At 43.9% G+C, this 56,609-nt stretch overlaps 1 protein-coding gene across 1 annotated transcript; it reads right to left on the bottom strand.

The window, feature by feature from the left end:
* Positions 1-6,263: 6,263 nt before the first annotated feature.
* Positions 6,264-29,981, bottom strand: FAM47E (family with sequence similarity 47 member E). The gene is given in 9 exon segments (XM_047798767.1): positions 6,264-6,438; positions 8,115-8,192; positions 10,148-10,225; positions 10,227-10,304; positions 15,922-16,122; positions 18,921-19,071; positions 22,292-22,431; positions 25,203-25,572; positions 29,700-29,981. Coding segments are annotated over 9 exon segments (1,236 nt in total). The 5' UTR covers positions 29,774-29,981; the 3' UTR covers positions 6,264-6,372.
* Between the last annotated feature and the right edge of the window lie 26,628 nt (positions 29,982-56,609).

Here is a 56,609-nt window from a genome sequence, read left to right as displayed (position 1 = left end):
GCAAAAAGACAAAACAAACAAAAAAGAAATCTTGAGGCATGCTTTAAAATTTTTAGTAGAATTTTCATCTGCCTGAATGTACTCTGAAGCATCATCTTTGATCTTTCTGAGGTCTTAACAAGGGATTTAACAGTTACATTCTTGAATTCATCTTTAGACCATGTTTTCCTGGCAGTGTCCTTTTATGTGTCCTTTTAGATGAGATCTTTGCTCCAAATTAATTCTTCATTTACACATCATTTGTCATCTGAGAGGCCCTGAATTTTCAAAACCATCTAGTCCTGGTTGTTTTTGGTTCCACTGTCTTTTTGGTTTACCTATTTCCGCTTGCATTTTACTACAAGCAGCAAGAAACCAGGCAGTACCTTCAACATTCTGTATAAAATCTCCTTAGTTACATCACCAGTTCATTAGGTATCTTTTCTGTCACTTCAGGTAGCAGTATGGCTAAACTTCCTGCTATGACCTAACAAGGAGAACCTAACAAGGAGAACATTGCTCTCAATTTCCAACTGCATTTACCTCATTTCCTGCAACCCTTCACCCACAGCCACCTTAAAGTTCATGAGGCTTCTGCAAACAGTTTCTTCAAAGCATTTCCAATGTCCTCTCCCTCTCCCCTCAAAGGTCTTCCAGCTCCAACCCACCTCCCAATTCTGCTCTCCTCCACATTTCATGTTGTCATAACATCCCACTTCCAGGCACAAAAACCTATTAGTTATCTACTGCTGCATAACGAATGACCCCTACACTTAATGGTTGACAGCAACAAACATGAGAGCCATTTTTACAGGTCAGGAATTTAGAAGCAAATGAACTGGGAGGTTCTGGCTCAGGACTCTCATGTGGTTGCCGTCTCACCTGAAGGCTTAATGGCGGCTGAGGATCCACTTCCAAGATGGTTTATTCACACAGCTCTTTGCAGAAGACTTCCGTTCCCTGCCCTGTGCACCTTTCCATAGACAGCCTGAGTGTCCTCACTACACAGCAGCTAGTTCCTCCCAGAGTAAATGATTCCAGTGAGAACAACGAGGAAGCCACAATGTCCTTTATGATTTAGTCTCAGAAATCACACCTCGTCACTTCTCCCACATTCTGTTCCTTGAAATCAAGTCTAGGTACAGCCCATAATCAAGGCGAAAAGGATTAGACAACTGCATTTGAAGAGAGTTGTATCAGATAATTTGCAGATCTTTTTTTAAACACACACACACACCAAATCAGTCCTTGGGAGTCCTTGGGTTTTTCTAAAGGATTCTCATGTCATGCAGCTGTTGGACTCAAACAAAGAAACGACCCTTTAATTTGCTGAATTAAAAAGTCATTTGAATTCACAGCTGCAAGATCTCTGATGCGAAGAGAGAGTATTGATTGGAAAAGGGTGCGACTTTGAATGCTGAACTGTGAACGTGTGGGAATGTTAGATGGCTTCAAGTTCCCTAAACTTCCAACCCTGTGAAAATACGTGGCTCAGATCTCCTGCTGCAGGGAATACAATTGACTGACAGACCCAGCTGCTACCCCTTTGGGCCTTGCACACTCTCACTCAGGCTGTGTGCCCTTGGGCTGCTCCCAGCCAATGGCTGAGCATGCAGAAGTACCAAGGTGGGCCCGCGTCAGCCCAAATGTGAAGCTCGTCTTCTTGGGCAACGTTGGCTTGGAGTCTCTCCAGGGCTCTGGGCAAACCTTTATTTTTTATTTATTTTTTATTTTTTTTTATTTTTTATTTTTTTGCTATTTCTTTGGGCCGCTTCCGCGGCATATGGAGATTCCCAGGCTAGGGGTCGAATTGGAGCTGTAGCCACTGGCCTACACCAGAGCCACAGCAACGCGTGATCCAAGCCGCATCTGCAACCTACACCACAGCTCACGGCAACGCCAGATCGTCAACCCACCGAGCAAGGGCAGGGACCAAACCCGCAACCTCATGGTTCCTAGTCGGATTGTTAACCACTGCGCCACAACGGGAACTCCTGGCCAAACCTTTATTTGAATGGTGCTGCAGTTCAAGATTCTTCCTACCCAAATCTTCTTTCCTTCCCTCTCTCTTTCCTCAGGGATCAAATATGCATCCTAAGCTATCCGGCATCCCTATGTCCTCCTGCACCCACTCCCAGCACATCACTGAAACATCAAATTCCATTTTGCCGTCTTCTCCTTGGCAGACCCAAAGTGAAAAGTCTTCCTTGGAGTTCCGTCGTGGCTCAGTGTTTAAGGAATCTGACTACGAACCATGAGGTTGCAGGTTCGATCCCTGGCCTTGCTCAGCGGGTTAAGGATCTGGCATTGCCGTGAGCTGTGGTGTAGGTGTAGGTCGCAGACTCAGCTTGGATCCCGAGTTGCTGTGGCTGTGGAGTAGGCCGGCGTCTGCAGCTCCAATTAGACCCCTAGCCTGGGAACCTCCATATGCGGCAGGAGCAGCTCAAGAAATAGCAAAAAGACAAAAAAAAAAAAGAAAAGAAAAGAAAAAAGAAAAAAGAAAGAAAGAAAAGAAACGTCTTCCTTGTCAGAGAAATTCTCCCTACTCCTCTGTGTGATGAGGATTTTCCCACCTTGCATGAAGCCTCTGTGATGACCTTTGTGGAACTAACCTGGCAGGAGGCTGGGGTAGCCAACTCTTGCCATTCTTGGCCCTAACATCCCCCACTGCCTTGAATCCTATCGCCAGTGATGACCAGAGACCTCTTATCCCAGTTCACAAAAGCCAATTGTTAGATTTTCAGGAATTTACTGAGTTGGTTGGTAAACACGGTCATTATGGAAACTTACATATATTTACAGTTAAATCATATTCAAACCAAAGATAATAAAACCCAAAATTTCATCTCTCCCTGGTTACTAACACCTTTTTGTTAGGATCTAGGCCCCTGAGGTTAGTTACCTCTATTCTATCTGGATGTTAGAAATAACATATAATAATGTGTAACTTGCACTTCTCTTTGGATTTTGGAGGCCAGATTTAGATGTGCTGTTTCAGCTCATGTCTTTAGCACTCTGAGACGTTGCCAGCTTGGAGGGCAGCTGAAGCAAGAGAAGGCTTTCAGCTGGTCCAGAAATCTCTGCCCTCTGATCCAGTGAATCCAGCATGCTCCAAGCACCTGTGGCACAGAGAGCAGCTGAATGGAGCTTTGGCACGTCCAGAAAGACGAATCAGAGCACAGGCCCCCAGGGCTTTGCAGCCGAGCCATGCACTCCGTGGCGTGTAACTGTTCTCCTTTAGAGAAACCAATCTTGGCTTATTGCTTGGCACTAGTTCATACAGGCAGCCTGATCATGCGACATTGGGTAACCAAGGAACGGGTGCCCATTTTCAACCAGGGGTCATCTGATCCACTCAGCCATAAAGTCAGCTAACATTTACTGTGTGGGCAGCATGTGCCAGGCTCTGTTCTAAGCGTGTTACTGGTAACATCCCTTTAATCCCCTCCACACTTCTGAGCAATAGTACTATTATTATTGCTATGATCCCTACTTCAGATGAGGAAAGAAGCAGAGAGCGGATAAGCAATTTTCCCCGGAGTCACATAGCTAATAAGGAGCAAGCTTGGTTTGAACCCAGGCCCTCCAGGTCCAAAGTCCATGCCTTTAATTAGCAAATTATGGTGCTTCTCAGAATCAAGTGGAAGTTTTCTATTTAGGACTGAGTTTGACCAGAAATGAAAGACAGAACAAATTGCATATGCTGTGCCTGCTCCTGCCACACTGCCATCCTCCTCGGCCTACTCGTCTGACGTGGGGACGTTGTCAAAGTCCAGGAGATGGAACAGACAACCTCCACAATATGACGGCAGCAGCCCCCAGTGGCTGCCATAGCACCTGGGCCCAGCTCAGCTGAAGAACAGCTGAGGGAGTTCCCCTCCTGGCACAGTGGTTAACGAATCCGACTAGGAACCATGAGGATTCGAATTCGATCCCTGGCCTTTTCCAGTGGGTTAAGGATCCGGTGCTGCTGTGAGCTGTGGTGTGGGTTGCAGACACAGCTTGGATCCGGCGTTGCTGTGGCTCTGGCATAGGCCGACGGCTACAGCTCTGATTCAACCCCTAGCCTGGGAACCTCCATATGTTTCGGGAAGTGGCCTTAGAAAAGGCAAAAAGACAAAAAAAAAAAAAAGAGCTGAGAAGGGGAGGTTTCCAATAGACACAGATGCAAGCATTTCATCTTGTCAACCACTTTGTCTGAAAGGAGAAATGGCCTGGGGCACGTATGTCACCAAGCAGTGGTCAGCTCCTAATGGCTTAGCTTAGCAGCTAGAGACCTGGAAGGATGAAGAATGAGAGCTCATGACAAGGAAATCTGGGAGAAGAGGCATACAGGGCTTCACTCCTAATGGATCCAGGGTCTTTGGTTCTTTGTGAAAACCCACCAAAAGACCCCCACTGCAGAGGAAGCACTCAATAACCAGGTGAAAAGTTTGACCTATCCTCCGCATGCCAGCTCACTTCTTTCTCCAGGGGCTCCAATGGTAGCTAGTGATGCCATGGGCGTGGAGGCAGATGTGCAGGCTCTACGAGGGCTCAGCACCCTGGATCTCCCCTCACCAAGGCTCATTTGGTCACAGCTTCTGTGGAATAGGTGTCCATCAATTAAAAACCAAACCCAAGTCCATGATATGAATTAGGCTTGAATGTAACAAAGCCAGGAACAATGTGGCCAGGGAACGAAAGGAATTCTCTCCAAACCACCGCCAACACCATCTTCTGTTCAGCCCTTGAATGTCAGAATGCTAGGACTGAATGCCAAAACCCTGCCCCTGCTTGCCTGGTAGTGCTGGCGGTCTCCTCCTCTGGGCTCTGGGCATTTCTCCCTCCGTGGTTTCTGTGGGCTACCATGTGGGCATGTAAGGCAAGCTGAGACCTCAAGGGCATATGAGAAAAGTGCCCTTACTAGAAGAGCAACGTGTTTTGGATTTGAATTTGCTTTCCTGCTTAACTAACTTCCCGCCCACACCAACATTCACGGGCTTCCAGAATGCTTATTCACCACTATGATATCCCACTCAACACTGAAAATAACTTCACATTAATGGGCTGACACTGTGGTTCGCTGCTTCTGTCATGTACTCCATCACCCAAACGTGTCCAGACCCAGAACGTTAAGACTCATCTACAGCCTACAGGTTATTGAAATGGCATCATGATAGACCCAGAGGGTGAAAGGTCATCCATCACCCAGAGTTTTGTTTTTGAAGACAGATATAGCAACTGATAAAACTTTGGGAGCCTGGAGTTCCCATCATGGCTCAGTGGTTAACGAATCTGACTAGGAACCATGAGGTTGAGGGTTTGATCCCTGGCCTTGCTCAGTGGGTTAAGGATCCGGCATAGCCGTGAGCTGTGGTATAGGTTGCAGACACAGCTCGGATCCCGTGTTGCTGTGGCTCTGGTGTAGGGCGGCGGCTACAGCTTCGATTGGACCCCTAGCCTGGGAACCTCCATATGCCTCAGGAGCGGCCCTAGAAAAGGCAAAAAGACAAAAAATAAACAAACAAACAAACAAAAATCTGCTTTGGGAGCCAATATCCTTTTAATACATTCCTTTTGATTAGATTATCCAGAGTGTAGTTCAAAGAAAGATCTAGAAGGATGCATTCCAAAGAGTGAAGAGCAGTTATTATTGACTCTGTGTAACTGACTCTGTATCTTCTACATTTTTTTGTTAGTCTATGTTTTCTAATTTTCCTAACTTGGGCATTAACATTTTTAATAAAATAATTTTTTAAATTTAATTTTAAAAATATGTCACTTCGAGTTTCCATTAAATTTTATGACCCATGACTACATTATAGGTACATATTTATTATCAAGACTAACATACTAAAAGGGGGGGAACCTCTAAGCTTAATTCAAAATAAGAGAAAATTATATTCTAAAGAAAGAGTAAAGGAGGTAATTCACTTAAAACTAGAGAAAATGCAATAGAGTAATTCTGCTTTTTTAATGGTTGTATTTATTTATATAAATAGTTGAAATATCGGCGATGCTATGAAAATGTTAGAATACCAAATATGAATCTTGATCTCATAGTTGATGAGACATGTAAAATATTAACTGGAGCAGAAGACCATTCTGAAATGCATGTAAGTATTAGTTATAAATTTTTTGGATGTTGCCAAGTCAAAGTCGGATATTTATGGTGAAACATTCATCGTAAATTTTGTTTAAATTTTTTTTTTCTTTTTTGCTATTTCTTTGGGCCGCTCCCGCGGCATATGGAGGTTCCCAGGCTAGGGGTCGAATCAGAGCTGCAGCCCCCGGCCTACGCCAGAGCCACAGCAATGCGGGAATTTTGTTTAATTTTTAATGATAGAAATAGCCAAGTATGTAATAAATGGAATCTGTCTAATCATCTTCCCGAATTCTTCTAAGCTGGAGTTATTTTACGGGAGTCTTGTTACATTCACATTTATATTCCTTCCTCATATATATCTTCTCCAGGAACTGAAAAAAAAAAGATGAAACTCTTTTAAATTGGCAAACAAGGCAGCTGCACCATCCTGAATGTGCCCAATCCAATCTGATCTTGGAAGCTAAATTGGCAACCAGAAATTGTACACACAATGACCATACCCAAATTCACACTCTCACACTCTGACTTATATCCTTACAATACTACAAATCCGATATTGATGATTAGACTGTGCTAGACGTGGGGGGTGGGGGGGGGGGAACACAGGACTTTGGAAGGTAGCTGCACACCATCAGAAATACCTAGATGTAATGCACCCTGGTTCTGGGGCCAAGTCCAGCCCAGCTCAGCATCAGGCATGCTTCCTTTTGACCAAAACTGGCCTAAATGTTTGTCAACAGAGTGGATTAAACCAACAGAGGACAAATAAGAATGAAAAAAAAAAAAAAAACTCTTTTACCACTGAAAATATTAAGAAAAAAAAATATTAAGATTATAATCTCAAGAGTAAATAGGATATATATGTGTGTGTGTGTGTGTGTGTGTGTGTGTGTGTATGTATCTCCTTGGCAAGAATTATGCTTGAGTATTATTATATATTATAAATATATAATACACAATTATGTAAGCATATAAAATATCTATGCATATTTATATATTATATATAAATATATAAAAATATATAATGTAGCACTTACATGCAGATGAGGCAGTTTTTATAAGTACGTAAATGTGTATATCAACTCTATCTAATTGGCCTATTGTTGATGCGCAAAGCTAAAGAGAGATTTCATCCCAGTTCTGCCATGGAGTCTTTCAGCCCCCATCTGCTTCACTCTCCGGACCTGCCCCCTCATATTCCCTGGTTTAACTGTGAAAACAGTCTGTGTCTGAGCTTGGTCCCTGTATCTATTTGCCAGTAAGTCTAAGCTACGGTCCGGCTACCACTTCTGGAAAAAAAGACATCCAGGGTCCTAGTTCCAGGAACCTCCATCATCTCGGCTGCATGACCTCCCGAGGACTCCGTGGGACGTGCACGCTGAGGACGCTGGACAGAAGCAGAACTTCTCAGCCATGACCTGGGCCCCACGCCTAGTCAGCTTCCGGCAGTGGTGACGGGGCTGGTCTGGGGCAGAACCCAGGCTGCCAGCCTCCCCCGCCCGGTTGGTCTCTGTGGTTTTCTGAAAAAAACCCGCCCCGCCCCCCCCCCCCGGGGGGGGACGGGGGGAGGCAGCGGGGCCCAGCTCCACCAGCTAAGGGAGGGGAAAAGACGAAATGGGGGGGGGGCACCTGAGAAGAGGACCTCTGCCCTTGTCTGTGTCCACAGACACTCATAGAGCGCAGCGACAGGACTGGGACTCCCAGCTCCACTTCCTCTGACCCCCCCCCCCCCACACACGCACCCCCTCGTCTTGACATGAGGACGTGAAGGAGACCATGCTCCCTGAGCATTCGGCGTTTCATGAGCAAGTTCACGGCCTGCACAAAGATCCCTTTCACTTTGGTCCCATTAAGGCCAAACCCAAGGGAGTTGAGTCCGCAGGGAGACGCCCCAGGAACCAGAGGCGGAATAAAAAGAGGAAACAGACCCCCTGCGCTGAGTCCTGCGCTGTAAGGGAAGGATTTTGACTTTGCCAGGGTGCTCACCCCTTCCCGTCTCCAACCGTGAGCCTCCCAGCAGGTCTTTCTAAAATGACCCTTCACTCACCCTCGGCATCCTGTAGCCTCTGCTCATAATGAAATCCTTAAAGGCAACCGTTCCACGAAGGTCTGCAAGTAACTCCTCCTAAAAGAGGGTCCACACTTTAGAAACCGGTCGGCTGTCAGAAGCTTGATTTCATACTTGACCTAATTTAAATCACTTAGCCGGCTATCAAGTACCCTCATTTTAAACCACTTCCTTCTCATTTGGGAATGTGTGTAAATAACGTTGAGAAGTGGATGAATGTAAAGGCTTTCAAAAGATACCCAACTTTCTCTCCTTTTCTTATTTTGCTTCTTACCTTTGTATCAAGGATAAGCAACACATTTTATCAATTAGACAATTAATGATCTAGAATGTCTGGAATCCAATCTACATGAGATTAACAATTGTGATAGGGTTTACAACAAGAAATACATATTTGGTCTTCTTCCCATTCCTGGCCCAGAAATCCTAAAATCCTTGGAATTTCCTAATTAATAAGAGCCACAAAGGTGAGTCTTTTCTAATTCATAACAATTAGAACCAGTTTATGAGGTGACTTTTGGAAAGCTCCTAGATAGCCACAAGATGGGGGCTGGTTGCTGGAGGAACCAACCTTGTGATTAGAGGGTGGGACTTTCAGCACCCCCCAAACCTCCAGAGAGGGGAGAGGAACTGGAGGTTGAGTCAGTCACCAATGGCCAATGACATAATCAACCATGCTTATGTCATGAGGCCTTCATACTAACCCCAAGCAGGGGGCTTGGAGAGCTTCCAGGCTGGTGAACATGTCATGGTACCTGGAGAGGACAAGGAAGCTCGGAGAAGCTCCCCACCGCTTGTCCCATGCATCTCTTCCATCTGGCTGTTCCTGAGCGTATTTCTATATAATAAACTGGTAATCTTACTAGGTTGTAATGAAACTATTTTCCTGAGTTCTGTGAGCTCTTCTAGCAGATCATCAAATCCAAAGAGGGGGTCGTGGGAGCCTGTGATTTATAGCCAGTCAACCAGAAGCACAGGGGACACCCTGGTCTTGGGACTGGCATCTGTGTCAGGGGCAGTCTTGCAGGAATGACCCCTTAACCTGTGGGATCTGATACTGTTTCCAGTGTCTGAATTGAGTTAAATTATAGGACATCCAGCTGGTGTCTGGGGAATCTGAGAATTGCTTGGTGTGGGGAAAACCCTCTAACGTTGTTGCAGACCAGAGTGGAGAGTAGGAGAAGAAGAACAGAAGTGTTTTCTACTCACGAATGTACAACTTTTAGGTCTTAACTCCCAAGAGTATGGTTAAAAAGAGACTTGATCCTTGGAATTCCCGTCGTGGCTCACTGGTTAAGGAATCTGACTAGGAACCATAAGGTTGCAGGTTCGATCCCTGGCCTTGCTCAGTGGGTTAGGGATCCGGCATTGCCATGAGCTGTGGTGTAGGTCGCAGACGGGGCTCGGATCCCGCATTGCTGTGGCTCTGGTGTAGGCTGGCAGCTACAGCTCTGACTGGACCCCTAGCCTGGGAACCTCCATATGCCAAGGGAGCGGCTCAAGAAATGGCAAAGAGACAAAAAAAAAAAAAGAGAGAGAGAGAGACTTGATCCAGGGAGTTCCCATTGTGGCACAGTGGGTTAAGAACTCAACTAGTATCCATGAGGATATGGGTTCTATTCCTGGCCTTGCTCAGTGGGTTAAGGATCTGGCGTTGCCATGAGCTGTGGTGTAGGCTGACAGCTGCAGCTCTGATTCGACCCCTGGCCTGGGAACTTCCATATGCCACACTGCAGCCCTAAAAAGTAAAAAGAAAAAAAAAAAGAAGGGTACAATGTTGGTTGCTCCATCTTTAGAGACCCGGTGTCTGCTGTGAACCCAGGAGATTTCAAGGCTTGCTTTTACACATGCTTCATAAAATGACTTGGCTTCCTCATTGCTGAATTTACTAAGCAAGCTATAAGACTTTCCAGAGTCTCTGTGTTACTCCAGAGACTGACTTCAATAGGAGGAGGCAGTTGTACTGTAAGAATTTTTAGCTCAGATGATTGAGTCTCAGTGTAGACACATACCTGTTCCCGTAGCTCCTTTGCCAGATTCTCATCCTGAGCTCTACCTAAGACTTTGGGGTCCAACAAAGGTTCATCGGCCCCTTTGCTTTTTCCACAACTTGGTGTTCAGATACCATGCTCCGTATCTCATCTTCACCCACTTTGGTTTATGAGAATTCTGTAGAAATAACATAATTCCCAATTTTATTGGGATTTTTTTTTTTTTTTTGGTTTGTCATTTCAGTAAACCTAAGATGTAACTTATGAAAGCAATCTCATTTACTTGCCAAAGTATTTATGAAGTTTCAGGATGCTTTGATTTATAAAGGTAACATGAAAAGTTCACATTTAAGAAAATAAAGTTGTAGGAGTTCCTGTTGGATTAAGATGCATCCTCAGAGTTCCCATCGTGCCTCAGTGGTTAACGAATCCAACTAGGAACCATGAGGTTTCGGGTTCAATCCCTGGCCTTGCCCAGTGGTTTTAAGGATCCAGCATTGCCAGGAGCTGTGATGTAGGTCACAGACTCGGCTCGGATCCTGTGTTGCCATGGCTCAGGTGTAGGTCAGTGGATACAGCTCTGATTGTACCCCAAGCCTGGGAACCTCCATATGCCTCAGGAAGCAGCCCTAGAAAAGACAAAAAGACAAAAAAAAAAAAGAACGAAAGAAAGAAAAAGAAATCAACGTGGTAGTTGAGCATGGCCTTTGGATTTAGACAAACCTGGGCTCAAATCCGTCCTCTCCCACTTAGAAACTATAAGTGCATGGACAGGTTACTTCAATTCTTCATTTGTAAAATGGAGATAATAATATCTACCCCACAGAGTTCTTGGCAAGACTAAAGGAGGGAATTATGTAAAGAAGCTAGAAATCATGTAGGAATCACATATTTCAGTGAAGGGTAATGACCTTAAACAATATTCAGTCAACCAAAGTAATGAGTTATTAGCCTCACTGCAAACCCCACTCTCTGCTCAGCCTTGTAAATGGTACTACTTTTATCCAAATGCTAACACCGATCCCTTATCTCTTTAATTGGAAGGGGTGAGGAGAAGAAGAGATGTCATTCCTTTCTACCTCCTGTTTGTCGGAAGTACATCTGTTGGTTCAGAGCTTGATGCTGCACATGCAAAACCCACTCATTGTCTCATCATGAAAGGAGGTCTAATGCTGGGGCAGGACAAAGAAACATGAAACACAAAGATCCTGTTCCTCTCTCTTCTCACTCACATCTCAACTAGGAGGTGGAGTGTGTGGGCTATTCCAGAGTCAAGCCAGATACAGCTTCCTGAAGCAGAGAGGATGGGGCAAGCAGAGGGGAGGGAAATCTCTTCTCAGACCTGGATGCAGCATTATGACCCCTCTGTCCCAAGCATACTGACCTCCTTGCTATTTCTATAGCACCTGTCACACAGCTACCACAGTGCCTTTGCACTCACCGTTCCCTCTCCATAATGCTCTTCCCGAGGCACCCACATGGCTGACAACCTTACCAACTTCGGGTCATCTTTTCAATAGTGTCTTCCCTGATCCCCCAATTCAAAAACTGTAACTCCCTCACAATACTGTTTGTCTTCTTTCCCTGCCTCATTTTTCTTCACAGCACTTATCATCTACTTGATAAGCTATATATTTTTTTCTGATTGTTTGTTGTCTCACCTCTCACCTTCTAAAATGTAAGCTTCTGAGATTGTTCCCTGCTACATACCCCTGGCATCTGGAACAATACTTGGGACACAACAGGTGCTCAATAAATACTTGCTGGATTAAAATCAGGTTTATTAACTTCGGCATTATTGACATTTTGAGGTGGCTAATACTTTGCTGGGTGTGGGGGAGGATGCTCTCTTATGCACTGTAGGGTGTTTAGCAGCATTCCTGGTCTCTACTCACTTGATACTAGTAGCACCCTCCAAATTGTGACAACCAAAAACGTCATCTCCAGCATTGCCAAATATCCCTGGTAGGGGTATATGGTTGGGAAAGGGGATGAAATTGCCTTCAGTGAGAACCACTGAATTAAAGGAAGGAGGGAAGGAAAGGAAAGAGAGGAATAGAATCACATACTGCTGGAGTTCCCGTCATGGCTCAGTGGTTAACGAATCCGACTAGGAACCATGAGGTTGCAGGTTCCGTCCCTGGCCTTGCTCAGTGGGTTAAGGATCCAGTGTTGCTGTGAGCTGTGGTGTAGGTCGTAGACACGGCTCGAGTCTGGCGTTGCTGTGGCTCTGGCGTAGGCCAGCGGCAACAGCTCTGAATGGACCCCTAGCCTGGGAACTTCTATATGCCACAGGAGCAGCCCTAGAAAAGGCAAAAAGCCAAAAAGCCAAAAAAAAAAAAAAAAAGGCAAGTCCACCCCTAGAGTAGGGACCAGATTTACCCTTCCACCTGCAACAGCCCCAAAACAGAAATATATAGGACAATGATTTATAAGACACTGGAATCATGCAATCTCTGAGAGACAATAAACAATGAGATAAGCTCTCCAACTGTCCCAGTCCCCTGCCTTGTGAGAGTTCCCAGGCCACAGAGCAGAGAGGAGGAGACTTGTAGATTTTCTGAGTTGAGAAGGCCAAACTGAGAGTCTAAGAAGACCAAAGCAGCTAAAGTTTGCAGCGCAGAGGAACATAAAGAAGAGAGCTGCACAGAGGGAACTACAGCTGTTTGCAGAGGGTCTCCCTCTCTGTATGTCTTGGAGGAAACTATCTGAGGTCTGGGAAAGAGTCAAATGAAAGGATTAGAGGGAACGGGGTCCTACCTGCACACGGGCCAGGGCCAGGGCTCGGTAGTAGGGAATAAGCACTAAACTGAACGTGTTTTCACCCTTTTCCGACAGATCTTAAAAGCAAGACCCCAAAGGCTCAAACTTTTCCTAGTAACTTTAACTGCATTCCAGAACAAAACTTAAGTTTATAGGAATATAAAAATACCCAGCACTGGATATGGTACAATTCACAATGTCTGGAATTGACTCAAAAATCACTAGACAGGCAGAGAGGCAAGAAAACATGACCCACAATAAAGAGATAAATCAGTTATTGGGAACTGGCCCAGAGCTGATACAGATGTTAGAATTAGCAGGCAAGGACACCAAAGCAACTATTATAACTATAATCCATATATTCAGAGACAGGGAGGATATTTAAAAAAGACTTAAGCCAAACTTCTTGAGATGAAAATTATGATGTATGAGACGAAAACTACACTACATGGAATCAATAGCTGCTTAAACACTATTTAAGGAAAAAAAAATAGAGAATTTAAGACATAGCAATAGACACACAGAAAGAAAAGAGAATCAAAAAACTGAATAGAGCAGCAATGAGCTGTGAAAAACAACTTCAGACAGCCTAAGGACATGTGATTAGAGCCCTGGGAGGGAATTAAGAGATAAAAAATTTGAAGCGGTAATGTCAGAAATTTTCCCAGGTTGCCAAAAACTCGGACCTCATAGATCAAAGAGGTTAAGCAAACCCTAAGCACAAAAAACATGAAGAAATATACACCGATGTGTATAATAATCACACTACTCAACACCAGTGACAAAGAGAAAGTCTTGAAAGCAGCCAAGGAAAAAAGCCCAGAAAAACAAAGATAAGGATGACATGAGACTTCTCATCAGAAACAACATAACCAAGAGAATAATGGAGCAACATCATTAAAGCACTGAAAACAAACCAACAAATAAAAAACTCTGAACCTACAATTCCCTACCCACAAAAACATCTTTAAAAATGAAGGCAGAATAAGAATATCCTTCAGACACGGAGAAGCTAGGAGAATTCATCACCAATAGATCAATACTTAGAAGGGTTAAAGGGGAGTTCCCTTCATGGCTCAGCTGAAATGAATCTGAATAGTATCCATGAGGATGCAGTTCGATCCCTGGCCTTACTCAGTGAGTTAAGGATCTGGCGTTGCCATGAGCTGTGGTGTAGGTTGCAGATGCGGCTCGGATCTGACATTGCTGTGGCTGTGGCATAGGTCAGCAGCTACAGCTCTGATTAGACCCCTAGCCTGGGAACCTCCATATGCTGCGGGTGTGGCCCTAAAAAGACAAAAAAAAAAAAAAAGTTGGATTTTGGCAATAACCTCCAAGCTTTATAAAGCAGCATTTGTGCAATTATTTGTAAGTACATGGAATTGAGCAATTTCATTCAGCCCAGACTCAGGACAAGCAGCGGTGCAGGCCCCACATGCCTGAACCACATGGACATAATTTGCCCGTCCAGCATCCTTTTGCATTTTACCCTTTAGAAAGACGAGAGGAAAATGGAAAAGTTAAAGTGCTGATACTAGTGATGGAATGCATAGTTTCCATAAACTTTATGCAACAGAGATAGAAAACATCATGAATTTAGTAAAGAGGTCAGCTGATTGTGTTCAATTATAAAGGACAAAGTTCATATGTCAACAATGCTGGAAATATAATATCAAAGATTATGTGTAAAAGACAGAGGGTAATTATTGTCTTCATTTTCAGAGAAACGAACGGTATAACCTCCTTGCCCCCCAAATCCCATGGAAGCACTTAAGTCTTTTGTTGGACTGGCACGATTTGACTTGTGGTATATATATATTTGTAGTAACACATTGTACAGAAAAGTACTTAGGGGCCCAGAGTACTGCCCTTTGGAACATAGCATGTTTTTTCTCCTCTTTATTTCCTTGTTCTGTCTTCACAGGAAATTGGTACTAGGAGACGAGCAATTTGTTAATTATCAGGCAAGCATGTGATCAAAAATGATGGTTTGTCCAAGTTCCGGTTGTAACTCAGCACTAAGGAACCTGACTAGGAACCATGAGGAGGTGGGTTCGATCCCTGGCCTCACTCAGTGGGTTAAGGATCCGGCATTGCCATGAGCTGTGGTGTAGGTTGCAGACATGGCTCGGATCCTGTGTTGCCATGGCTGTGGCATAGCCTGGCAGCTGCAGCTCTGATTTGACCCCTGGCCTGAGAACTTCCATTTGCCACAGGTGCAGTCCTAATTTAAAAAAAAAAAAAAAAAAAAAAAAAAGAATGATGGTTTGTGGTCAAAAAGACCACCATAAAAATTCCAGATTTTTTTAGGACATAAAATAAATGGTGTTCACAAGCATTAACTGTAGCATTTTACTCTTATAATAATAAACATTTATGTATATTTCTACTGATCATTAGAATTTCAACATATTAAACACCAAGAGTAGTTCTTGTCGTAGCTCAGCGGTTAAGGAATCTGACTAGCATCCATAAGGATGAAGTTTCAATCCCTGGCCTCGCTCAGTGGGTTAAGGATCTGGCGTTGCCGTGAGCTATGATGTAGGTTGCAAAACTGGCTCGGATCTGGCGTTGCTGTGGCTCTGGCATAGGCCAGCAGCTGTAGCTCCGATTAGACCCCTAGACTGGGAACCTCCATGTGCCACATGTGCTGCCCTAAAAAGCAAAAAACAAACAAACAAAAAAACACCAAGAGATATGTTTCAACATGTAAAATATATGGTCTCAATTCTATCCATTAAACACATAAAAAGAGAAATAATGACAATTCAGATATTAACAATAAGGCTGAATGCATGCCTTGTTTGTATAATTGACTGTCAGATTAAATGAATGAATTAAATAGTCATTCATTTAACAAATGTTTATTTATTTATTGTATTTTTTACAAATATTTATTAAACATCAAAAAACTTCAAGAATCTTACTGAAAAAGGTCAGTGCCTTCTGTAATGCCAGAATTCAAGAACATTTATAATTTTCATATAATTTAATTTTCTTTGATTCTCTAATTTCTCTCCTTTGGCAATTACCTGTGGTTTCTGAAGTCTCTGCTCATAGTCAAGTTTCTGGAAGAACTGTGGCCCCTGCAGTTTATTTAGCCCGATCCTTTTCTTTAGCTCCAGAGGTACCTGGTTGGGTCTCACTGCGTGGAGCACATTATAGCTTGGTTTGCTCTGAGAGTCAATTTCAAACTGTTTCAGGATGAACTCCTCATCAATGCTCGGGCTGCCCTGGAAGAATATCACACGGCATGTGTCAAGGACAATTGGTAAAATGCTTTTCTTCCTTCCTTCCTTCCTTCCTGGAGCTGCACCTGCAGCATAGGGAAGTTCCCAGGCTAGGGGTTGAATTGGAGCTGTGGCTGCCAGCCTATGTCACAGCCACAGCAACGCCAGATCTGAGCTGCGTCTGCGACCTACCCCACAGCTCACGGCAACGCCGGATCCTTAACCCACTGAGCAAGGCCACATCCTCATGGATACTAGTCAGGTTTCTAACCTGCTGAGCCACAACGGGAACTCCATCACTTCCTTCTTTAATCGAAGGGAGGTATTTGGCCCTGGTTGGAGAAGGAACTCAGAAGGTAGAAGGAAGATTATTTTTTCCTCCTCTAGACTCAACACAATCCTGCCTTGGAATATATAACTTAGGGAACTCAGAGAATGAGGCCACTAGCAACTGTAGCTGATGTTGGAGTGAAATTCATAGAGGGGGGTCATGAAATAGTGAGGGGTATCAACTAGGGTCAAATAATAATGAAGCAGAAACAGGGCAAGCAGAACCAACGAGGTTAAAAATAAATAAATAAATAGAATGGAATGAACGTATAAACTAGTGTTATGGAAAAAATACCACTAGGTGATGCAATAGGGCCAAGGTAGATTGATAGATAAAGATGGTCACCAGGCAGCTAAATTATCATCCCAGGGCTCCTTAAATGTCTTCCCTAGAAAGAGGAATAGTCTCCAGCAGTAGAAATGGGAGTACAGAGCTGGGAATCAGACAATTCAAGCCAGCCAGGTTGTGGACCAGCAGTGACAGAGCAGGCATCATTTATCTTGTCCAGCACACCCCCTCCAGCCACCCTCTCAGAAGCCTCCCTCCTCCACTCTCAGTCAACCTGTGGCAGGTAGACTAGACACGCCCACCTTTGGCCTCAGGGTTAAACATGTGATTTGATCTGGCCAATGAGCATATTCCATCTCCTTACTCACTGTGGATAATTCGGGCACAGGTGTGACCCAAGTTAGTCCAGTGAGAGTAAGCCCTGGAATTTGGTTGCCTTTTCCCACCTTAGGTTGTCATCTGGTGAGATGTAAGCTTGGGAAATTTAGTAGCTACTTTTGGCATCTCTTACGGAAAGGCTACAGAAAGTGTAGTCAAATAGAAGAAAGCAGCGAAGTGATGGGAAGAAACTAAAAACATTTTAGCACCCAGATCCAGCTGTGCCTGAAGCTCCTCACATTTCTGGATGGTTCCCTTTCCTCCCTTAATAGTCTGAATTATATTTCAGCCACTTGCCAATGAAATAGTCCTAAATAATACATTGACTAAAACTGATTAACACACTCAAATAAGTGGAGGAGGGAATTGAAAACTCTAGGTCTTAAATCTAGGAAAAAAGCATCAAGAATCTAGACATCTCTGGAGACTCAGAGACAGGAATAGGTAACTAAAATGGTCCTTGGAAGAAGGTCAAGCAAAGAACTTGATAACTCAGTCAAAAATCTCCTCATGTCAAATACTTTTTGTAAAGGCTAGTCAACCATAGTTGCTTGAGTGCTTATAGATAAACATAACTGAGAAAAATGAGTTGAAGGAGGAATGAAAGACAGAGAGAAAAGAAGGTCCTGACATTGAAATTGACATGGATGGACCTAGAAACTATCATGCTAAATGAAGTCAGCCATACAATGAGACACCAATATCAAATGCTTTCACTGACATGTGGAATCTGAAAAAAGGACAGAATGAACTTCTTTGCAGAACAGATACTGACTCGCAGACTTTGAAAAACTTATGGTCTCCAAAGGAGACAATTCGGGGGGTGGGAGGATGAGCTGGGGGTGTGGGATGGAAATCCTGTAAAAGTGGATTGTGATGATCATTGTACAACTATAAATGTAATAAATTCATTGAGTAATAAAAAAATAAAATTAAAAAAAAGAAAGAAAATAAACATATGGAACAACAGGGCAGGGGAAATAGGGAGGGGCTGGCCAAAGGGTACAAACTTCCATTATAAGATGACTAAGTTCTGGGGACCTAATGACATCATAATGACTATAGTTAACAATATTGTATTATAAACTTGAAAGGTGCCAAGAGGATAAATCTTAAATGTTCTCACCATACATACCCACAAGTAATTACACAAAGTGATGGATTTGTTAACTAACCTTTTTGTGGGAATCATTTTGTAATATATACATGTATCAAATCATCACATTGTATACCTTGCATTTACACAATGTTACATGTCAATTATATCTCAATAAAGCTGGGGAGAAAAAAGAGAGCCACTTAAAAATATAGGAAACAATAGCCATATAACATATAAACAGTAAACATTCAAACACTGGATGCAAACTTTCCAGAAATTTCGTCTACAAGAAACATTTATAGTTTAAATGGCGGGAGAGTCAAAGGATTCCTTTATGACTTTGACTATTTGACTTACATTATATTCAAACACTGTTTTTGAACAAAAGCTACTTTGAGCTTGAGTTTAAAAGTAGATTGTGGAGTTCCCATCGTGGTACAGTGGAAATGAACCCAACTAGGAACCATGAGGTTGCAGGTTCGGTACCTGACCTCGCTCAGTGGGTTAAAGATCTGGCATTGCTGTGGCTGTGGCGTAGGCCGGAAGCTGTAGCTCTGATTAGACCCCTAGCCTGGGAACCTCCATGTGCCATAGGTACGGCCCCCCAAAAAAGACAAAAAGACAAAAAAAAAAGTAGGTTTTAAGTTTCAAAAAAGACCAAAAAAGAAAAAAAAAAAGTAGGTTTACGTTTCACTACTAACTTACAAAATCAGCAGCCCAGTTGCAGAAGTCACTAACTCCTCTGCGTACATTTTCATGAAGAAGTGGACCCATTTTGTGGAGCGAATCTATTTCACTGGGCTTCTTTTCTTCATAAAGCCATTGGCATGGATGTGACACAGGAGTCTTCTGGAGACTAAAGATAATGAAATCATCAAAGAATTACAATATAAGATGCCATGAATCCAAGTGGATTCAAATGGTATCTTGGGAGAGGAGCTTATAATGCATGTAGTTGTAACAGTCTCTTGCAAACTCCTACAAATTATATGTTAATTTCTCGAAGATCATATTCTCACCATCCATATCATAAAGACAAGTATATCATGATTATTTAAAACAAAACATAGAATTTGATCATCGTAAGTTGATTTTTTTCAAAATTATGAGGGTCATTTATTAAGACATGTGTCGGGTAAAAATCCAAATTACAATACTTAGAATCTGCTGAAGCCTTAGATAACCTTGACAAGCAGGAGCCATGCTTGACTTCTCTCTCCCTCAGCCCTAGAATCCATCCCATGAATAAATCTGGTAGATTTTAACTCTGTCTCCTTCTCTGGACTACCGCAAAAGGTTTCTTTCTGGTGTCTCTGCATCTTCTCTTCAGGCCCCAACTGCTAGTCCATTCTCCACACTGTGGCCAAAACTGTCATTTCAAAATGTAAATCTGTTCTCATTAAATGCAGTTACCCTTCATCCTGGATTAAGCCTCTTTTTAAAAAATGAGATATAATTTAAAAAATGAGATCTAATTCACGCACTGTAACATTTGCCATTTCAAAGTATACACTTCGATATACTTTGTTTTCATATATTTACAAAGTTCTGCAACCATCACCACTACCTAATTCTGGAACATTTTCATCCCCCAAACAGAAGCCCCATAACCATGAATAGTCACAATTCACGTCCCCTCCCCCACCATTCTCTCTGCTCCTGAAAAACCACTCGTCTACTTTCTGTCCCTATGGATTTACCTGTCCTGGACATTTTATCTGAATGGAATCATTTAATATGTGGTCTTTCATGTCTGGCTTCTTTCACTTACCTTCTCCCCTTTTAAGTAGATAATTCATTCATTTGAAATTTCTTGCATGGAGATTTTTTTAGGGTTGACCTAGAAAACTGCCAAAGTGAAAGGCAGATCCTATATTGTGTGGAGGCCCAAGGTCATGGAAATAATTATGCAGGTGTTGTGGGTAGGATGGGAAGAGAGGGGTGGGTACACAGACTGTGACAAAAACAGCAAGGATTGAGAGAAGAGTCCCAGAGACCAGAAAGAGGTCAAATATCAGTCTTGCAATTATTGCGGACCGATCCCACTTTCTTATAAAACAAATAAAGACCACGATTGCATGTTTACTGTTCAGTGGGAGGAGGCTCGGGAGTCGATATAAATAGAAATAAAAGGAAATTAGTATTGCATAAGCATACGTCTTTGTGAAGGAAGACTCACGCCCTTGACATTTAATGCTCTCTTCCACGCCAGTCTGCAATCCTCAGGAGGATAGGGGTCCTAACCTGTTTACCGCTGTGTCCTCAGGATCTAGCACTGTCCAGGACCCATGGTAGGAGTCCTGCTGACATTTTTACGTAAACAGAACTAGCTAATAGTTCCCCAAGGGTCAAGAACTCAAAGATCTGGGGAGTTCCTGTTGCAGCCCAGCAGGTTAAGAACCCGACTAGTATCCATGAGGATGCAGGTTCCATCCCTGGCCTCGCTCAGCACTGCCGCAAGCTGCACCATAGGTTACAGATGCAGCTTGGACCCGGTGTTGCAGTGGCTGTAGTGTAGACCGGCAGCTGCAGTTCTGATTTGACCCCTAGCCTGGGAAATTTCATATGCCACATGTGTGGCCCTAAAACAACCAAACAAACAAAAAATTATGTAAATGGAGGAAACAAAAGTGTGATACAAAAGAGTGTGGGTTTTATGCAAATTAAGCTTAGTGCTTTGGAAAAGGTTCAGTGAAGGTGGAGTAGTTTATGCAAAAAAGATGACCGGGAACTCCAAGCAGCAGACTCATACTCCAAAAAAGGCTTTCTATTAAAGGACTTAGCAAGTGAATATACAGTTATGTTTTAGGGCAAAATAAAATGTGTCAATATTAAAATATCATCTTCTACAATGCCCTGGATTAACCTTTTTTTTATTTGGTTGGTTATTCAACCAACTACTGGTCTCAATCATGTTGAGTGAAAGGGCTTTTGCCACAGATAATCCAAAAAGCCACTGTGGGGAGTTCCCTTTGTGACTCAGCAGAAACAAATCCAACCAGAATCCTTGAGGACGAGGGTTCAATCCTGGCCTCGCTCAGTGGGTCAGGGATCCGGCATTGCCGAGAGCTGCAGTGCAGGTCACAGACACGGCTCAGATCCTGCGTTGCTGTGGCTGTGGTGTAGGCTGGCAGCTGTAGCTCCAATTAGACCCCTAGCCTGGGAACCTCCATATGCTGGGGGTGTGGCCCTAAAAAAGAAAGAAAGAAAGAAAAAAAGCCACTGTGGGCTAATCAAAATCAATCATGCTTTCTGCAGTTTTCTTCCTGTCTAACAGCTCTCTCAGAGTCAGGGAGACACACAAGTGTTTGCTCCACTGCTGGGTAATTCACATCCATTTACGAAATAAACACTATTTGCAGCAGGACCCATGGCTCCTTTCCTGCCTCCACAGGAACTTAGTTTCTTTTGTTTCTCTTAATTATTCTAAAGATTCTTAATTGTTCCTAAAATATGCTAAAGATGAGAAGGTAACTACAGATAGTCACTGACTTACAATGTTCCAACTTAATGACTTTTCTACTTCACGATGGTGCAACTCAATATCCATTCAGTAGAGACTGTACTTCAAATTTTGAACGTGGATCTTGTCCCAGGCTAGTGATATGCAGGAGAGATATACTCTCGTGATGCTGGAGAGCACCAGTGAGCCTCGGCTCCCCATCAGCCACCCGGTCACGAGGGGAAACAGCCGATACGCTCACAGCAACTCTGTACCCAACAACCATCCTTTTTTCCACCTTCAGTACAGTATCAGTAAATAACATGAGATGTTCGACACTTTATTAATACAACAGGCTTTGTGGTAGATGATTTTGCCCCCCTGTAGGCTAATGTATGTGTTCTGAATGCGTTTACTGCAGGCTGGGCTGAGCTACGATGTTTGGTAGGTTGGGTGTTGTCGATGCATTTCCAACTTCAGATATTTTCCATTTACCATGGGCTTATCAAGACATAACTTCCCGACCCCCCATCCCCTACCCCTGTTAGTGGAGGAAGATCGGTGCTAGAACTTTCCTCAAGGGATAGGAATGAACAAAAGAATGAATAAAAGGACCGTAAGGAAGGATACTTACGGTTCCAGGTAGACTTGGCTAGAACGTTTTTTTAAATGTTTTGTGTTTTCCTTCGGTCTTTTCTTGATGCCCTGACAAGAAGCCCACGTGTCCTCCAGCTTCCTATGAGGATCCAGCACGTCCAGCACCTTTAATAAGAGCTACAAACAGGAAAGAGCCTTGGAGGAAAGAAAGATGTGCTGAAGAGGGGGCCCCTTGATTCTAAATCAGAACAGACCTACCCGCCCCTTCGCTTTTCCCTTCTAGGTGTCAGTGCTATTCATCAATTTCAGTGCAAGCTGCAGATAAACATCCATCACCTAGACGGTAGCTGTGCTGTCTTTTTTTTTTTTCCCCCTTTTGGGCCACACCATGGCATGTGGAAGTTCTCCGGGCAGGGAACTAACCCACACCACAGCGGCAACCCAGGCTATAGCAGTGACAATGCTGAATCCTTAACTTGCTGAACCGCAAGGGAACTCCAACTGGGCGGTCTTCTCTTTTTTTTTTTTTTTTTTTTTTCTGTTTTAAATGGCCACACCTTCAGGAGGTTGGCTAGGGGTCGAATTGGAGCTGGCCTACACCACAGCCACAGCAATGCCAGATCCAAGCCTCATCGGCATGCAAACTATGCCACAGCTTATAGCAGTGGTGGATCCTTTAACCCACTGAGTGAGGCCAGGGATCGAACCTGCATCCTCATAGATACTATATCAGGTTCTTAAATCACTGAGCCACAACAGGAACTCCTGTGCAGTCTCTTTACTGAAGTTCCATCTCCTCCAGATGGAACAGTGCCTCTGGCTCCACTGGGACCCCACAGCCCAGCTAAGAAAAGTGCCTCTAAAATAAAAATCATTAAAACAACAACAATAACAACAAAACACTGTAAATCAGCTATAATGGAAAAAATAAAAATTCTTAAAAAAAGAAAAAAGAAAAGTGCCTCTAGAGGATTTCTGTGGTTTTCGATTGCCCACCATTCATTTGTCTTCCTATGAGTAACAGTATCTAGAGTCTTCTTTGGAGAATCACCTCTTCCTCCACTCTCAGTCATTGTGGCCTGACCACCCCCCACCACACAGGCTGGCCACGCCAATCAGGCCCCCGGGATGAGCTTAGGAAGAGGTATAAGACCTAAGTAGGACCCAGAAAAATTGGGTTACAGAATTTTGCCGGAACTGTGCAATAAGAGGTGTTGTTTTTCTGGGTAAAATTTACATGTAGAGCTGCTGGTGGCCATAACAGCACCACAAGAAGAGATCCTGCTTCAGAAGGAAGCCAGCACCTCTACTGGGGAGTGTCAGACATGGGAATAAGAGCCACAGTCCCATGTGGCCTCTACGGATGTGTGCAAACAATCTTTTTGTCATCGACTCAGAGGTGGTGGCTGGCAGGAGGCAGTGAAAGAAAGCCCAGTAGGCAAATCATTAATTAGAAATTCCAGGAATTTCCATTGTGGCGCAGCTGAAACAAATCTGACTAGTAACCATGAGGTTGTGGGTTTGATCCCTAGCCTCGCTCAGTGGGTTAAGGATCTGGCGTTGCCGTGAGCTGAGGTGTAGGTTGCAGATGAGGCTCAGATCCTGCATTGCTGTGGCTGTGGTGTAGGCCAGCAACTGTAGCTCCGATTTGACCCCTAACCTGGGAACCTCCATATGCCGAGGATGCAGCTCTAAAAAGCAAAAAAAAAATTCCAGTTGTTCTTTCTATAGACTTCCATGACAGATTTCTTTATTCCTTCATTCATTATCCATAAATATTTATTCAGTGTCTACCTTAGGTCAGGTACTGGTGGTGCAGAGTGAAAGACACATAAAATCTCTGCCCTTGGAGTTTCCCTCATGGCTCAGCAATAACAAACTTGATTAGTATCCATGAGGGCACAGGTACACTCCCTGGCCTTGCTCAGTGGGTTTGGGATCTGGCATTTTCATGAGTTGTGGTGTAGACCGTAGACGCAGCTTGGGTCCCGTGTTGCTGTGGCTGTGGTATAGGCCAGCAGCTGTAGCCCTGATTCGACCCTAGCCTGGGAACCTCCATATGCCGCAGGTGTGGCCCTAAAAAGAAAAAAAAAAAAAATCTCTGCTTTTGAAAAGCCCTATCCTTGTAGAGGTTTTATTCTGGTAAGGTGCCCAGTGCTGATAACTGCTATAATGGAAACAGGTCATAGGAAGGGAAGGGATGGGGAAGAGGTGCTGTTTTTTTTGTGGGCCTCTCCAGTGAGGAGACATTTGAGGAAAGAGCTGGAGAAAGAGAAGGAGTGAGCCAGGCTGACTTCTGCCAGCAAGTGTTCCAAACCCAGGAACAGAGACCTGAACTGGACAAGCTTGTCACATTGGCAGAGCAGCCAGGAGGCCAGAGTGAAGGCAGCAGCGGAGTGAGCGAAGGCAGAGGAGTGGCGGGTGAGGTTGGAGATGGAGCAGAGCTGCGGTGGGTTGAGCACAGAACACCCAGGACCTTCCAGACCGTGACAAGGATTTCACTCTGGGCTAGTAGCTTTGAGCAGAGTTTCCCTTCTGAACAACTGCCATGCTTGCTGGCACAGGGAACAGACGGTGGGGGTGGGGGGATGGGGGTGGGGTAGCAGGTACTGTTAGTTCCCAAACAATTCCTCCACTGCTTTCTTTGCCCAAAGAGTCACAAGCAGGGTACACCAGGAGAGCTTCAGCAGCAAAGACATCAAACGCTGCGGGTTTAAATGGCCTCATAGGGACCAGCGGGTGTGTCCCTACCATTTGCGCTTCCTGGGGGCAGAGAGAGGAAGGAGGCACCAAACCCCGCGGGGGCGGGGGATGGGGGGAAGGACATGCTGGGGGACAAGGACCATCCTCTCCTCTTTATAAATACATCACCCCCTGGAGGGAACTCCCCAGGCATCCAAGGAGCAATGTTCCCCAGGTCCCGCCAAATATCTGGGCCAGGAGGTCACCTCTGCAGGCAGGTCTTCTTCCAGGTCCGGGTAGAGGGCCAAGGGGTGCGGGGACAGCTGCGCCTCAACGTCCGCCAGGAACGCCTTCCGCGCCTGCCGGGCTGGTGAGAGCCTGGAACCCAGGGCTGCTTCCCTGCGCAGCGAGTTCTGCCTCCTTTTCCCGGCGGGGCGGGGAGCTCTGTGATAAATCGGGAGGAAGAAGCCCTTGTCCAGGCCCTGGGTGATCAGACCTCGGCAGGGCGAGCAGCCTTCCCGGAAGTCATCCAGCTCGGTTGTCACAAATCTCCAGCGCCGGCTGCTCAGGGAGGTGGGACCCGGCGGCCCGCCCTTATGCTTTGGGAAGCACTTGGAAGCCAGATTCTCGGTGTACCTGTAAGACAACGTGCCCAGGGGTATAGACCACAGGGGTGGAGGGTAGCAGAAGGAGGGTGTGAGCAGGCTGGCCTCTACCTGTTTTAGGAGGAGAGGTGGGGGAAGAAAGGGTCGCGCTGAAAGCTGAGCTTATCACCGTCCTGGTCCATGGCACATTATTGCTGCTCTTCCCTCTATTCTATGTTATCCCCATATCCCACCCTCACTGCCCTCCCCTGCACAGGAAAAGCCACTCCAACAAATTTGGAATGTACCTTCCTGTTTGCAGACATCCTTATGAGGTCTACAGTGTTTCTGTGAGTATGAATTCTTTTCTTTCTTTTCTTTTTTTTTTTTTGTGATCCAAACTGCTGCAATGACAACACCAGATCCTCAACCTACTGCTCCACAAGAGAACTCCCAAATGATTCCCATGATTCCCAAATGGATTCTGAACGAACAGTCTTCCATCTCCTCCCCCACCCCCACCCCTGCACCCTGCACCTGCAGCATGCAGAAGTTCCCAGGCCAGGGATTGAACCCACACCACAGCAGTGACAATGCAAGATCCTTAACTTCTAGGCCACCAGGGAACTCCTGTGTGTATGTATTCTTAATTTACATAAATCTTATTGTTCTGTTACTTGTTTACCAAGTATGATATCATAGAGGCCCATCTGTCACTCTGTGTACATCTAATCCATTATTACCAACAACTGTCATCACCATCTATCTATCTATTCTTTTTATAAGGGATAGTCACAAGTTGTGAGCCCTCCTGGAACTCTTTCTCATCCTTCAAAGGGACACAGTGTAGTGGGAAGAACTGGGATCCCGGGGACAATGTGCCCCTAATTAGCTGCATAACCCTCAGATTTCATTTAACCTCTGTGGGCCTGGATTTCTCCTCTAAACTCAGGAGGTCAAGGGTTGCAAACTAGCTATTTATGGGCTGTATCAGGCCCAAAAATCTGTCATTTGGTCCCCTTTGTGTTTTAATAAGAATGATAATAACTGACATGTATTGAGAACTAATAAGCGCTATTCTAAGTGCTTTACATGTATTAACTTATTTTAATCTCATAAGAAGCTGATGAAGTAGGTAGGTCCTAGTATTAGTCCCATTTGCAGATAAGGAAATTGAGGCACAAAGAAGTTTAAACACAAAACAAACATTCGTCAAAGTTCCCACAGCTAGTAAACAGAAGAGCTGGGATTTTAATCCTGGTCGGTCGTGTGACTTTAGGGAAAGATGTTTAACCACAATGCTAGAGCTTCTGACATATAAAAAAAGTTCACACAAATAATCTGGAACAAAAATCAGGAGCTCTGGGAACACTGGGTCCACCTCCTTATGAGGCTGGTATTGGTATAACGGCTGCCCTCTTTAGACAAATCCTGTGCTCTCTTAGTCACAGTCTCCACCACTCCCTACTGCCTCATACACAGCCTGCTTCACATTGTTTCTTTACCCACCAGGCCCCTATTTGCACTGAGAAGTTAGGGCATGAAGATGAGATGGAATAGACAGATGGACCAATAGGAGTTCTTGGATAATCTAATACATCTAGCTATTGCCAAAGGCAAGACTTGGAATCTGAGCAGCTTCATGGTAGGTCTGTCATTATCCTAATACATCAGACTGCCCTAGTCAGATATTTCTATATTACTGATGTCTTTCTTGGAAGACTCTTCCACCTCCAGACCCATTATACCAAATCTACTCCTTGTTGCACTCAGCCTTATAGGCACAAAACATTACTGAGAGATTCCAGCTTGATCTCTATCCTTTTCTAGTGAGTCTCAGAAACTTTTGCTTGCTGTGCATGTATGTGTGTTTTATGGGCTTGCTCCACCTCCACTGTGAAGATGTAGATGAAAGGATGCAAAAACATGAGCTTACACAAAGTTGCTCTTTGCAGTTAATAAATCACTCAAATAGCTAAGTGGTGGGGATGCTGACATTCCAGCTAACCCAGAGATTGAATGACCCACTCAGCCTGACCTATTAGCAAGTTACCCTCCATAGTATTAAATACCTTAACAATGTTTATTTTCCACGCATTTACAAGTAATTCAAACACCCAAGGACTTCTGAAAATCAAATCTGATAAATAATATTTTTACTTAAGCACAGTCATACAACCCAAAATGGGAAAAGTGTGGCAGCTAATTCAAGCCTCATAGAATAGTAGAGCCAGCAGAAACTGAAATAAATCTAGGCCACCGTCTTCACTTTGCAATGAGAAAACTGAGTTCCAAAGAGGTGAATAAAGCAACCAGTCTAGCTGGAGGGCTTCCCACAACCCCTCTTTGCCCCTCATAGCTAATGAACTTCGCTCTCCGCATTCTGTAATGTTCATGAAAAATTTTGCTTGAGCCAGAAAATAAAACTAAAACATGTTTTCCTAAACATGAACTCTTCACAGTCACTAGATGAGACATAGATACTTCCATCTTTATGATTCGCAAAAGAGCATCAGACGTTTGTCCTAAAGAAACGAAAACTTATGTTTACACAAAAACTTGTACATAAATGTTCATAGCAGCTTTATTCATGGTAGCTAAACACCAGAAACAACCTGAATGTCTTGCCACAGGAGAATGGATAAATTAACTGTGGTACAGCCATACCATGTAATAGTACTCAGCAGTAAAAATGAACTAACTACTGGTGCATAAAACATTTTGGATGGACCTCAAGGGTTTTATGCTGAATGAAAAAGAGCCAGTGTCAAAAGGTTTTATTATTCTATTTACCTAACAGCCTCAAAAGAACAAAAGTATAGAAACGGAGATCAAATTAGTGGCTGCCAAGGGCTGTGAGTGGGAAAATGAGCAGTAATAAAGGGGTAGCATGAAGTAGTTCTCATATGGCGAAGAAAAGTTTTGTATTTTGATGTATATATGAGACAACATTTTTTTTTTTCTTTTTAGGGCTGCACCCGTGGCATATGGAGGTTCCCAGGCTAGGGGTCGAATCAGAGCAGTAGCCACCAGCTTACGCCACAGCCACAGCAACACCAGATCCTTAACCCACGGAGTGAGGCCAGGGATTGAACCCACAACCTCATGGTTCCTAGTCAGATTCATTTCTGCTGCGCCACAACGAGAACTCCCATGACAACATTTTACAGAACTATACACACATGAAAACTGGTGAAATTCAAGTAAAGTCTACAGTCTAGCTCACATATGGCACCAGTGCTGATTTCCCGGTTCCATAACAGTACTATCTTTATGCAAGATAGTACCACTGGAAGCAGGTGGAGGAAGGGTACATGGGACCTCTGCACTATATCTGCAACTTCTTTTGAGTCTATAATTATTTAAAAACAGAAAGTTTGAAAATGGGGGTGGGAGAAGATTCTCAAAGAGTTGGTTAATTGCAAACATGTACACAGCTTGTATATGTGACCCTAACTGCTTAACGTGTGCCATGTAGGTTAATCTTCACTACAATACTGTAAGATTTAATTCCTTTTATTGTCCCCATTTATTGTTAAGAAAACCCAGCCGGGAAGGAGCAGCTAACTTGCCCAAGGTCACCCGTCAAATAAGAGGAGAATGTCCCTTCACTGCTAGCCTTTCTGACTCTAGACTTTGGAATCTTAACCGCCACATGGTACTGCCACCAGGACAGCTTAATTCCGTTCTCAAATACAGATCAAGAAATCAGCAAAGACAAAGAGCCTCGGCTTCCTGCCTTGTGGCAGTGACACCAACCACTGAAAATGGCAGCAGACACACGCCAGTACCCGAGGCACTCCCCAAACACGGGCTCAGCTTGGCCGCAGTCACCAGCTGGGTGGCCAAGCTGCAAGATCCAGCTGCTAACCCGGAGAAGGGTGGGTCGCAGACTAAACCAGTCTCCGCGGAAGACTCTGTGACTATTAGTTTCCCATCAGGAAGGCGTATATTAATCTCCATCTCCTGAGGGGTTGGGAGGATAACAGAAAGATATCCTTTGTAGTGAAGGGCGTCGCGCGCGCGGTTATATTCCATTCCGGTCATTTAGGAGCTGGACACCTTGAGAGTGAAAGGCAGCTGGGCCCTCCCTCCGCGGCCCGGGGCCCTCCCCCGTCCCCAGCCCCAACAAGCACGGGGTGCAGGCGCCCCCAAGCGGCACCGGCCCAATGCGCTTACCGGGGCCCGAAGCTGATGCTCACCGGCACCCGGGCCCGCGCTGCGGGCGGGAACCGTACTCTGCGGTCAGCCATGGTGCCCGGCTGCCCGCTCGGCTTTGGGTAGGGCGCGTTTCCAGCCGGTCGGGTCGCTAGGAGACCGCGGAGTGGTGCGCGGCCCAGACTCGCCCCCGGCGCGCCCTTGCGCAGCTCAGCTGCTCCCCGGAAACCCGTGGCCCTGGGGTCCCTGCGCCCCCCAACTCCCGCCGCGCCCGAGCCTTCGCCAGCGCCGCGGTGCGTGGACCGTGGCAGCCGAAGTACGAAGGATCAGGTTCTTGGTTTCACCGTGTTTTAATCTGTTGGGAAAGCGCGTTCAGGCTTTTTTTTGGGGGGGGGGGGAGTCAACATCGTTTCAAAAAATTTGTTGAAGCAAAGGAACATCGCGGCTGGAGAGGCAGCAAGAGAAAGAGTGAAAAGACTAGACCCATTTCTAATCGTGAGAAGGCCTTTTGGCACGGAATGGTTTTCTGGAGGTCTGTGAACTCCGTGAGCCTCACCGCCTCTGTAAATCCAGGGCTGCGTACTGCTATCTAGCTAGTCACCAGCTGGTTTCGAGTCCCTTCCAGATTTGTGTTACTTGACTCTTGCCTCAACGCACTTCAGCAGTGAAATTGCTATGCAGTTGGCCCTGGTAGGCACACGCCCAGGTGAATATGGATTGAGGGAAGTTGTGTTTTGGGTTTGCCAAGTTCTCTTTCTACTTCTGAGTGTTCCTGATTTAAATAGTAAGCATCGCTTCTAGAGGAAATAGGAGCAAAACATTCTCTTCTCGCAAAATTATTGCAGTAGTTATATTGTGTCTGTTATCGTGCGATACTTTTGTGTGTGGGGAATACTTTTTGTCGTCATTTAAAGATATGTCTTCAAACTTCCTGGGAGTAAATTAGCTTCCCCCTTGGGCACCTGTTAAATATCTACTCGTGGTAATAAAGATGCTGGTTCTAGCATCTTCACTTGCTGCGTGTGTTCTGCTGCCTTTTCTGGGCACATTGGAATGCCCTGGAGTCCCACCTCCTGAGATAAGTCATGATTCTGTCACTTAATAATTATGCACCCCCCCCAGGCACAGTTGCTGAAACTTGTTTTAGCTTCACTGATTTCACTGATTTCCTATAGAGTTATTGGGGAATTCAATGAGATAATGAATGGAAAGCATTTAACCCAGTGCTGGCAGGTAAGAATTCCTCGAGAACTCCCGAGTAGTAGTATTATCTCAGCTGTGAACTGGGGAATGATCATATTTGCCTGGCTACTTCACAGAGCTGTTATGAGTCAGTTCATGGAGAAAGCTACAAATGTCATCACGCTAATGAGCCCCATTAGTTGTTTATTAGTATCTTTGATAAGATCTTTAATACTAGTTTGATGGCAATTTCAAGCTTTTATTACTTTGAGGAAGAAGGATTTCTCCTTAGGACTGAGAGTGAGGGTCATGTCCACCTTGCTTCTAGTACTGTGCATGGCACACAGTAGGTGCTCATTCAACACGTCTGTTATGGCCCTGCTAGGTGCTGGGGATGCAATGGGGAATAAAACAGACCGGGTCTTTGTGATCCTGTTACACGGTTTTGAGGCAGGAGGTACATGGGCCCCTGCGCTGAGAACAGCTGAGACTTGTTAGGCCCAGGAAACTGAGCCTTGTTTCTCTGTGACACTTAAAGGAAAAAGGTAATTGCAGGAGCTGAGCTCTGCTGGAATCCAGAGATAAGATTGTGAGAATGGCAGGGAAGGAGGGGGCAGAGGCTGGAGCAATGAGATTGCCAGGGGAGTTTGTTGACCAAGACATTGGTCTCAAACCCTGAGCAGGCAAGACTTCCCCACCGCCGCAGGGGAAATGCTTGATTTTTTTATAGACAGGGGCGTTTGGTTGAGCCTTGTAGTCTGTGGCCTTGGGGCTTATCTTTGTCTTTGGGAACTTATCCGTTACATGGGCCTGCTTGATAAGAGGGAGTCTTGTGTCCTTTTAGGCCTTGTTTCATGTTCCATCTAGAAAGATGACCATTCAATCACTCCTGGGGTCAAGGAGAGCTCCCCAATTACACTGTGCAGTAAGACTGTAGGGGTCAGAAAGGGAGGAGGCTCCAGGCCATAATAAGTCCTGATACCTCCTGGCACCCTTTGCCTTGGAATCCATCTTTGTCAAAAGATGCGCACGCACGTTGGGGAGGGTCCTGTGTCCAGTCAGGTGTGAGAATTAAAACAGGACAATTGGCTAAAGGTAAAAAAAACACCCAGAAGAACTGTCCTATATAAGAGATTTAAATCAGCTCTCTGGCTTGCTCCTCATTGAGGGGGACACCCACATTCTACTTTAGGGTGTGTATTACGGCTTTGCTTCTGACTTAAATAAATGACTTCTCTGTGTGCTCCCCTACATGTTGTGCTGTGACTCTAACAATAAATTTTATGCCTGTTTTCACAGTCTTTGCCTCCTTGAAACATTCTTGCTTTCGACAGGGGGCAAGAATGAGGGCAATTCTTCTTTCAGCCTCCAGCTAATCTAGTGGCTAGGATTCCTGGTTTTTGTCCAGTCTGCCCAGGTTTCATTCCTGAGCAGAGAATTAAGATCTCACTCCAAGCTGTCACTCACTGCTGTGTCTCCAAGATCAGTTTCTAGTGTTTGTTGAATGCATTAATTAATAAGACACCACCTATTTTCATGACTCTTGCATCCTCACAGCTTGATGGTTGCTTCATGTAGTAATTTTGGTTTCATAGCTGGTAGGAAATAACAAAGATTCTTTATTTCACCACGTTCCATACCTTCATTAGAGCCATTACTCGGGGAATCTTTCATTCCTTCTCTCCCTTCTCTTTACAAAGGTAAAACATAGTTACATTCAATAATCTAATGAGTAGATGTTATTTAAGAGTGAGGATAGTGATGTTCCAGGCTTGTTTTTTTCCAGCCTTGTTTTCTTCCAGCCTTGTTGGCAGGTAGTTTGATCATTTTATTTACAAATACAGTTAACCACATACCCATAACAGGATCTTATTACCGGATCTTTCCCACTCCAGGTCGAATTACTATCTCTGTAACATTTTACTACATACTTAGCAGTGTTTATTTCATGGTACTTTCCAGAAAAGAGCATTTGAACAACAAAAACAACAGAACTTTAAGCTGAGATTTTTGGGGAAGCATATGGAAGTTCCCCGACCAGGGATCAAATCCACGCCATAGCTACAGCTTACACCACAGCTTCAGCAATGCCTGATCCTTAACCCATTGCTTGGGGCTGAAGATCAAGCCCACGCCACCGCAGAAACAGTGCCAGATCTTTAACCTGCTGCATCACAGTGGGAACTCCTAAGCTGAGATCCTTTAAATGGTCTTGAATTGGTAGAGACCCTTGACATCTGTTGATGGACACTTAGGCTGCTTCCATAGCTTGACAATTGGAAATAATGCTGCAATGAACATGAGATGAGTGTATGTATCTTTTCAAATTAATGTGGTTTTTTTTGGTGGTTTGTTTTTTTCAGATATATACCCAGAAGTGGAATTGTTGGGTCATAGGGTAGTTCTTTTTTTTTTTTTTTGTCTTTTTGTCTTTTTGCCTTTTCTAGGGCCACTCCTGTGGCATACAGAGTTTCACAGGCTAGGGATCTAATCGGAGCTGTAGCCACCGGCCTACGCCAGAGCCACAGCAACGGGGGATCCAAGCCGCATCTGCAACCTACACCACAGCTCACGGCAACGCTGGATCCTTAACCCACTGAGCAAGGCCAGGGACTGAACCCACAACCTCATGGTTCCTAGTCAGATTCGTTAACCACTGAGCCATGACGGGAACTCCAGGGTAGTTCTAATTTTAGTTTTTTGAAATACCTCCATTCTGTTTCCCACAGTCATATCACTGTCTTTTGATGTGGATTTCTCTGATGATTGGAAATTTGAGCACCTTTTCATGTGCCTATTGGCCTCTGTATGTCTTCTTTGGAAACATGTCCTTTGAGAGGCAATACTTTAAAAGATAATGGCTAAGATTTTTCCAGATGTGATTAAAGATACAAATCCTGAATTTCAGGAAGAGCAATAGACCCTGAATAATAAGATAAGAATAAATCTCACTTAGCATTTCACAGTGAATACAAACAACAAATAGTTGACATTAAAACTAGCCAGAGAGGAGTTCCCATTGTGGCTTAGTGGTTAATGAACCCAACTAGCATCCATGAGGATGCAGGCTCGATCCCTAGCCTTGCTCTGTTGGTTAAGGATCTGGCATTGCTGTGAGCTGTGGTGTAGTTGCAGATGTGGCTCAGATCCATCGTTGCTGTGGCTGTGGTGTAGGCTGGCGGCTATGGCTTTGATTCGACCCCTAGCCTGGGAACTTCCATGTGCTGTGGGTGCAGCCCTGAAAAAACAAAGAGGCAAAAAAAACAAACTAGCCAGAGAGAAAAGGACAGATTTTACAAAGGAACAAATAACAGACTTAAAGCTAACTTCTAAAGCAATGATAGAAACCAGAGATATTAAATAATCAAAGTCTGAGTGAAAACAACTGTCAATTTAGAACTGTGTACTTCACAAAACTCTTTCAATAATATGACTCAGGAGTTCCCGTCATGGATCAGTGGTTAACGAATCTGACTAGGAACCATGAGGTTGCAGGTCGATCCCTGGCCTTGCTCAGTGGGTTAAGGATCTGGTGTTTCTGTGGCTGTGGTGTAGGCTGGCGGCTACAGCTCCAATTAGACCCCTAGCCTGGGGACCTCCATGTGCCACAGCTTCAGCCCTAGAAAAGACAAAAAATAAATTATAAAATAATAATAATAATAATAATAATGTGGCTCAAAAACATTTCAGGGGAACAAAAATTGGCAGAATTTATTATCAAAAAAACTTATGGGAGTTCCCATCGTGGCGCAGTGGTTAACGAATCCGACTAGGAACCATGAGGTTGCGGGTTCGGTCCCTGCCCTTGCTCAGTGGGTTAACGATCCAGCGTTGCCGTGAGATGTGGTGTAGGTTGCAGATGCAGCTCGGATCCTGCGTTGCTGTGGCTCTGGCGTAGGCTGGCGGCCACAGCTCCGATTAGACCCCTAGCCTGGGAACCTCCATATGCCGCAGGAGCGGCCCAAGAAATGGCAAAAAGACAAAAAAAAAAAAAAAAAAACCTTACGTAAAGAAAATTATAAAGGTTGCACTTCAGATAAAACGGAAATGATCCCAAAATGAGTATTAATATGAAATAGAACATTGAACCAAAAAAATAACAAATATATAGTTATTCTTTTAAAAAGTGGGTTGTGGAGTTCTTTTGTGATGCAGTGGGTTAAAGATATGGCATTGTCACTGCAGTGGCTTGGGTTGCTACTGTGACATGGGTTTGATCCCTGGCCCGGGAACTTCCGCATGCTGCAGGTGTGACTAAATAAAAAAAAGTAGGTTGTATACAATCTTAAAAAATTCTAACTAGTGGAGGTTAACAAAAAGGACTTACCTGAAATTATTTTAGTAGAGAAAAGGTTAAATATACTGATTAAAGAAATGTAAAGATGTACCAGGCAGATATTAACCAAAAAAACCTGATGTAACTATATTAATGTGAATCAGAATAGATTTTAAGATCATCAGAGATTTATATAAAGAGTATAAAAGTATCATTATACACAATGATAAAAGGTTCAATTCACACACACATGCATACATATCAAACACACAACAAATATACAATTCTAAACATGTATGCACCTAATAATATAGGTTAAAATATAAAAAGGAAAATTGATAGACCTTCAAAGAGGAATGGATTAATACACTATCCTAATGGGAAGATTTTAATACAAATCTAACAAATCAAACAGCAGGCCCCCCACCACCATAAAAAAAAAACAGGACAAAGGATCTAAAGCTTGATGTAATGGGTATATTTGGAACTTCTTTGCATCCAGCAATCACAGAAAACACATTCTTCTTAATAACATATAGAGTTTTATATTTGCAAGTTCATTGATTCTGGTGTTACTCCAAACATAATGGAGTTAAAACATATCTCATGGTGTTTCTTTGGGCTTCTTCACAATTGTACATAGTAACGCTAATGAGACATTTGTTAAGTTGAACTGAATCTTTGTTTCCATGGATTGTGAAGCCAAAGAAATGATTCAAATAAAACAATAATGCTTTATTGACTTATTAGATTTATTAGGCTCATGTCTAATGACATGAAGAGATTAAGATAATTATCCAAGCTCATGCAAGCAATTAGTGGGGGAACAGCATCCTATCCCAACCCAGAGTTATCCAGAAAAATGTTGACTCATAAAGCAAGCTGAAGAGGCAATTTAATATAGTGATTAAGATCAACCTGGGTTTACATCACTGTCCCAGCACTTAAAAATGCTAGGCAAGTCCTCGCAGTCTCTACACCTCAGCAGTTTCTTCTTCAATAAATAGACCTAATAATATTCCATGTTATAAAGTTGTTATGAGGATGCAGATTGGAGATCATCTAAAGCTGTACTCTCTAATAGAAATATAATACAAACCACAAATGCGAACCATTTGTATAATTTTAAGTTTTCTGGTAGTCCTATTTTTAAAGTAAAAAATAGATAAAACTCATCACCTATTACTTAACCCAATGTATCAAAATATTATGATTTTCACATGCAGTCAATGTAAAAATACTAAGGAGATATTTTACGTTCTTTTTGCATACTAAATCCTCAAAATTTAAGCACATCTCAGTTTGGACTAGCCACTTTCAAGTGCTCAGTAGCCACAAGTGGCTGGTGGCTACCATATTTGACAAGACAATGTTAATAGGTATTTAGCCCAGTGCCTAGCACAAAGGAATCACTCAAGGAGTACTCACTCCAAAACATTCTTTGAGTTTATCCACAGAGGGGTTGCATTCCTTACTCTGTGATAAGCATAGAAAATATTTGTTAGCAACACAAGCTCGAAATCACATACTTCCTCCATTTCAGTTATTCTTGTGCTGTTTACTCCCAGAGATAATTTTTCCCTTTGGACATGAGCAGAGAGTTGTTAGCCCAGGAGCTTTTTCAAAAGAGGGACTTTCCCTGCAAACCAAGAGGAAGCATAGAGCTTCCCTAAAGGATTTCACAGGAGGATTTCACTTTTGTCCTAGTGAACAAATTGCATTTGGCCAGGTAGTTAATGTGTTCCTATTACCACTGAAGTGTGCCTGGGGTCAAAATTTTATGTTAAAAGGTGGGGGTGAGTTCCTGCTGTGGCTCAGTGGTAACAAACCCGACTGGTATCCATGAAAACACAGGTTCAATCCCTGGCCTCGCTCAGTGGGTTAAGGCCCCAGCATTGCCCTGAGCTGTGGTGTGGTTCACAGACACAGCTCTGATCCTATGTTGCTGTGGCTGTGGTGTAGGCCAGTAGCTGCAGCTCCAGTCGGACCCCTAGCCTGGGAACTTCCACATCCCGTGGATACGGCCCTTAAAAAATTATGTGATAAAAGGTTATTTCTTTGAACCTGACATGAGTTCAAAAACCGTCTTTTTATCCTTCCCATCACATTCTCCCTAGGCTTCCTTGGGAATCTGGCTCTAGACATTAGGTTTATATATATATATATGTGTGTGTGTGTGTGTGTGCGTGTGCGTGTGCGTGTGCGTGTGCGTGTGCGTGTGCGTGTGTGTGTGTGTGTGTGTGTATGTATGTATATATACGTGTTTTGGGGGTGTTTTTTTTTTTTTTTGGCCATCCCTTGGCATATGGAGTTCCTAGGCCAGGGGTCAGATCCAAGCCACAGTTGTAACCAAAGTCACAGCTGGGGAAATGCAGGATCCTTAACCCACGGTGCCAGGCCAGGGATTATCCCAACTCCCAAGATGCCTCGGATCCCATTGTGCCACAGCGGGAACTCCCAGTTAATATAATTTGAATTGCCTTTTTTAAGTCTGCTTTCGACTTCATAGTTACCTTTCCCTGCTGGATTCTTGGTGATCAATAGGCTGAGCTAGGAACCTGCCTTCTGCCAGTGGCTATGCTGAAGATAAGTGTGGAATGAGGAGCCAGCCTCCCCAGGGCCATGGCAGGATCCCTCAGATAGCCCACAAGGGAGTAGAATGGTAGAAAACAGGTTCTCCAAGCTAGATAAACATGAGTCAGGCATCAGAAATTCTGCACCGAGTCCCTGAAGGCTGATCTAGGCTTGGACACAGCAGCCTAACCCAGGGTGACTTGGAGACACTCAGCCTGACCTGGTCCAACCCTGATGCAGAAGAATTTTTTTTTAATTAAATTTTTTTTTTTGTCTTTTTGCCATTTCTTGGGCTGCTCCTGTGGCATATGGAGGTTCCCAGGCTAGGGGTCGAATCTGAGCTGGAGCCGCCAGCCACAGCCACAGCAACGTGGGATCTGAGCCGAGTCTGCGACCTACACCACAGCTCAGGGCAACGCCGGATCCTTAACCCACTGAACAAGGCCAGGGACCGAACCCGCAACCTCATGGTTCCTAGTCGGATTCGTTAACCACTGAGCCACGATGGGAACTCCGCAAAAGAATCCTTAGAGTCTTGCAAGCAGAGACTAATAATGCCCTTACCTTCCTCAAACCTTGCACAGCTCCCCATTAGTTGCAGAGAACACTCATGATTCTCAGACTGACGTTGAAAACCTCCCCATCTGCCCTGCTCCCTTAGTTCCCTTACTTCTCACTCCTTCTCTCCAGTTCTTTTATTCCACTTTCTATTTTTCCCTTCCATTTTCTTTCTTTCTTATTGTTGTTCACGTTGTACCCTTTACCTAAAAATCCTCTAGGAGTGTGTCTCCACCACTATCTTTGAAATCCCAACTCCAACTACACATTTTTCCAGAGATGGAATCTTTTACCTCCACTACAGCTCCCTTCTATTAAGTATCAAACATTTGGCATTTTTAGTGGCCATTAGAGATGCTTCTTCAGTAATTATCCTACCCCTTCCCCATTATGCATCAGCCACTCATTTGGGGAGAGTGACTGCACCCAGCTCTAATAATTGACTTTAATTAGTATAAACCACTCTAATCAAATTCTACCCAGGACTCGTTCAGGTATAGACAGTACATGTCATTCCCAAGGGTCTGGTTCAGATTGGTCCTGTGTTCAATGCAAGCTCAATGGCTGGGGGAAGAGAAGGCTTTTCTCATGCCCCCAGTGCTATTTGTCATTATATATATTTCTGTTGAAGTATAGTTGATGTACAGTATTTTGTTAGTTTCAGGTATGTATCAAAGTGACCCAGTTATGTATTTTTCTCAGATTACTTTCCATTACAGGTTATTATGAGATATTGAATATTATTCTTTGTGTTATGGAGTAAATCCATTTTGCTTATTTCATTGTAATTTATAATTAATTTTTTTACTCACCCCAAATATTTGAGATAGTCAACTTTAACCAGTGAATTTGAGCCATAGATGCCATAAACTATTTATTGACCATCCTTCCTAGCTCCTAGCAGAGTGCCTTCTATTTTTTTTCTTTCTTTTTTTAAATTGAATTTTAGTTAATAGTTCATTTACAATGTTGTGTTAGTTTCAAATGTACAGCAAAATAATTCAGTTATACACACACACACATGTATATTTTTCTTTTTCAGGCTCTTTTCCATTATAGGTTATTACAAAATATTGAGTATAGTCCCCTATGCTATACAGTAGGTCCTTGTTGTTTATCTATTTTATATATAGTAGTCCTGTAATCCCAAACTCCTAATTTATCCCCTAACCCCTTTTCTCCTTTGGTAAATATAAGTTTGCTTTTGGAGTCTGTGAGTCTGTTTCTGTTTTGTAAAATAAGTTCATTTGTATCATTTTTTTAGATTCTACATATAAGTGATATCATATGATATTTGTCTTTCACTGTCTGCTTTACTTCACTTAATATGATGTTCTCTAGGTCCATCCATGTTGCTGCAAATGGCAATATTTCACTGTTTTTTTGTGACTGAGTAATATTCCATTGTATGTATATACCATGTCTTCTTTATCCATTCATCTACTGCATCACTAGACATTTAGGTTGCTTCCGTGTCTTGGCTGTTGTAAATGGTGCTGCTGCGGACATTGGGGTGCATGTATCTTTTTGAATTAGAATTTTTTCTGGATATATGCCCAGGATTGGGATCACAGGATCATATGATAACTGTTTTCAGTTTTTTAAGGAACTTCCATACTGTTTTCCATAGTAGCTGTGCCAATTGACATTCCCACTTCCAAACAGGAAGTTTCCCTTTTCTCCACACCCTTTCTAGGATTTATTAGTTGTGGACTTCTTGATGGTCATTCTGACTGGTGTGAGGTGATACCTCATTATAATTTTGATTTGCATTTTTCTAATAATTAGTGATGTTGGGTGTCTTTTCATATGTCTTTTGGCCATTTGTATGTCTTTGGAGAAATGTCTATTAAGATCTTTGGCCCATTTTTGATTGGATTGTTTGGGTTTTTATTTTTTGTATCAAGCTGCCTGAGCTGTTTGTATATTTTGGAAATTAATCTCTTGCATTGTTTGCAAATATTTTCTCAGTCTATAAGTTGCTGCTTTATTTTGTCTATGATTTCCTTTGCTATGCAAAAGCTTTTATGTTTAATGAAGCCCTATTTGTTTATTTTTGTTTTTATTTCCATTAATCTAGAAGACTGACCCAAAAAAAGTGTTGCTGTGATTTATATCAAAGAGTGTTCTGCCTCTGTTTTCCTCTAGGAGTTTTATAGTATCCAGTCTTCCATTTAGACCTTTATCCATTTTGAGTTTATTATTGCATATGGTCTTAGAGAATGTTCTAATTTCATTCTTTTGCATGTAGCTGTCCAGGTTTCTCAGCACCTCTTATTGAAGAGGCGGTCTTTTTCCCATTGTATGTTCTTGCCTCCTTTGTTTTAGATTAATTGACCATAAGTGCATGAGTTTATTTCTGGGCTGTCTGTCCTGCTCCATTGATCTATATGTCTGTTACTGTGCCTGTACCATGCTGTTTGGATGACTGTAGCTTTGTAGTATAGTCTGAAGTCAGGGACCCTGATTCCTCCAGCTCTGTTTTTCTTTCTCAAGATTGTTTTGGCTATGCAGGGTCTTTTGGGTTTCTGTACAAATTTAAAAATTTTTTGTTCCAGTTCTGTGAAAAAATATCATACTTTCAGTCTCTGTGGCCTTGGAGGACAGACACTAAACTCATCCATGGACCCAGACTTCTGGCTCTGTCCTCAGAATGGCTAGATGTTACTTTCTGTACAATTTATGGAACAGGACTGAGACAAACGGACATCTAAAGGACTAAAATTAACCCTGAGCCATACATACATTTGCTGTTCTTCATGCCAATTCAACCTAACTTACCTAAATGTAGACTCTACCAGCCTGTAGCAGTTTCTAACCTATGTTGTCACACATCATCTTTGATAATCTCATTTCCATGAAACAAAGATAATGTGGAAAACTTCCAGACCTGGTTAAGGTCTCATGACATCTAGATTACTACAGAAACAGGAACATAGATAATTGTGTTTATATTGGGGTGAATCACCTAAAGCCTGTTTGTTTTCATTATTTTCTTTTAAAATTCTTGTGATAGCTAGAACATGACTTTTCTGTTGGTTTGGCACAATAATTAAAATGTGCTTTAATCTCTCTAGACCACTTCATGTGGTACAAAATTCGAATGGATTATTCCACTTTGTTTTGGTGTCAGCACTTACAGAAGAGCGCTTAGAGCATGAATGCAGCTGCCAGATTGCCTAGATTTGAATGCTGGTGCTACAATTTACTAGCTATACCAACTTGGGAAAATTACCTAAACTTTCTGAGTGTCCTCATCTGTAAAAATGAGACTAGGACTAGTACTTAACCTCACTGGATTTTGTGAAGATTAAATGAATTATTACATGTAAAGTGCCTAGAAGAATGCCTAGTATGCAGCTAAGCTCCCTGTAAAGATCAGGGCTGTAATTCAGAGGGTTTCTGAAATGGGGCTTCCAAATAGAACTAATCAATGAATCGCAGTGGTCTGTGCATCTGGAGATTCCCATGCCAGCTTCGTTAAACAGCAGGACATGGGGGCACAGTCTTTAAGGCATTAACCTGCTGTGGCCCCTTTTGCCTGGCAAAGCGATAAAGCTGTCTTTTTCTCCTTTACCGCCCCCCCCCCAAAAAAAACCCAGCAGGACATGGTAATGAGGTGGTAAAATGAAAATGAAAGCCACTTTCTTTTCCCTCAACAGGTTGACAGTCTCTTTAGTTTTGTTCTTTTTTTTTTTTTTTTAATAAAAGTATAGTTGATTTACAATGTTGTGCCAATTCCTGCTATAACTCTGGAATTTTTTAATCTGAGATTCCCTGTGTTTCATTTCTTTTAATTTTATTGGAGAGTAGTTGATTGACAGAGTCATGCTAGTTTCAGATGTACAACAAAGTGAATCCGTTATACATATACATGTATCCATTCTTTTTTTTTTTTTTTTTTTGCTTTTTAGGGCTGTACCCACAGCATATGGAGGTTCCCAGGCTAGGGATCTAATTGGAGCTGCTGCTGTTGGCCTACACCACAGCCACAGCAACACAGGATGCGAACCACGTCTGAGACCTACACCACAGCTCATGGCAATGCTGGATCCTTAACCTGCTGAGCAAGGCCAGGGGTCGAACCTGCAACCTCATGGTTCCTCGTCAGATTCATTTCTGCTGTGCTATGACAGGAACTCCTGTCCATTCTCTTTTAGATTCTTTTCTCATATAGGTTATTACAAAATAGTGAGTAGAGCTCCCTGTGCTATACACTGAATCCTTGTTGGTTATCTGTTTTATATATGGTAGTGTGCATATGTTAATCTCAAAGTTTTAATTAATCCCCCTCTACCACGTTTTCCCTTTGGTGACCATAGATTTTTGAAATCTGTGCATCTGTTTCTGTTTTGTAAATAGGTTCATTTATATCATTTTAAAAATTAGGTTCTATTATAAGTGATATCATGTGATATTTGTCTTTGTCTTTGACTTTCTTCACTTAGTATGACAATCTCTAGGCCTATCCATGTTGTTGCAAATGGCATTATTTCATTCTTCTTCATGGCTGAGTAGTATTCCGTTGAATATATGTGCCACAACTTCTTTATCCAGTCCTTTGCCAATGGACATTTTGGTTGCTTTCATGTTTTGGCTATTGTGAATAATGCTGCTGTGAACATTGGGATGCATGTGTCTTTTCAAATTACAGTTTTCATTGGCTATATGCCCAGAAGTGGGATTGCTGGATCATATAGTAGTTCTATATTTACTTTTCTGAGGAACCTCCACACTGTTCTCCATAGTGGTTCACCAACCTACATTTTCACCAATGGTGTAGGAGGGTTCCCTTTTCTCCACACCCTCTCTAGCATTTATTATTTGTAGACTTTTTCATGATGGTCATGCTGACTGGTGTGAAGTGAACTTCACTGTAGGCCTGATTTGCATTTCTCTCATAATTAGTGATGTTGAAACATCTTTTCATGTACTTTTTGGCTATTTGTCTTCTTTGGAAAAATGTCTATTTAGATTTTCTGCCCATTTTTTTATTGAGTTTTTGTCTTGCTTGGGTTTTTTTTTTTTTTGGATACCAGCTGTCTGTATATCCCCCAGTTTTTTCAAATGTGAAATCGGACTATAATCCCTGCCTCACAGGATTACTGTAAAGGAAGAGAAGCACAGAGCATACAGACCACTGTCCCTGGCATATAATAGAGGCTTCTCTTCTTCCAATACCCATCTTAAGTTTTGCAAGGAGAGATAGCTTAAAATTATGCCTTTAAAACTATCTCCCTAAAATGAAATGGATCTTAGTTTTTTTTGTTGTTGTTGTCTTTTTGCCTTTTCTTGAGGTACTCCCTTGGCATATGGAGGTTCCCAGGCTAGGGGTCAAATCAGAGCCGTAGCCACCGGCCTACGCCAGAGCCACAGCAACACAGGATCCGAGCTGCATCTGTGACCCACACCACAGCTCATGGCAATGGATCCTTACAAGGCCAGGGATCGAACCTGCAACCTCTTGGTTCCTAGTCGGATTCATTAACCACTGCACCACGACAGGAACTCCGAAATGGATCTTAATTTAATTTTACTATTTAAATCAGCCACAAGAGAAGTTTAAGGAAAGACTAACATTCCCCAAAATGAAATAATGATGGGGCATCATTTAAAACTATTCACTTAAACAAATTCCAGTGGTCCATTATATATAAATGAAAACTATTTACAGACACACACACACACACACACACACACACACACACATACACACACAAAGATTTTAACTATTTAATTGAATTTGCAATTTAGCATTTTATTGAAAGTTTCTAAGTTATTTCATTTAGTATAAACTTAAGATTTCTATGTGTCATCTCTTTTAGGGAGGCATAACAACTTGTCTCATCTGTGTGAAGCTTCTTGCCTTTTGGGAAGTTTCATATGAATGTGCCGGCAAATTTTGCCTCTCCTTGTAAACCTAATTTCTGTCCTATATGTAATATTTAGGAATGATATTAACATTTATTGAACACATATAGTGCCAGCCACTTTGTATATTTCATTTCATCTAATCCTTAAAACATCTCCATTGGTAAGTACTATGTATTCCTTCCATTTTATAGATGAAGAAGCTGACACACAGAGAGGTTAAGTCATTTCCCTAAGGTCACACAGCTACTAAAAGATGGAAGTAAGATTCCAACACAAGTGGGCTTTAATGTCCACTAAGAACACTGAAATTTATCTGACACTTGTGCTCCCAAAAACCACTTGAGATACTTTCTGGCCTTTCTGCATTCCAGCTAAGTTCAAAGGACCATCTTCCTTATGGGAGATAAGACCTGTTATCATCCTTCTTCAGGCCTCTTGTTTACCTGCATCTATGAAACTCTGGACCTTCCTTCTTTGCGACATTCATTCTTCCTTAATGAGCATTCTTCCCATTACAATAGCCTGAATAAGGTCATCTCTTTAATTTCCCAGTGTGTTTTGTCTTCACCCACAAGCTTACCCACTCAGGACAAAGTCCCCAACACCTGAGAAAATCAAATCCAATTCAGAACGTCCTAAACTAATGTCAGGTACCAATGCCTTTTTTGGTCGAGTGGCCCACACACAGTTCGTCCAACCTCCCATAATCATTGCAGAAATTTTTACCAGCAGGAAGAGAAGGCAGATGCCTGAGAAGATGTGGGGTAAGGTTACTTTATAGAAAACTGAGACTGCTGAAGCAGCCAGATGTTGCTGAAAGGGAGTGTAAACAAATGTGAGGCTTTGAAATCAAAAGGCCTTTCCCCCCAAATCAATCCATCTCTCTTCCCCCTTCCTGTCTTCCAAAATGTTACCCAAATGCAAAGATTCTGAGTGGAAAGCTTTAGCAAAATTCTCAATCAGCATTTATAAGCAGCCAATATGTACCACTGTACTTTCGGGGTACAGAAGTAAAAAGTAAAATCATTGTCTTGCTCCCCTAAAGTTCACATTAAAATAGAGCGCAAATCTAGGTGTGTTCCACCCTAAAACTCTCCCTATAGGATTCTTATTGAAATCCATATTGGATGAGGTCAGGGAATGTTCTAGAACAGTGGCTAACACCAAGTACTGAGATGACCACCACAACAAAAATTTCATTTTCCCTTTAGTAGAACCCTTACATTCCTCCCTCCCACCTTAGTCAAAAGTCTGACATTCAACTTTGAACAGATATTAAGAACCTGCTATCTTCCAGGAACTCGTCCAGGTGTTGCAGAAATAATCTCATGGCTGAATTTTTCTGTGCTTCAGTTTCTTCATTTTTATACAGTGTCAAGCGTAAGATACACATAGAACACAACGAAGAGTTCTAGCTCTTCTGCATTCAGTCTCCAGGAGGGAAGACTTCAAGACATACAGCAAAGCTCTCCATCTCATTAGCAGAAATCCACCATATCCCATACTGTTAGTGTCTAAGATTTTACTTTTTTCCCCTCAAGATCCGGAGAAAACTTTTCCTTTTTCTTCTAATATTACCGTAGATGGTAAACAAAACAAAGCATTTTTACAATGTTCTTTGGGGAAATTTTTTTTTTTTTTTTTGGCTACTTCTTGGGCCGCTGCCAAGGCATATGGAGATTCCCAGGCTAGGGGTCGAATTAGAGCTGTAGCCACCGGCCTACACCACAGCCGCAGCAACATGGGATCCAAGCTGCGTCTGCGACCTACACCACAGCTCACGGCAACGCCAGATCCTTAACCCACTGAGCGAGGCCAGGGGTCGAACCCGCAACCTCATGATTCCTAGTCGGATTCATTAACCACTGAGCCACGATGGGAACTCCAAGGGGAAATTTTAATAAAGCTCTTAATTAAAATAAATTTGGGAAATGTCCAGAAGAACATTTGTTTAGGGGACAAATACTGGAAAGGTCATTAATTGGAGGAGTTATGTCACAGATAGTAATTACCTAGGTTTCTGTTGTTGTCTCTCCTTTATTACAGACATGATGACCCATTTATAGGACACATGTCTTTTCTTAGCAAGGGCTTTAGCAACACTCAGGATTTTTACAGTTGTGATAGCAGGTAATATTTAACTTTTTTGTTTTTTTTTTTTTTTTTTTTGCTTTTTAGGGCTGCACCCGCAGCATATGGAAGTTCTCACGCTAGGGGTCGAATCAGAGCTACAGCTGCCACCCTATACCACAGCCACGGCAATGCCAGATCCAAGGCAGGTCCATGATCTACACCACAGCTCATGGCGACACTGGATCCTTAACCCACCGAGCGAGGCCAGTGATCGAACCCGCAACCCCATGGTTCCCAGTTGGACTCGTCTCTGCTGTGCCACAATGGGAACTCCTATTTTATTTTTTATTTATTTAAAAACATTTTTATTATGGTTGATTTATAGTGTTCTGTCAATTTATCCTGTACAGCAATCATTCCTTGATTTTTATAGTACCTTGTTAAGGTATGATCAAAACAAACTGTGCATAATTAATATATACAATTTGATGAGCTTAGAGATTAGTGTACACCCAGAATTCCCATGATCTGCAGCATAAACATATACATCTTCTCCAAAAGTTTCCTCTCATCCTCTTTATTATTACTATTTTCTGTGTGTTATAAGAATACTTAACATGGAGTTCCCGTCGTGGCTCAGTGGTTAACAAATCCGACTAGGAACCATGAGGTTGCATGTTCGATCCCTGGCCTCGCTCAGTGGTGAGGATCTGGCGTTGCCATGAGCTGTGGTGTAGGTCGCAGATGTGGCTCGGATCCCGCATTGCTGTGGCTCTGGTGTAGGCTGGCGGCTACAGCTCAGATTCGACCCCTAGCCTGGGAACTTCCATATGCTGCAGGTGCAGCCCTGGGGGGGAAAAATGTGCAGTTTCTCTTTAAGCTTTTACACATAGATACTAGTAGGCCAGGTAGATCTCTTCAAGTCATCACCTATTATTAAAGAGTTTGGGACTGATTCCGCAATATCACCCAGCAGAGGTTAAGGAAATAGGCTTTGTTGGGGAAAAAGAAAATGCCCAGTACCAGGGTCAAGGCTATTGGACAACATGTGGGTTCTGTTCTAGAAGAGAAACTTCTCCCTACCACCTTCCCCTCAGTCCCCCCCCCCCCCCGCCCCAGTGGATCTCCATTCCAGTAGGGCAAGTATGAGAACATGGCCTTGCTTGTGAGGGAATAAACAGATTGCTTGGTGCCAGGCAGTCATGATCAAAGGCACTGACTCTCTAAGGTGTTGATTTAGAAACTCCAGCTGCCCTGCACCTGGAGGACCTTGAGATGTCTATGCCTGTGGGATGTCCTGTGGGGGTAATAAGGAAGGCTGAGAGGAAGTCACCAATCCCATGGGAAGCTGAGTGTCAGGGGCCATCTCTGCTGAGAGAATGGGGAGCCCCGGGGGTCCCAGCTGACCCCCGGTGAACATATTCTTCGACAATCTTGCTTCTTATGTAAGAGAGAATGCACCTATGACTGGTTATGTCTTTTGTTTTCTCCCTGAAGAAACAGTTGCTAGACCTTTCTAGAAGTCTCTACGATCAATGAATTTTCAAAGGATCATAGTCCAAGAATAGGATTTATGACTCAAGTCAGAAATAGTCTTTGAGAAAGGAAAGAAATCCTTGAGAGTATCTGACAGCTATACATCTCCTTATAATCTGCCAGCTCCTTAAAAGTTTCCCAGTGATTTGCATTTTTTTATGGAAGTGAAATCCACACAACATAAAACTAACCATTATAAGGGGCACGATTCAGTGACATTAATTGTCGCATTGTTATACAGCCACGATCTCTATCTAATTCCAAAACTTTTCATCCCCCCAAAAGAAAACCCTGTCCCCAGTAATGAGTCACTCCTATTCCCTCCTATCCTGTCCCTGTCAACCACTGATCTGTTTTCTGTCTCTTGGGATGTGCTTATTCTGGATAGTTCACATGGAATCACACACCATGTATCTGTCTTCTTTCACTCAGCATACGATTTACAAGATTCCTCTGTGTTGTAGCATGTGTCAGGATGTCATTCCTTGCTGTGGCTGAATAATCGTCCCTGGTACGTATTCCCACATTTTGTTTATCCATTTACTAGCTGATAGATATCTGGGTTGTTTTTTCCTTTGGCAAATTGTGAATAGTATTATTATGAACATTTGTATACAAAGATTTGTTTGAGTACCTATTTTCAGTCCTTTTGGCTATATACCTAGGCATGGGTTTTCTGGAACATATGGTCATTTTATGTTCAATTTTTTGAAGAACCATGGTGGGTATCTTTGTTCCCTCCGGTTTAATCAGAAATGCAGAAAACCAGTGTTGCTCAAGATGGCTTGGAATGCAGTCAAAGCAATCCTTTGTCATGAATATTCTGAAACACTCTTCACCAAGGCTAAAAAGAGAGAGTGTTTGTTGTTTATCAGAGAATTGGAAATGCTTCTAAACTAATAGTGAACTGAAGGTGGACCCTTACAGAAGGCTTCTGAGTGATAATTTCAAAGAGACTCAGGGCACGTGGTCAGTGCAGTGGCCAGAAGTCCTGTGGGCATAGGCTAGTGGTGAAATGCAGTTCTGACTTTCACCCTTTCCATAGACTGGTACCTTGACCCCCCCACCCCCAACCTTGTCCCCAGCCAGATCACTTCCTGCCTGCCCCTCAGGACCAACGAGGATGGTCCAGACCCCCACGCAGTCCCCTCCTCACTGGCCCTTGCTCTGGATACCAAACAAACCTGACTTTCTTATTTAAAACAACTTAGGGCCGCACCCGCAGCACATGGAGGTTCTGAGGCTAGGGGTTGAACTGGAGTTGTTGCTGCTAGCCAGCGCCAGCACCACAGCCACGCCAGATCCGAGCCACGTCTGTGACCCACACTACAGCTCACAGCAATGCTGGATCCTTAACCCACTGAGCAAGGCCAGGGATCAAACCCGCAACCTCATGGTTCCTAGTCAGATTCATTAACCACTGAGCCACGACGGGAACTCCTAAAACAACTTCTAACTGTGGAATAAACCATTTAGGAATAACTGTAACCTCTTGTGTGGTTTTTTTTCAGCAGCCCTAATTTCATAATATCCAGGAATCAGACAGCCCCAGTATTTCATAATATGCCAGCTTTGCCACCCTGAGTTGAACAGCTATCTAAACACACAACCCAAGCTTCATTTGCTTCTAGAAAGTACCACCCAACTACCTCAAGTGACGACAGATGAGAATGCTTTTCACATGAGAGCATACATTGGGAATTATATCTTCAGCCACCTGGGAGCTGAGGGGAACCTGCAGCTCATTCCTGGCTCACAATTCTAGTCCTCCTGCAAGTCCAGGCAGGTAGAAGTGTTCTCTTTCTCTACGAATTCCCATCTCACTACCCCTCCTGGTTGCATATGTGACTGAGAATGTCAGTACTGCCCTAGTTTGTTCAGAGATTTTTACTGCTTTCCTTTTGTTCTCAGTAACACAAGGCCAGAAGTCCCAGGCAATGGATACGTGGCTAAGAGCCTGGCTTAAGTGTCTGACAGACTCAAGTTTCAAGTACTAGTTTGCTTCTTACTAGCCAGATGACTTTTTTTTTTTTAATTTTATGGACGTATAGTTGATTTATACTGTTGTGATCATTTTTTCTGTACAAAAGTGTGATTCAGTTATACATGTGCACACATCCATTCTCTTTTAGATTCTTTTCCTATACAGATCATCACAGTATACTGGGTAGAATTCTCTGGGCTATACAGCAGGTCCCCCCTTGGCCAGTCCATATACCACAGTGTGCATGTGCTGATCCCACACACGCCCAGTCCATCTTTTCCCCTCACCTGTCCTTTTTGGTAACCATAAGTTTGTTTTCAAAGTCTGTGAGTTTTTTTCTGTTCTACAAATAAGTTCATTTGTATCCTTTTTTTTTTTTTGGATTCACATATAAGTGATATCATACAATATTTATCTTTCTCTTTCTGACTTGCTTCACTTAGTATGATAATCTCTAGGTCCATCCATGTCTCTGCAAATGGCATTATTTCCTTCCTTTTTATGGCTGAGTAGTATTCCATTGTATATATGTACCACATCTTCTTGATCCATCCCTCTTTTGACAGACATTTAGGTTGCTTCCATGTCTTGGCTATTGTAAATAATCCTGCTATGAACATTGGAGTATATATATCTTTTCAAATCATAGTTTTCTCTGGATAGATGCTCAGGAGTGGGATTGCTAGATCATGTGGCAGTTCTATTTTTAGTTTTTTGAGGAACCTCTGTAGTTTTCCATGGTGGTTGTACCAATTTACATTCCCACCAACAGTGTAGGAGGGTTCCCTTTTCTCCACACCCTCTCCAGCATTTATCATTTGTAGACATTTTGATGATGGCCATTCTGGCTGGTGTGAGGTGATATCACATTGTAGTTTTAATTCGCTTTTTTTCTTTTTTTTTTTTTGTCTTTTTGCCATTTCTTGGACCGCTCCTGTGGCATATGGAGGTTCCCAGGCTAGGGGTCTAATCGGAGCTGTAGCCACCAGCCTACGCCAGAGCCATAGCAACATGGGATCTGAGCCACGTCTGTAACCTAGACCACAGCTCATGGCAATGCTGGATCCTTAACCCACTGAGCAAGGCCAGAGATCGAACCCACAACCTCCTGGTTCCTAGTCGGATTCGTTAACCACTGCGCCATGATGGGAACTCTGCATTTTTCTAATAATTAATGATGTTGAATATCTTTTCATGTATTTTTTGGCCATCTATATGTCTTCTTTGGAGCAAAGTCTATTTACATCTTCATTTACATTTACATTTTGAGGGTTTTCTTTTTTTACTTGACCTGCATGAGTTGTTTGTATATTTTGGAGATTAATAATCCCTTGTCAGTTGCTTCCTTTACAAATATTTTCTCCCATTCTGTGGACTGTGTCTTCGTGTTGTTTATAGTTTCCTTTGCTGGGGAAAACCTTTCAAGTTTAACTAGCCATGTGACTTTGGGCCACTTGGTCAACCTCTCTGTGCCTCAGTTTGCTCATCCTTAAAAAAGAGATAGGGTATCCACTCCACAGGGGTTATGAGTGTTTAAATGTAACTAAGTCCAGAATCTAGCACAGTGTTTGGTCTATGTCTGAGCAGCAGATAGAACTGTTGACTTATTCACCCCTTTTTTTTTTTGCCCCAAACTTCGTTTCTCCTCTTTTGCTTCTCTGCCTCCCCTCGCTGACCCCACCCCCACTCCCACCCTAGTCTCAGCAGAGACTCTGCTTGTGGCACCAGGGGACAGAAGGGAACAAGACAAAAAGGTTTTCTCTTCCTAGTTGTGTTTCAACTACTCTGCATCCTTAGAGGAACAAAAAAAGTAACCTGGATTTGAAGAGGAAGATTCTCATTTTCCCACAAACCCAAACAGACTAAAACCAAAGCCTGAACCAAACAAACTAGAAAAGATCCCCCTTGCTTGGGGTACAGAGATGATATCAAGGAAGCCAGTTGTTTTCCTGGTTGAAGGAGGCAGCGGATGGGCCACCGACCACCTCCCGGATCCCGTCTGCCCCGGCGTGCTGAGTGTGACAGCATCCAAACACAAAAGAAGCTCTAATCCGGGAGCCCGTAACTTGTCTCATAAAGGAGTTGGGTAAAGGTGAGCCTGTCTTGGGCTCTGTGAAGGAGGTACTTTCTCTTTCTGAGTCCTGGATGATGGTGTAACCTGCAGCAGGCACCGACCATCACCCATTCACAAAGGCATTAGCTCTTCTCAGGTTTTGTTCTGATTTTAGGTATAGCGGAGTCCCTGGGAAAATTCCTGACTGTCCTCCTGTTTGGGGTGCTTGGAAAGGGGGGGTGGAGAAGACAAAAATTCCAGTGGATCCTGCATTGCTCAGGGTTAACAATGCTCCACACATATTTAGAATTAAATATAGATCATTAGCATGAGATGTCACATTTTCTAGATCACTGTTTTTTGTTTTGCTTTTTTTTTTTGTTTTTTGTTTTTTGTTTTTTGGTCTTTTTGCCTTTTCGCCTTTTCTAGGGCCGCTCCCTCGGCATATGGAGGTTCCCAGGCTAGGGGTCTAATCAGAGCTGTAGCCGCCGGCCTACACCAGAGCCACAGCAACTCGGGATCTGAGCCGTATCTGCAACCTACATCTCACGGCAATGCTGGACCCTTAACCCACTGAGCAAGGTCAGGAATTGAACCCACAACCTCATGGTTCCTAGTCGGATTCGTTAACCACTGGGCCATGATGGGAACTCCAATTTTCTAGATTCACCTTTAAATAATAGTATGAAAGCCAAGAGTTTTAGAAACCTATTGGAATGGGACTGATCACAGAGTAAGCAAGGCTTAGGGCCCCTGCCATCCTTTTTTAGGCCCCTAAAATAATAAATAACAAAACATAATGTTCCAGGTAATACTTATCGTGCAACAGTCCACCCCTACATGTAGTAGCTGAATACAGAGCTGTGCATTTGCTCCCAATTCCAGGGACAGTCATCTCTGTTGCATGTGGCACATGTTCTGGTCATCTGGGAGATGATGCACGGTGACACCACTGAAGGCCTCGCATTCTCCAGGGTGTTCTCATCACCCAGCGGTCTAATCTGAGCTCATGTGGCAGCTGGATCCCAAAAGGTAAAGGAAAGAGCTGCCTGGACCTGGACCTTGCATGTTCCCGTCAGCTTCGTCACATTCTAATGGTCAGAGACGGGCACAAGGCCACCCAGATTTAAGGGGAGGGGAATAAATACCACCTTTGATGGGAGGAGCTGCAGAAGGCTGCAAAGAAAGGAAGAGTTGCCGAGGGTCATGGTTAGAGATTATCTCCCACACAGGGTTGTAAAAACCACAGTGTATTTTAAATGTTTACATCAAACACATCAGCGCCATAAATATATACTGTGACGAAATGATTAACCACTTTTTTTTTTCCCCCTTTTTAGGGCTTCACCCGTGGCATATGGAAGTTCCCAGGCTAGGGGTCTGATAGGAGCTGTTGTTGCTGGCCTTCACCACAGCCACAGCAATGCCTGATCCGAGCTGCGTCTTCGACCTACACCACAGCTCATGGTAACACGGGATCCTTAACTGACTGAGTGAGGCCAGGGATCAAACCTATAACCTCAGGGATACTTGTCAGATTTGTTTCCACTGAGCCACTCCTGATGGGAACTCCTGATTAACCACCTCTGAGTATAATATCAATATTTTACATTTACGGTGAGGCCCAAAGAGTCCTTCTTGCTTCCCCTGAGTCAGAATCTACTGTCCTGCAGCCTGTCTTGGGCTCTACAAAGGAAGTTCTTTCTCTTTCTGAGTCCTCGATGATGGTGTAACCTCCAGCAGGCACCAACCATCATCCATTCACAAAAGCATGTGCTCTTCTCACGTTTTGTTCTTCTGATTTTAGGTATAGCGGAGTCCCTGGGAAAATTCCTGACCGTGTCCCTGCCAGGGGGTATGGGTGGGGGAAGTCGCCCCATCCAGCCAGTGGCAGCAGTAACCCCTTCCTACACCAGCTTCCCCCCACTGCCCCCGCCCCAGAGTGTGAGGGGCTTATTGTCTGGGTACCTGCCATGGAGCAGCTGTTCCCTGGGCCTAGAGACGGAAGCTCATCCGAAGTGGGAGACAAGGAGGCGGTCTCAAGGGGCTTTGGAAGCCTGTATGAGAATTTGGGGGGCTTTGGGCCAAGTCCCAGTAGCTGCCATGGGATGAAGAAGGTGAAACTGAGAAGACAGCCAGGCCAGGTGCTAAAAAGTCATCAGCTCATGATGATAGGAAAGATATTGCTGTAGGATTATAGATTGCTATTTTCCGTACATGAGTTTTTTTTTTTTTTTTTTTAAAGGCTGTTTAGATTTTCTGTAGTTTCGGTCCTTTTGTTCTCTTTTAGTATTTAGTCCATTTTTGAAATGCTAGTCTGGTCAGCTGTGCTAAGGGGAACCGAGAAAGAGCTTTTTGTCCAGTTTGGATCAGAGTTTTAAAGGGGAAACAGCTCACCGACTGCTGACGAGGCGAAAACGAGGGCTCTTGTCCGAATGAGAGAGCCTCAAAGGGAAGAGCCACTGAGCTGGAAACCCTAGTTCGGAGGCCCCCCCACCACTGAGGTGTGCTTACCAAGTCTGGGTCCATCTCCCCATCCCCGCAGTCTGTTACTCCCCTGGGGACCCAGACAAGAGGCAAGAAGGGACCTGAATGAAGAATGAGGAGAAGCAGTGCCCCGGGATGGGTGGCCCAGGGCTGGACTGAGTGGGTAGCTATGCAGTTTGCCCTCAAGACTGGGGCCAGCAAAGAGGAAAGCTGGTCTTGTCTGGAGATGGGGGCAGGGGTGGGGAGGTATCAATATGAGCATGAGTCACTGGGTGCCAAATACTCCAGCTGGGCAAGTTCCCAAATCTTCTTTCCAGTTAAGGCAGGAGAGGACACCCACGGGCTGCAGAGGACCCCACTCATGCCTGGGGAGAGGACAAGTGAGGGTTCCTGCACCAGCAGAGCCCTGCAAGCAAACTGGGGCCCTGGACTGTCATCCATTAGCTAGAACCTAAAGCAGAGATGGAGGCGGAACAGGCCAGCCTCACGGCAGGATCGGGCGTAGGGAAAGGCTGCTGATGGTGCAAGAGGACTGACTGGGGGCCACCCAGGCCTCCTGGTCACGTGGTTTGGAAGAGTTGAATCATTTCAGACCTCACCCAGGCCTGGTTCTCTGGGGCTGCTGTTCAAAGACCTTAGGTAGCTACAGATGGGTAGAGTTGGGAATGGGCAACTGTTGTCACTATCAAAGTCCCAGGCTCAGGCCTGCCCTCATAGTCTGCTCCAGTTATCTAAAACCAAGTAACATGCCAGAAACTAGGGCCATAAAAACAACAACAATCCTTTATTTTGCATTTCAGGCAGGGCCAGGAAGGGACTGCCCTGCCCCAGCGTGTCTGGGGCCCATGACTCAAATGGCCAGGGACAGCAGAGGGCTGGCAGGGCATCTCACTGTATTCTCTCCCCTGTTCCCTCTAGCACGGAGGCCTCTTCAGGGTAGCTGGGCTTAGTGGTGGCTCAGGGCGATCATTTCCAGAGGCCCAGGCAGAAGCTGTAAGGTATTTATGATCTATCTTCAGAAGTTCCAGGATATGGTGCAATCACTAAATCAAGGCAAGTTCAAGGGAAACAGTATAGACCCCACCTGTCAATAGTAGGAGTGTCAACGTATCTGCCACCCACCCCCTTTTCTAATGGCCTCACTGGTGGCATATGGATGTTCCCCAACCAGGGATTGAATCCGAGTCACAGTTGCAACACCAGATCCTTGAACCCCCTGCTCCAGCCAGGGACTGAACTCGGGCCTCCACAGCCACCCAAGCCACTGCAGTCGGATTCTTAACTCACACACAGCAGGAACTCCCATTCGCCCCCATTTTGAAGGTATAGGGCATCTCACCTAGTCCTCAGCAAAGGCTCCCAGCTGAACCCACTGTTCCCAGGTTCTCACTGATAGCAGCTGGGAGGCAGCAACACACAGGGTAGAAAAACCGAGGGAGCTACCAGGCCTGCATTCTGGCCTAAGCAGGATCCACCACTCAGCAACTGGTTGAGCTTGTTAGATGACTTACCTCTCAGAGCCGTGGCTTCCTTATGTACAAACTGGAAATACTACTACCATGGGGACCAAGAAAATGTACTTTTCAGGCCTTGCAGTGCTGAGCAGCCCTGACCCGGAGCCCTGTCACAGCCGCTGAGCCCTAAAATCTATCTGCTGTTGCTCATCCCAGCTTGGGACAGAGGCCAGTTTCCTGGGGCTGCTCCCAGCCATGACTAAGAAGCTGCTCCTGGGGGGTGCTGGATTCCTGGACCAGGCCATTTTGGCTTGAGGACACCCCCCCCACCCCACACCACCCCCATAGGCCTTGCTGAACTTTCTTAGAGCTGCGCTGGGTACTTCATCCTGTCCAGCCTTCCTTCCTTCCTTGCCGCGCTCCTGCACAGAAGCCACACCTGAGTGTCCTTCAAACGGTGCTCCTGTCACCCCTGCTCCTCTCTAACGCTGCTCGGGGGGACTGGGATCAACAGCCCCAAGGCTGCTGCGGGTATTAAGTAGGTGTGTGTTGGCACCTAGCCAAGGCCTGCCATATAGTTGGGTTCCCTCAACTAATGTTTATGGAGTCCCCGTCGCGCGCGGACTTTAGTCTCGGTGCCTGGGACGTAGTATCGGTGAACCAGGCAGATGAGAACCTCCGGGCCTCCTGCTTAGGCTTCTTGCGGATCCCCTCCCTGCGGAAAGATAAAGCCGCATTTCTTCTACGGGACACGGGAGCGCTTCCAAGTCTTACCCCAAGGGGCCTCCACACCTCCCACCCCAACCTGCACACCTGAGCCTGCGGGCAAAGGAAGTTCCTTCTTTTCTCTGACCATCTTGCTCTCTCACCCCCAAGGTCG

This window comes from Phacochoerus africanus, chromosome 10 (assembly GCF_016906955.1).
Source record: "Phacochoerus africanus isolate WHEZ1 chromosome 10, ROS_Pafr_v1, whole genome shotgun sequence".
NCBI lineage: Eukaryota > Metazoa > Chordata > Mammalia > Artiodactyla > Suidae > Phacochoerus > Phacochoerus africanus.
Note: the sequence above shows the minus strand (reverse complement) of the source record. Positions and strands in the feature narration are given on the sequence as shown.